At 36.5% G+C, this 55,071-nt stretch overlaps 1 protein-coding gene across 1 annotated transcript; it reads left to right on the top strand.

Annotated features, from left to right (window-relative positions):
• The first annotated feature begins 17,282 nt into the window (after positions 1-17,282).
• LOC123529456 (60S ribosomal protein L18a-like) lies at positions 17,283-51,081 on the top strand. Its single transcript, XM_045309785.2, has 5 exons — positions 17,283-17,439; positions 22,930-23,109; positions 24,013-24,142; positions 28,780-28,889; positions 50,933-51,081. The coding sequence occupies exons 1-5, from the start codon at positions 17,422-17,424 to the stop codon at positions 51,023-51,025; spliced, it is 531 nt and encodes a 176-aa protein (XP_045165720.1). The 5' UTR covers positions 17,283-17,421; the 3' UTR covers positions 51,026-51,081.
• Positions 51,082-55,071: the final 3,990 nt, after the last annotated feature.

Consider the following 55,071-nt stretch of genomic DNA (forward strand, 5'->3'; position numbering starts at 1 on the left):
TCTCTTATTATTGTAGATGTGTAGATGTTTCGCTTGCAACATAATCTATTACTATATCATTTTGGTGGAAATTATTTTGATTTGTTACATGGAGTTCTATGAGTACAGAACTGGTTATTTTGCTAGCTGAAAACTCTCTGGTCTTTGGTGAATACGTATACAGAGCAAATCTGAGCATGATTATGCAAGCTCGTTTTAAGGTTTCGATGGAGGCCTTGAGAAACAAAAATCAAACAACACCAAATCATAGAAAGAAAGAGTTGTTTGACATGAAAATTGAACAGCATGTAAAACATGTATATTACTTTACGAAACAAGTGTCAGTATACTGATATAAACATTGAATTCCGGAAAAGGGCTGCCTAAAGGGGCTCCACTTCCGGACAGTTAAACGCCTTTAAAAACTCACCATTTTCAAAGAACTGTTACACATGTTCGTTTTGATGCATTTGCAATAGCGTGCGAGTGGTGAAATTTCGCATAACAAGGTGGAACACAGTTTTCAGCAATTGTTTATCTTTATTTCTTTACAAATGGCATTCATTTTCAAAGGCAGACAACTGTTCCCAATTATTTTAAGTACAAATGGCATTCATTTTCAAAGGGAAACAACTTTTTCCGATTATTTTAAGTAATCTTTGAGAAAAAGTTGTCTCCCTTTGAAAATGAATGCCATTTGTAAAGAAAAAATATAAACAATTGCTGAAAACTATGTTCCACCTTGTTACGTGAAAATTCACCACTCGCACGCTATTGCAAATGCATCAAAACAAACATGTGTAACAGTTCTTTGAAAATGGTGAGTTTTTAAAGGCGTTTAACTGTCCGGAAGTGGATCCCCTTTAGGCAGCCCTTTTCCGGAATTCAATGTTTATATCAGTATACTGACACTTGTTTCGTAAAGTAATATACATGTTTTACATGCTGTTCAATTTTCATGTCAAACAACTCTTTCTTTCTATGATTTGGTGTTGTTTGATTTTTGTTTCTCAAGGCCTCCATCGAAACCTTAATCGCACTTTGCGCTACTTACTTTTGTTTCTCTGTATTGTTGTAGTAGCAAAATAAAATGAGGTGAGTTGGATACCATAATGAAAATATACTAAATATAATATTCATGCAATAAAATCTATAAGAAGATCCTTTAGAAACATACAATGCAACCAAGCGAAAGACTCTGTTTGACTGACTCTGTTCATGAGAGGTAATGGAAATGGTAAGTTTATTCACAGCGCTATATAGCATCGGCTTAAGTGGAACTCTATGACATAGATATTAATTGACTCCATGGTCCTGAAGGACCATGAAATAAAACAACACTGAATACAACTATGGGGAGACTTTTTACAGATGTCGCACTGCACTTAAAGTTTTCTGTTTTGGTAATGAATAATAAAATCTGTAAAAAGATCCTTTGGAAGCAAAGAATGCAATCAAAAAGAATAATAGCAGACTCGGTTTGACTGAGTCTTTTCATGAACCTGTAAAATTCCTTTGGGAGCATAAAATGCAACCAAGCAATTTACGAACAGACCTGGCTTGATAGAGCATGTTCATTTTACCACATAAAAACAAACTTTCTTGTACGCAATATTTACGAACATCTTTATTTAAATCTAGCTTTATAGCGAGTATTAAAACTGTATGCCTCGGAGGACTGGACTTCAGACAAAATGGTACAGTCATGAATGTAATGAAATAACATCAAATTTTGGCACTTTGACGTCATCATTTTTTCCTGAATGAACATTACAAAATATTGTTTTCATGGTAAAATCATGTTAAATGCTATAATTTGGGATTGTAATTCAAGGTCTACATTAAAATTGAATTAAGGTTTAAATTACATTTTGCCCAAACAAATATTTTTCTCTTAATTGTTTATTTCATTACTTTCCATATTTGGTTATGAACATATAAAGAAGCAACGATGATTTCACTATGCTAGAAATGACTGCGACTGCTTCAGGAGAAAGATTTTTAACATTAATTTTGATATTTTTTCACATATGTTTAGGGAATTCCTTCTATTTTGAACAGGACATATTCAATGTATACACGATAGCCTACTAGATTTCAAAGCTGTGTTTGATAAAGTACCTCACAAAAGACTTCTTTTAAAAGTTTGGAACTGTGGTATCAGAGGTAAAATATACAAATGGATTGAAAATTTCTGATGTGGTCGACAACAGAGAGTGATAGTGAATGGTAAAAGTTCGCCGTGGAAACCAGTAGAGAGTGGGGTACCACAAGGTAGTGTGTTTGGTCCTGTCCTTCTTCTAATCCACATCAATGATCTTCCTGAGGCAATAACTTGTACGGTGAAGCTGTTTGCTGACGATACAAAATATACCCAGTTAATGATGGTCTTGAAGATGAGAACGTGCTGCAAGATAACATTTTAATGCATGTGAATGGGCAAAGAAATGGCAGATGGTCTTCAATACCAAAAAATGCAAGGTCTTAACAACTGGAAACGAACAAAGAACAGAATTCTTCATGAAAGATAGTCAAAGCACAGTAACGAAAATTCAGCCGTTCTGTACAGAGAAAGATCTTGGTGTAACATTTGACAAAAATCTGAAATTTGATCATCACAACCGTAACAAAGTGAAAATAGCCAACAGAAATTTAGGTTTGATCATGAAATCCTTCACATACATGTCTAGAGATTGTTTATGAACTTGTATAAAGCACTCATACGGCCACATCTAGAGTATGCTTCCCCAGTCTGGTCCCATAGACTAAAAAAAGATATTATCAGCATGGAAAATGTACAACACAGGGCAACTAGAATGGTGAAATCATTAGTGGGACAAACTTACACCGAAAGATTACGTACCTTAGGTCTACCCACACTAGAGTACAGAAGGGTAAGAGCCGATATGATACAATTGTACAAAATCTAAAATAAAATAGATCATGTTGAAAATAATGAAATGTTTATTCAAGTCGTCTCCAGGAATACTAGAGGTCATAATAAGAAATTATACAAAAAGGGCTCGTACAGAAAGTCGGTTAAAATGTTTCAGTCTCAGGGTGGTTGATACATGGAACGATTTACAGTCAACTCGTCCCCTAGTCAACTCGTCCCCCAGTCAACTCGTCCTCGATTTGGTCATTTCGTCCCCCTCGGCGATTTCAAATTGGTCATTTCGTCCCCCCTTTTTCGGCCCCCTTTTTAAAACGTATTTTGAAAAAAAAATAATAATCAAAGTATGATAATAATCTGTTTTTTTTTCTTTCAAATAAGTATATCTATGCTTCAAGTTTGTTTTAAGAGCTTTTTGCTTTAAAAGTGATCGATTTAACAAGGAGGATTTTCAGGTTTTTTTTCTGTTTTGTTTTTGTAAGTCTGCTATGTTGGACAACATGATAGCTGTTTAAAAGTCCGTATTTGTTGCTGCTTATTTTCAAACTCTTGAATAATATTAAACTTTTTATGAAACGTTTTTTTTTTATCAGTTCAGTTTCAGTTTATTGGCAAATCGGCAAATACATTTGCCTTTGGCCATCTAACAAATATCAAAGTGAATATGGCCAAGACATATATAACATATATAACACAATCATAAATCATAAATGCGACAACTCAAAATATATACAAATACATATTAAGAAACAGTCAAATCTCTTAGGGTATCAGAACGCTTAACAAAAGCTTCTTTCAGATATTTAGAAACTCTCAACAAAAGACCTTTCTTATGTGTAGACATTAAATTTACAAATTTTTGCATATTTGGCCAGGACACTGGCCCAAGATACATACGGCGCAAGTCAGAATACAATGTACAGCACATGAGAAAATGATACTCTGATTCGATATTATTTTGATTGCAACATTTACATAATCGATTTTCTCTACTGATATTATTATATCTACCAGATTCAATTTCAAGTGTATGAGAAGTTAACCTAAAGCATGTAAATTGTTTACGTAATGTATCATGTTTTAAAACATCTAGATAAGTTTCGTAACAAAATTCAGTTTTGTATTTCACATAATAGTCCAGTTTTGGCTTACTACTTACAGATACATGCCAGTTGTGTATGTACTGATCTTGTAGACGTCTTTTTAGACTACTGAAGTAATTAATATTTCCATCAAAATCAGTTAAAAGGTATGAATATCCTAAATTTTCTAACAAAGAGTTCATACAATATCCCCAACTTTTTCTATCCGTGTTGTTACATTGTTCAATGTACATAGTGTTAATAGTTGTACCAGCATTCTTTTTTACTTTTAACCAGAATTTAATTGCTCTTTCCTTAGCTAAAACCGACAGTGGAAATCTACCAAGTTCACCGTAAATTGCTTCGTTTGGTGTTTGTTTTCGTACTCCTAATATTTGCTTACAGAATCTAATATGTAATTTATCTACTTCCTTATAATTGTATGCCCCCCAAACTTCTGCTCCGTATAATATAATTGGTACAACCATGCAGTCAAATAGGTACAATTTTGTTTTAATATCTAATGGAACTCTATCGAACAACGCCAAAAGATTATGATACGCTTTTAAAGCTTGGTCTGACAATGCTGTTACGGTACTAGCCATGTTACCAGTATATGTAAATTTTACTCTCAAATATGTAAAGCTATCAACTTGTTCAATTTTTTCACCGTTTATACATATATCAATATTGTTTACCTGCTTTCGTTTCTCGAATACACAAAGTTTAGTCTTACTGATATTTATTTTAAGTCCCCATTTAACAGAATATTGATACAAATTATCTAACTGTTCTTGTAAACTAGAAGGATCCGTAGTAAATAGAACAATATCATCCTCATAAAGGATTACATACATAGAAAGTAGCCGGAGGTCATTCTCATTTAATGTGTCAAAATTAATGTGTTTTACAATATCATTGATGAAAAGGATAAATAACAAGGGAGATAACGGTTCTCCCTGTTTTACACCAAGAGTTACGTCAAAAAATTGTGACATAGACATATCTGCACCTATTTTTACACAAGATTTAACATTTCTATAAATCGCTTTAATCATAGTTATCATTTTACAGCTAATTCCAGATCTTACTAATTTCACCCATAATGCGTCTCTAATCACAGTATCAAAAGCTTTTTCGTAGTCAATAAATATACACCATAATTTAGACTTATTAGCTAATACTTTTTGAATAGTAGAATGTAGTAAGAAGATGGCATCAGATGTAGAACAACCATCCCGGAAACCAAACTGAGCGTCGCTAAATACATTTTCTGATTCACACCATTTATTTATCCTATTTCTTAACATTAATGAAAATATTTTCGACATAACATTAACTAGAGTAATTCCTCTATAATTAGCAGGATTATGCGTATCTCCTTTTTTGTAAATGGGAACAATGGCACCTTTAGTCCATGCCTCCGGATATATACCTGTATCGTATATTTTATTAAAAATTGTACATAAGTAAGGACTTATAAATTGCTTTGCATCAATAAAAAAATCTGCCACATTGTTATCTAAATCACAGCTTTTGTGTTTCTTTAAAGAAAAAATAGTTTTACAAATTTCATCAACTGTAAAAGGCAGATCCAACTGGTCGATATATAATGTTTCATCCCGAGACTCAGTGAACGTATCTGCAACAAACTGATTATCTGCAGATGTAGACATGTTAGCAAAATGATTCTTAAAATCTTCAATGTCGACATCAGTATTTACATTCTTTCTTTTACTTTTGAATTTTTTGATATAACTCCAAAATTTTCTTGGCGAATGTCGACCCATATTAGATAATTTACATTTTTCTTTATCAAAATAAGCACTTCTAGCTTTACGCTTTGTTTTGGCAAAAACATTCCGGCTAGATAAAAAGGACAGTTTATTATTTTCAGATGGATTTAATTTGAAATTAGTCTTATTTCGTAGGAAGTTGTTTTTTGCAGTACGACAATCTTCATTAAACCATGCACATTTCCTTTGGGTAGATTTATCAGTTGCGGAGAAAGTTTTGCCAAAACAGCGAAAAGAAATACTATGTATAGCATTTATAATAAATGATTTCCTCACTCCAATCAACTACTAACACATTTAATTCTACTTGGGGAAATTTTCACACATTTCATCCGGTCAATCAACAACTTCTCATGCAATTAAATACTATTAACACCTTCCAATCAGCCCAATCAACGCCTTTTAATGTGATTAATAACCTTTAACACCTTTCGCATGCAGGTATATGCTCATTCTACTTTTTTAGAAACCACTGTTTCCCTACTTTTGAAGTTTTTCTTTTTACTTTAATGACAAAAAATTAATATAAGCATGTGACAGATATTTTATTTATTCTTTATTGTATTTCTAAATAAAACTTTCTTTTATTATGACCAGGGGTAACGATTTATTGCTCTCTCTTTTCTTACTATGATTTTTAAAAAGTTAATTAGATTTCCTATTATATTATATTTTTAATACTAAGAGCATTGTATTTATTTTTTATATTTTATTTCAGTTAATTGTCTTATATTTTCAGTATATTTCTTTTATCATTTTATCAAACCTAATTATTTAAAGTTAACTATTTCCAATATAACTCCTTCAAAACTCACAATGATTTTAAATACAAGTTTTCAAAGTCAAAAATATCATAAAAATGCAAAAATGCTTAAAATATTAAGGGGGACAAAATCACCAAACGGGGGACGAGCTGACCAAATTTTATAATGAGGGGGCGAAATGACCAATTTTGGGGGACGAAATGACCAAATCGGGGACGAGTTGACCAAATTTTATGATGAGGGGGACGAAATGACCAATTTACCAGACCAAGTGGTAAATGCACCCACTCTAAATTCTTTTAAGTCTAGACTTAACAAGTTTTGGGTTGTGGCAAATAAATTTTCGTCGTTTTTTTTTCAAATAAGTATATTTAATGCTAAAAATATACAAAAGTTTTCATTTGTTTTAAGAACGTTTTGCTTCAAAAATGATCGATTGTGTTTTTTTTTCTTTTCTTTTTTTTTTCTTTCCTTTTTTTGTAAGCCTGCTACAACATGATTGCTGTTTAAATGTTCGTATTTGATCCTGCTTAATTTCAAACTTTTGAATGAGATTAAACTTTTTATTAAACGTTTTTTTTTTTTTTTATAACAAATGATTTCCCCAATCCAATCAACTTTTAACACATTTCATTCTATTAGGGGGGAATTTGACACATTTCATTCGGTCAATCAACAACTTCTCATGCAATTAAATACCATTAACACCTTCCAATCAGCCCAATCAACGACCTTTAATGTGATTGATAACCTTTAACACATTTCGTATATATAGGTATAGGCTCATTCTACTTTTTCATCTTCATCTTCATCTTCAAAAAACCATATTGGCTACGTAGCGATAAGACGTTATTTTTATCGGTGCGTTGACCGTACGTATGGTATAGCAAAGTATCGACAAGTGTCATACTTAGCTTCGGTAGGTGCTCGAGTAGGGCAAATAGGCTCGTCCTGTGACTTATTCCTCACAACGGTATGCTCATAGAACCACTCGATTAATTGGCCGTCGTTGGAAATCTACGTTGGGACACCGACAACCGCCACTTTTAAGGTATTTAGGGTCTATTTATCTACGTGAAGGTATTTTGATCTTGATCAAAATACTTGATCGAAAGCACTTTAACTAACACTTAAATAGGTTAAATTCATAACTTTCACATAAAAATCGTGCGCGTCGCTTTACATTGTTAGGCCGCAGGCGTTATAAGATTAACTGATCGTATAGGTACAATAGGATTAACTAACACCACTGCACTTTACTGTTGTGTAGATAAATTACAAGGTTTATACTGACTTATAGAGAGTCAGTATCTAGGACATAGTGTACAATATAGAAAATTGACGGTTTGATATATATTGTACAATTACAAACAAGCTAATTAATAAGGCAATTAGTGCATATAGTAAATAACTGCATAGAGCGATAATATATATATATTATAGTTATTACGGATAGTTAAAACAGTCAATAAAAACAAATTAATTAAAGTAGACGATTTTGGCAGATAAAACTTAACGGATAAATTCATAAATTCTGTATAAGAATATATTCGTAAATCTAAAATTAGTTACTTAATAGGAATAAATTAAATTAATCAAGCAGACATAACAACAATGGGTAAATCATCAGGGAAAAAGTCCAAGTCACATGGGGATCACCCGGTACAACCCCATAGTAAAGGCCAAGGGACAGCTAGAAAGCTTCTGTGTGCCGACTTCGCCCCGGCGGGCGGCTCGACACCAGTTAGTAATATGCAATCCCTGGGAAGGTAAAGGGAAGAAAAGAATGAGAGAAACTCTCTCAACTCCTTCTTCAGGAAGTCCTGCAAACAAGGCCCAGGCAATATCGGACTCGGCTGACGGATCCCTGGATCTGTCTGCCACTAGGTTACACCCTTTGAGTAACGTGACATATCCTGTCCCTAGTCCGGTAGCCAACCCTAATGACACGGACTCAAGTTTAAGTCCTGGGAGGCTCACTATGATAGTGATCCGCCAACACCACCTAGTGAATGCCACACCGGTGTACCGTCACCCAAGTGTGATGGTAACATCGAAACACCCCCATCCCTAGCCTACCAAGGTTAAACCCAAGGCAGGACCAAGACCCTGTCTCTTTTAATGAGACAGAAGCACCACCCTGTACAACAGGCAAAGCCCACCCTGGTGCACCGGCACTAGATGATGTCAACTATCCAGAGCTTGGCATCCCAGTTACACCAGCCACCCCATCATTGCCACGGCTAATGAACAATGCCGATCAACACCAGGGAGAACAGGTACCACCATATACCGGTACCACCCTGTACCACCGGCGCCAATAGTGAGCAGTCGACAAACATGTCGGTGCAGGCTGACACTGAAGGCACATGGGAGACTAAGAGCTCTAAGAGATCAAAGGGGGCATCGCCAGCGGCCAACACAACCACTCTGTGCTTTTGTGGCAATGACACTGCGTACAGTGTCATGTGTGTTCCCGAAGCAGAGGATTCAAGAGATATCCTCGGCTTTCATAGCCTATGTAGGCGGATCATTTGTCAAGGACCCATCCACCGAGGGGGGATGTCCCACTTTCATGATTCGCAAAGACAAATTGGACCTGGCCAAGCAATTTACTTATCAAAAATATGACTTCGTTCTAGAGCCACTAAACACAGACAAACGCTCTAGTCCGAATAAGAAAATAGAGTCTAAAGGGTCATTTACATAAAGGACATCAACTATAATGATAACGTTAACACATTCGCACAAGAGAACAACATAAAAGTCTACCACCGGGGCTACGAAATAGTCAATGGAAGAAAGGTGCCTTCATCAACAATAAAACTCACGTTTAGTTCTGAAAAAGCACCATTGAAGGTGAAACAAATGATGGCACCCAAGTACCAGTATATCCATCCTTGTTATCTCCCCTAAGGTGTAACAAATGCCAAAAGCACGGACACTCAGCAAACAAGTGCACGGTAAAACAATTTGCCCACATTGTGCAGGGCCACACTCGCATTATGATGCCAATACCGAAACATCAAAAAATGCGCAAATTGCAACGGTTTACACAGTGCAGCATTCAAAGGGTGTTTGGCATACACAAACTATTTACAAAACATTCACAAGAAAAATGACGCAATCAAAACAGAATATGAGGCCAGAATGAGAAATGCTGGCCTTACATCTGGTCAAACAACACGTGCAAACACACCAACACAAACACTACACAACAATAAAGAATATATACATAAGACCAAGGTTATGGAAATAATCAAAAACATAGCACCTAAGATACAAGGTCAACAAATAAATGACCAGGCACTTGAACAAATGATAGATGAAGCCAAATCACAGGGCAATAGCGCACCAGAACAGCAAGAAGAAACACAAACCGCGGGCAAGGAAAACCCCCACCCCACCCACTTCATCACATACAGGCAATGCACCCAGATACCATAACAGAAGGTTATCTGGACCCCGCCAACACAATAGGTTCAATAGACAGCAAGGCCACATGGTACAATGGGCCACAGACGCCCTCGGTGGGTACCTCACCACCCCCCACCACCACCCCAGTGGTAATGCCGGATATGGTCCCTATTTAGGTGACATCGGATCTAACTCCCTGTAAATTAATTAACAATAACCCCATACAATTAATTAATTAATAATGTCCGGTGTAGATTCCAAGACGGCATGTAATCGTAACTTTAATATAATGTCTTGGAACGCCCGGGGTTTGCAGGGGACAAAAATACAAAGGTCAACCGAATTAAACAGCTTCCTTAAGTCATCCACAGATACAATACATGCCGTGTGTATTCAGGAAGCGTTTAGATATGGAAAAAAAATAACACCACCAAAGCTTTATGACTATGAAATTGCAACATATCAAAAACGCACAGATCAAGAAGGAGGCGGTACAATATATATGTCAAACGGGCATCAAATTCACAGTTGAAAGGTCAATAATTCACAATGAATATGAAATTAACGGCATAACTATATATGGTCACAGCAAAAACAAACAATTTATAATTGTTATGTAGCATATGAAAAACATAACACCGAAGAACACTATCAAAAAATGTTCTCTAACATACGAAACCACTCAGTAATTCTGGGAGATTTCAACATTAAAAACCCACTCTGGAATCCCCCGGGCGATCCAAGGTGTGACTCGGCCTCTGAGACTATGTTAAATCTATTATCACAGAAAAATCTAGTTGTATTAAATGATGGAAATATAACAAGGCTAAGTGATTTACCAAATCAAAAAGACTCAGCAATAGATTTGGCAATAGTTCCTCATACATTGGCACAATATGCATTCTTTTGAGTTATCAATAATACTTTTGGCAGTGACCATTTTCCAATATTGCTGGGATTAGAATTTTCAATAAAAACAGAGGCGATTCATACCACCCGCAAATATAAGATAGGTAAAGCAGACTGGGACCAATATCATGACTTCGCAATCAGGCATTTCCATTATAACACTGAGGCAAGACAGTGGATGAAAATCACACACAATTATAAATGATATCTATAGTATTAGTAAAAAGAGTATACCAATGGTCAAAGGCAAGAACAATAGGAAAAAGGTTATACCCTGGTGGACTGAGGATTGCGCAAATGCAGTTAAACAAAGGGAGAATGCTAGGAAAAATTATAGCAGAAATAAGAATGATGAAAATCTGCAAAAATACAGGTCACTCCGTAATAAGGCTGTAGAGATCATTAAAAAAGCAAAACGCACCAGCCTTGAAAAGTACATAACACAAATAAACCATAAAACAACATCAAAAGAAGTATGGACGTTGTCAATAAATTTAGAGGCAATCATCTAGCTCTATTGGTACACTTCTGAACGACAACGATCCGGTGGTTATGGAAAAAGATAAGGCAAATTTTCTGGTGCAACACTATAAGAAAATCAGCAGTAATGACAATTACAGTGCTGAATTTTTGGCAAATAAACAATATAAAGAGCAAGAATACATCTCTACAATGAAAATAACACAGCCCCACATGACGATATTGAGTATAATAAACCATTCTCCCTCCTGAATTAAACATGGCCCTTGATCAATGTAATAGTTCTCTGCCCAGGCGAAGATGCGATCCATTATGATATGATCAAAAATTTACCAATACATGCCAAAGAAAAAACTCTTAAAGCTATATAATCAGTCTTGGAAAGAAGGCTCTACCCCAGAAAGCTGGGGCGAGGCCATTATAGTACCAATACTAAGCCAATAAGAAAAAACAAACCCTGCTTCATACCGCCCCATCTCCCTAACGTCAACCCTCACCAAGGTCATGCAAAGAATGATAAAACCAAGACTTGAAACTTATATTGAAAATATAATCTGTTCTCCCATATCAGTCAGGATGTAGGAAAGCCCATTCGTGCGAAGATCACCTCCTTCGCTTCGAATCAGACTGTAAAGAGCCCATCGGAAAGGTTATTACCTACTAGGCATATTTTTAGATCTAAGTAAGCATTTGATAGGCATTGGAATAAAGGGTCTCTCTTGAATTTAATATCTCTAGGCATTAAGGGGAGAATGCTTACATGGATCGCTAATTTCCTGGAAGGCAGAAAAATTAAGGTAAAGGTCAATGCCATTTGTCAGATACAGTAGAACCTGACAATGGCACACCCCAGGAAGTGTGATAGTCCACTGATCTTTAATCTCATTATGAACACTCTAAACACGGCTATAGATGCACACAACAAACAGTCCCCTCCCGGTGACCGGACCGAACTTGCCCAATTTGTAGATGATGGAGCCACATGGGTAACATCACCAAACCCACATAGTGCATTACTAAAAGGCCAAAAGGTCCTTGAGGTAATAGAAAAATGGAGTAATGAATGGGGATTCACCATTAACCCTAATAAAACACAAGTGCTAATGGTGTGCCGGCAACCATATCTTAAAGTCCTAGCAAAATCGAATAAAGTAACGCCGGAACTTAAATTATGTGGTAAAGCCCTTGAAATAGCACCGACCGCCAAATTCTTAGGAATGTATTTTGATCAATATTTAACGTGGCACCATCATATAAATAATCTAGTTAATTAGGTGTGAAAAAGATATTAACCTCTTGAGACTAATATCTGGAACAAACTGGGGAGCTAATAAGAAAACTAAACTCATGTTATATAACTCCTTAATTATGAGCAAAATTAATTATGGTAGCACAGCATATGCGTCAGCCTGCAAATCACAGTTAAAAAGGCTAGATGTAATACAAAGTAAGGCCCTAAGAGTAGTCACTGGAGCATATAAAAACAACTAATAAAATGGCAGTATTAGTAGAAACGGCCCAGCTACCATTAGATATAACAAGAGAGGTCAATATGCTCAAATATTGGGCCAGATCCAGCCGCCTAGGTGAAAATCTGCCCATAAATAATACAATCAAGCACTGAAAGAATGCCCAGTACCATCGAAGGGTTTAGAAACGGTCACACTGGTAGGAAAGAGCTTAGAACCCAGCCGTACACTCGAGAGGTTAATAGGTTACTAGATAAATACCAATTAAGTGAAGTAAATATACAAGAGCCGGTGTTTCATATAATGCTGGGATCATGGTCACAACCCCCGACTTAAGCCTTAAATGCTTCATTAATAAAACAGAAGATACCACCCAGGCCAAACATATAACAGAAATGCATATAATAAAGCATTATAGGTCACATTACCATATATATACAGACGGTAGCAAAAATCCCAGCGAAAATAAAGCGGGCGCGGCCTTTGTTGTCTTTGATCCCTATAGCAAAGAAATTTGCTCGTCGGCTTTCAAATTAGACCCTAGGGTCTCCAGATTCACGTGTGAGGCAACAGCCATCCAACATGCACTGAAATGGATACCCGAAAACATGCCCAGAAACGTAGCTATATTTACAGATAGTTTGTCTGTATTACAATCAATAAATACAGGCAGGTCACAATCAAGATCTGATATAATAGTTGACATTATTCATAAAATCAGCCATCTCAGTAAAATAGGTATACATGTTTCCCTAATATGGGTCCCGAGTCATGTTGGCATTATGGGAAACGAAAGGGTCGATCAACTAGCAAAGCAAGGTCCGAAAATGGAGCCCCAAAACAGTCAAATTAAGCAGTATCTGAGGTTAATAGCATAATAAAGGCCAAATCAAAGGAGTTTTTTAGACAGAGATGGCTACAACAAGACACAATGCGCTGCGCCCTCTCAGAACATATCCCCAGTAAAATGCAAATTTATAGCACAAACACCGCCATGATAAGATCATTACCAGATTAAGGCTGGGGCGGAACGGTCTGGGCTGGGAAAACTCTCAGATAAACATCTATGCCCACACTGTACAGAATACGAAACATTCAACACGTATCTTTGACATACACACAAGAGTGTACACGAAATGCAGAACACAGATTGGAACTTGAATGTGGACTCCTGAAACTCGGGTTGGTCTGTATAAGACAGAAAGACACTCCTCTTCCCTCCGAAGGAAGTCGAGCAGCAGGTCTACAGCCTCCTAATACATTTCATCACCAAAATAGGCTACTTGAACAGAATATAAAACAAAACATAAACATTACATAGGAGGGGCCCGACCTAACAATGAATTTTATAACTTTGGCCTTAATTTAATATCACAAAGTACCAGGGGGTTTGAATCTCTATATGCACCCCGTCTGGGGTACCATGTAAGGCTTAACGGCACTGGTGCGGTCAATAGAGATAATATAATCTCAGGGAAACGTGTATAAACATGTTAAAATCCTAACTTCGTTCAAAAAAGATGGCGTCAATAACCAGGGGGCTGAGCTTGTATATGCACCCCGTCTGGGTACCATGTAAGGCTTAACGGCACTGGTGCGGTCAATACAGGCGATATGTCCTCAGGGTGAAAGGCGCTATCTATAAGTTGCTAGGGTCGGGCTCAACTATGAACAGCTAGAAATAAATCCAAGAATAACATAGTAACAGGAGCCGACTGTATATGAAGCATACCAAAATAAGCCCGAAAGAGGTTTTAATATTATAATTTATATTATAGTATTTTACTTTTAGTTGTTAAAATGTATATATACATATGTTATTTTTATTGTTTATATAATAATCAAAAGGCCAAATACTCTTTTAGCAACCAGTATCTTTTAAATTGTTATAAATTTTAAACATATACGTAATTTTAAGCCATGACTAGGCTAATTTTAGACAATGATTTTAAAACTAGGAGACACATCCTTGCAAACACTTTACATTTCGGCAAGGATGGTCACCTGTTTTTACTAAATTAGTTTTAAATAATTTTTTATAACTTAATTTATTAAAAACTTAGGCAAAATAAAAATCAGAAATAAGAGTCTTTGTGTTTTCGTTTTCGGCAAAGGTCGACTCTGATTTTATCAAATTTTATCAAATTTTAGCTAGCTTTTTAACCAACTTTTATTCAATTTTAACTTTTTATACAAATTCTATAATAACAGTAATAAAATCATAAAACCATAAGCAACCAATATCAAATAAAGCTATAAAATAATATAAAGTATTGGTCAGCACTGTATATATGTGATAGGGACCTATGGTGGCATGCATAAGCATGACCCAGTCCGAGAAAGACGCCACCATAGAAAAATCCAGTAGTAATGATGATCCGGAAACATACAGACGTCGACACACAACGGTAAACAAACAACAGGTAAACAGGTAAATTTTAAGTAAAATTCTTACGCGTAATTTAGGCGACGGTACACAGGATTCGCGTGTAAAACATTTATAAATATATATTATCTTTAAATTTGCAGAATCGCTAAAGAACACATATAGCTATATTGCTAGACCATTTTTAGGAAGATAAGTTCATTAAATGACCAAAATCACGTAGAAACGTCGAATTTTGATAAAAACAACCGCAAAATTTCATACAGCGCGATCGTAAATATCTTTTACATATAATATGTAAAGTAACTAATACCGATATAATCATTAAATTTAGACTTTGGACTATAAAGTGCAAAAAACAGAACTGAAAAACATTAAAAAATGACAAAATGACAGCATTTTAAAAATATAGTAAAACGGTAATCGGTGAAGCACATTGAAATGTTTATGAGAATATAAAATAAGCATATTTATCGATATGACACATTTATGCAGTAGGCGTGGCGTGTAATCTATAAATAACCTGTGTACTGTCAACAATCGGACGTATATAGAGGCTATGTTTTAAACGTATTTTTAAAGTTTTAATGTTTTTAAAGTTTTGATATTAATAAAATAAAGCTTAAGAGTATAGATGTAGTTCATGGTCAGTGCAGTTTTTCTCAGGCGCTTCAGGAGTGTTAGTAAGGTAGTCGCGGCTCTTACCCTGGATGACAAAATTTAATAAATTTAAATACTTTTATAACCATTTATTATTTCGGAAATTATGACACAGTTTAGGGGGGTATAACATTTAAAAACAATATAATAACAATAAATACTCCAGCCAAGACCCAGACATGTTCAAAAATAACACCCGGGCCTTGAATTAAGGTCCCTTTTTAACTATATCATATGAATCTAATTCTTTGGAATCGATCCAGGCGCCGACCTGTATCTGGCAACGGGTCTCAAAATTCAAATCTCGCTGGGCCTACGATTGATTAGTTAGACTGGAAACAGTCATAACTACGCAGCGCAGCGTAAACAAATAAGAATGAATAAAACAAAACAAAACAAAACTACTTTTTTTTAGAAACTTTGTCTCTCGACTTTTGAAGTATTATTTTTTATTTTAATGAATATAAAGCATGTTGGTTATCTTTAGTAATACATATGTGAAAGATATCAGTTGTTTATTTATAAATTTTTATTGTATTTCCTAATTAAAACTTTCTTTTATCATGACCTGGCATAAGGATTTATTGCTCTCTCTTTTCTTACCATGATTTTTAAAAAGTTAATTAGATTTCTATTATATTTGTATTACTAAAAGCATTGTATTTATTTATTTTATTTTACAATATGTCTGTAAATCTTCCGAAGGGAAGTATAGTACAAATCTGTGTTGGTATTTTACTCTTTATTTCGAATTTTCGGACACTTGTCCTTTTTCAAGAATATGGAAATATACACTTGTCCTTTTTCAAGTCTTGAAAAAGGACAAGTGTCCGAAAATTCGAAATATTTTATTTTATTTTAGTAAATTGTCTTATATTTTCAGTATATTACTTTTATTATTTTATCCAACCTAATTATTTAAAGTTAACCATTTCAAATATAACTCCTTCGAAACTCACGATGATTTTAAATACCAGTTTTCAAAGTCAAAGATATCATAAAAAGCAAAAATGCCTTAAATATTTAGGGGAACAAAATTACCAAAGGGAGGACGAATTGACCAAAATGGGGACGAGTTGACCAAATTTTATCATGAGGGGGACGAAATTACCAATTTTGGGGGACGAAATAACCAAATCGAGGACGAGTTGACGAGTTGACTCATACCACATGAACTACTACACGTGAAAAGAATCAAACGAAAGGTGAGATGGTAGAGCGTATGTTCTAATTTCACGCGGCAAACTATTTATTTATCATTCATAGCGATATGAATTTAACGATTCTCTATAATTTTCTCGGAAATGCCTTGAAAGTAATTTCTATTTAACAGAAATGGAGAAATCGTTGTATGTTTCACGTCTTGTCAGTATATTGCAATCTTTGGAGCATTTTGAGATGCAAAGAAATACCAGTCTTCATATTTTTTCACTTTTTTAATTAAAATTCTTTTAAGAACTTATATTTATCATTTTATTAAAATGTCGTTCACTTTTAATCGTCCCAGAAATTGTATTTATTAATTTTCATTCTCTTGTTAAAAATTCAGACATCACGTGACTTTCTTTTTTCCTCGTGTGGCAATCATGAAGGCTCTTGGAAATGTATGTTATTGTTTTTTGTTAAAGTAGCAGCCTTTTCCATATGAATCCTAATATAATCGATTCAGTACTTAGGAAGAAGTCATATCTTTCAATAAATTTGTTTTTTGCCGGGTTGTCTTCTAGTTATATTAAATAGTCATACGATTTCGCGACATTTGGCAAGAATGTTGACTTCAGTGAAGCACAGGAGTCTGAAATTTTATCAATAAGACCATAGAAGTCTATCTTTACAAAAAATACCCCCTATATGTAATATGAAATAAGGCAAAGCCTCAAAGCGAGCTCAAAGAAATCGGATTTAGCTAAAAATTGTATGCATCATTTATTTGTCACAAAGAAACTATTCACTACTCACAAGAATTCAGGAGAACCTATTCACTTGAAAAAGTCTACATTTAGTGTCACCATACCAGTAACAGTGAATATCATACGTTGCAAAATTTATGGGAAGCCGGTGTCACGGTGACGTCGTTACCGCGTTCCCGTTTCTTTCTGCTTATTAATGACACTTTTTTCCATTTTCTGACCAATGCTTGATCTTTTAAATGAAAACAATATTTTTTTTTCAAACAACAGGAAATCATTCTTTCATTATTGTTGAGTGATGAATAATTTTTAGCAATTGAATGAAGTTCTGTATTCACTCCGGAAAGAACTACTTCCTGTGAGCACCTGTCCGCTAGGGTGCGCTTTTTAAAAACTTCCGACGAAACTTTTCAAATCCATCACCAAGTGTGAAAGTATACTTGCGTTACCGTAAAGCTCGATTCTCGAGCAGGCCCTTAGGGCCTGCTCTTCGAGCTCGCTATTCATAATTTTATCATGACATCACAGTACATTAGGGGTTCTAACTGACCAATCAGAGAGCTGCATTTTCGAGTACCTGCCAGTTTCCACTTGGGTATAACGAAGTATATTTACAATGAACATATAGTGACTTTAGAAATAAATATCACACTATTTTAGAAATCAAATTAAAATTTTTCACTGCACATGCCGCGGATGATGCTACAAACAACAAAACTTTGAAGTTTCATTGAAATATTATATCGATTTAATACCTTCATTTTAGTTAAAAGTTTGAGATTTTACACAGGGAGCCTATGATAAAGTCCGAGTAAAATGTTGTCAATACCCAAGTGAAATAAGTATCATTCCCCAATGTTTTGGACATGTTAAAATTATGAATAAAATAAACACCAGAAATGAAACGTCAAAAACCCAGGGTCCCCTGAAAATACGCACGGAACACAGGGTGATCGCAATTTAGCGAGCGTAGTTAAGAAATAACACTAAAATACACCTACCACACTCGACAGCATTCAAATCTGATACACTTTACAAGAGTAATCAGACATTTTCTGAGGTTTTCTGAGATTTTCAGCTGTTGCCGAAGCCATTCGCTGACGTCACAACAATAACAACAATTACAGCGCCGGGATAAAATTAGAAAGTAGCAATGCCCGTACTGCCTTACCTTCAAATTACGAAACAGACATTTTCATATTGCTCTATTCATAAAAAAGTCATTGTACACCAAGTATCAGATTTTACTACTTAAATTTAGATATTCCGCTGCATCGTAAAATTGATTATCCAAAGAGTAACCTCCCTTTACGGGTTTTCCCAATCAAATTTTGTAAATTATCTTTTTATTGCAAAAGGAATCTAGGGGATATTATAGACTGATGTAAACATATAAATATTCTAATACTTATTTACACTATGTACAAATTTTAAAGAATAAAATAAGTATTTTATCTTTATCTCGGCGCTGTAATTGTTGTTATTGTTGTGACGTCAGCGAATGGCTTCGGCGACAGCTGAAAATCTCAGAAAACCTCAGAAAATGTCTGATTACTCTTGTAAAGTGTATCAGATTTGAATGCTGTCGAGTGTGGTAGGTGTATTTTAGTGTTATTTCTTAACTACGCTCGCTAAATTGCGATTACCCTGTGTTCCGTGCGTATTTTCAGGGGACCCTGGGTTTTTGACGTTTCTTTCCTGGTGTTAATTTTATATATATAGGGGGTACTTTTTGTAAAGATAGACTTCTATGGTCTTATTGATAGAATTTCAGACTCCTGTGAGTGAAGTGTCTTGCGCAAAACTCAGCAGGCTGGTAACATTGCCCGATCGGGCTTTCGACATAAAAACTAATATTTCTTGAAAAATAACGAAGATATTTCTTTCAAACTTTGTCCATTTATTAAGCATAACTTATGATGCATATGAAGATAGAAATCACTTTGTTGCCTTCAGTTTTGTTACAATTACTTCCCTTTTTCAGATTTTTATGATGCATAATTTTTTAAGTCCAAAAAAGTTATGTTTCAATGCAATGTTCAAAACAGAAAAGGGTTCAATGGCTTTCTGTTGCTCCAAACTTGTGCGCCAGTACCTTTATTCTATATATTTAGGGTTAATATCGTCAAGAGTCCTTGATTCAACACTGTCCTTGAGTCAACACCCATGCTGTTTTATTGTTTTCTTTCTTCTTTTCTTATCAAACTTTTGGAGAAAGATGTATAGAGGAAACAAATAATATTTGTGGTGAAAATTCTGGAATATGTGTCTTGGCTGTTGATTTTGAACTCATTTCTAAGAATTTCTTCATTTTTTTAAGAAATTGCTAATTTATTTCAACCAGTCTTGATTACAAGCCAGCATTTTTAAAAACACTTGTGAAAATTACATAAATGTTTTGTGGTTTTAAAGACAATGTATTTAGTTTTGATTTTATGATATTGAAACATCAGTGCATTACCCTATGTACACAGAGTGAATGGACATATTGAGGGGTGTTGACTCAAGGACACCTTTTTATTGTGTACAAAAAATCACCCCTATCTAGTAGCTGTCATTTTACTCGACTATCACTGCACAGAATTTAATAAAAATTTGCATGGAGGATGACTACATGTTCCAGTTTATGAAAGTATCAAAACATAAAATATTTCATGAGCTTGTGTTGGAAAAACAAACATTTATCCTTAGGGTGTTGACTCATGGGCACTGGTGGATACTTTGTATATAGTGCAGATTTTTGAACATTTTTTTTACAACTAACATTTTTCTATAATGTTGTAAGTCAAAGGAAAGCAAAATGTATATATGCATGTACTGGCGCAATAATTTAGAGCATTAGAAAGCCATTGAACCCTTTTTTGTTTTAAACTTAACATTAGAACATATTTTTTTGGACTTCAAAAATTATGCGCCATAAAAATCTGAAAAGGGGAAATAATTCTAACAAAACTGAAGGCAACCAAGTTATTTTTATTGTAATTTGTATCATATGTAATGCTTAATAAATGGACCAAGTCTGAAAGAAATATCTTCTTTATTTTTCAAGAAATATCAGTTTTTATGTCAAAAGCCTGATCGGGCAATGTTACCAGCCTGCTCAGGTTCCTATCTCAAAGCTCAAGGTCACAGTTCGAGGTCAAAAGTCATTTCAGATCTTGTCCAGCCTATAACTTTGACATGCATTGAGGAATCTTGTTTTTATTTGGCATGAACAGGTCTAGGAAAGTGGAATATTTACAGATTATCTGTAAATTTACAGATAATCTATAAATTTACAGATTTTTCAATCTGTAAATTTACAGATTGTGTGTATGAAAACTGATGAAATTACATTTATCCTCAAAACCGCAGCTTGGAATTAATTGGTTTATTTACAGCATGCATAAATTAAGGTCATTTGTGGGTTTCAGCCATTTTTGTTGACTTTGAGTTTTTGGCATTTTAAGAAAAATCAAAGTCAACAGAAATGACTGAAAGTTACAACTGACCTTTATTTACACATACCATAAGTAAATCAATTAATTTCAAGCTGCGATTTTGTGTCTAAATATAATTTTAGCAGTTTTCAAACACTTGATCTGTAAATTTACAGATTGAAAAATCTGTAAATTTATAGATTATCTGTAAATTTGCAGATAATCTGTAAATACTCCACTTTCCTAGACCTGATGAATGTTTAACTCAATGAGACAGACTCTCTCAAAGGTCAAGGTCACAGTTACGGGTCAAAGGGGGGCTTACATGTTGCCCTTGGGCATCTAGTGACCTTTGACATTTCGTTGAATGAAGCGAAGAGTGGAAGTTGCTTTGGAAGTATTATTGTCAGTGTGTTTAGACCAGTTTAAATCTTCGGAGATGGTTATGCCTAAGTATTTAGCTGCCTCACATATTTTTAGCTCTATGTTATGAAGTTTGTATGGATAAACCATAGGACTTTTAGCTCGACTATTCAAAGAATAGTAGAGCTATTGGACTCACCCATGCGTCGGCGTCCCGATTTGGTTAAGGTTTTGTATGTAAGCTGGTATCTCAGTAACCACTTGTGGGAATGGATTGAAACTTCACACACTTATTCACTGTGATAAACTGACCTACATTGCACAGGTTCCATAACTCTGTTTTGATATTTTACAAAATTATGCCCCCTTTTTTGACCTAGAAATTGTTGGTTAAGGTTTTGTATGTAAGCTGGTATCTCAGTAACCACTGGTGGGAATGGATTGAAACTTCACACACTTATTCACTGTGATAAACTGACCTACATTGCACAGGTCCCATAATTCTGTTTTGCTTTTTTACAAAATTATGCCCCTTTTTCAACTTAGAAATTCTCGGTTTAGGTTTTGTATGTACATGTAAGCTGGTAGCTCAGTACCTACTAATGAAAATGGATTGAAACTTCACACACTTGTTCACTGTCATGATCTGACATGCACTGTGTAGGTCCCTTAACTCTACTTTGCATTTTTTTCAAAATTATGCCCCTTTTTCGACTTTGGTTAAGTTTTTGTATTTCAGTATCCACCTACGGGAAAGGATTGAAATTTTATGCACTTGTTCACTTTATGAGCTGATAAGCACTGTGAAGGTTCCATAACCCTTTTTCCCATTTTTACAAAATTATGCCCCTTTTTCGACTTTTGTAATAATTCGATTGACAAGGCTGTTGAATAGTCGAGCGTTGCTGTCCTCCGACAGCTCTTGTTCTTTCTAAAGATTCTAAGGATTTCACATTTGTCAGGATTGAACTCCATGGACTATGTTGGAGATGTATACTATCTGAAATAGAGTTGATGGTAAGGTATATTAATTTACGGTATCATCTGCAAACATTCTTGCATTACATTTGACTGAGTCTGGTTAGTCATTGATATATACCAAAAAAAGCATAATCCAAGAACAAACCCCTGGGGAACTCCAGACAGTACAGGAAGTTCACTGGAAAAATGACCATCAACAGCGACTTTCTGGAATCGGTTAAAACCGTTTAACAGGAAGGATTTGACCCATTCGGTGATTTTGTGGGTTGACTCCAAGGCATTGTAGCTTATAAATTAACCTAATGTGATCGACCTTACCAAACGCCTTGGAAATGTCCATGACAACAACATCTGTTTTTGACCCTGTTCAGTGTTATTGTAAAGTTGATATAGATAATTGTTTTGTTGAATGATTTTTCAGTTGAAGGAGTACAAAGTGATTGGGCGCTCCATGCCCACAGACAAGAATAGAACACCTCCTCTGTATCAGATGAAAATCTTTGCACCAGACAAATGCACAGCAAAGTCAAGATTTTGGTACTTTGTGTGTCAGTTGAAGAAAATGAAAAGAACACAGGGAGAAATTGTTGCTTGTCAGCAGGTAAATTTTGGATCTAAAAATTTGATCTTTTAAGTTTTAGTTAGAATGTGAAATTTATGATACGACAGTAAATATTGTGCAGCTTAGGGTCAGGCCTTGACAGTAACAGTATCCTGGGATCCCTTGGACCCTAATGCTAGTGAGGGACACTGATAATTAAAAGTTGTTTGTTTAAATGTGATGCATATTTTTGATATAAATGAAGATATAATAGTCTGCAAGCCAGTTACATTCAACAATTACATTTAATGTTTTCTTAAAGTTTTATTAAACAGAAGCTGTTGAAAGTAAAATTACTTTACTGGTTTTCTAGGTGATGCAGCCCTAAATTAATAAAATATGGCCTCTTCCCCCACCCACCCCCCCAAAAAAAAAAAAAAAAAAAAGATTTTAAAGTTTTCTGACAAGCTATCAGGAAAATAGTCACAAAAAATGTATAATTATATCAATGGAATTAGGAAATCTGTGAAAATTTCCAAGACACAAAAAAACAAAATTTCTTCTGATACATGACACCTAAGAAAAAGAAATAAGATTAAGGATAAGATGGTTCCAGAATGACTGGGAAAAAGAATCGACTGGCTGGTATAAAATTTAGAAAACAAAATCATATTGTGTAAGATCTGAGTTAAAAATGAAACTGATGGTTGTTCTGGCAGTGATATATTTTGGTTGACTGTAGAACACTGTTCTTAATGGGGGGAATCCCAGTTGTTGTTAAGAACACCAGATAAATTCTACAGGAGACACCAGTGAAAAAAGTTGTGTTGAAGCGTGGGATAGTTGGTGATTTCTAATCTTACTCTAGCTCGCCTAAGTTAACTGGTGAATGGTCATACTATATCAAGTCTTAACAGATTTAGAAATTTGTTAATGCTGAAACTCTAAAATTTATTGTTATAGGTGTATGAAAAGAAACCATTGAAGATCAAGAACATTGGTATATGGTTGCGGTATGTGTCAAGAAGTGGCACACACAATATGTACAGAGAATACAGAGATCTGACAGCTGCTGGCGCTGTCACACAGTGTTGTAAGTATTCATTGTATGTGTGTATTCTATAAAAGGAGAGTTTTAACAATATTTGCACTATCGTGAAGTGTTGTGTAATGTGTACCTATGTAATAATATTAGACCAGTTCTAACAAGAGGCCTCCGTGATTGAATGGTTAAGGTTGTTGACTTTTAATCATTTGTTACTACAATGTAACTGATGTGCCTACTGCCGAGGGTTCACAGCCATGCTTGGAATGTAGAACTCTGTGAGAAAGTCATGCAGCTAGCTTACAAAAGGTTGGTGGTTCTACACAGATGGCCCCCAAAGTCTGAAACAGTGCTCCATCAAAGCTTGAAAAGTTGCAGTAGGGCCTAAATTGTTTTGGTGTGACTAACTCGACATAAACAAAACAAGTTCTGTTAACATTAACATGATTTTAAAGGTATGATTTTCACTGATGTCAAGAGTTCAAATTTAAACAAGCATACAAGCTAAATGCTAGTGGAATTTTAGAAAAGCTAGGAGTCATGAAATATATAAGTCGGGGTTTCAGAAACCTACAAATCTATTGGTAGCCCATTTGGCTGCCAATATTTTTGTCAGTGCTTGTATACTACAGTTGGGTGGAATGTGTAAATTAATGCAGGGTTTTTTTTTTGCCCGATTTTATAGCCGTTATTCGGTCATGTTCCCAATTGAAAATAGTATCTTTTCTCAATTGAAGCAAAAAAATTCCCAATTCAAAGCCAAAAAAAATCCAAGAAAAATCGATCCGTTTTACCGAGAAAAACAGCAAATATGTCTTTACTCCTGCATCTTGATTTGTAAATTCCTGATGAAAAGTCGCCCGCCATCTTGAAATTTGAAAAAATACATCGGTATGAAAATAACCAATAATTTAGCGATAAAGTTATAAAAATGTATCGAGTTTACAATGAATCAATTACAAATGCAATGCCCTAGTTATGTTTTCATAACTAATTTGTCAAAATGTTTTTAAAAGGCCGAAATTTGAGTTCAAAGTGCCTGGCCGCAAGCGTCACTATAATATACTCCGAAATTTCGAGTTGAAATTTACACAAAATACGTTCGTTCATCTTACATGATATTATTTATTTTGCATTTAGGGGTTATATTTGTCTAGCATTGGATTAAGATAATAAAAAGGAAGAGAATTAAGTTTAAATTACCAAATTTTTCGAGTTATATTGGAAAAACAACGGACATCGACGCTCGCGGGCACCTGTTATAACTCGGAATTCGGATAACATCTTTTCGGATACCAACGTTCAAGCATACTTTATCCTGTTACGTGTGACGGCTTTCTAGCGTTTAATTTTCATTTTGAAGTTTAATGGTGAAATGTTATGCAATCATCGCCTTCTGTAGCACAGTGAAATATCCTGGTGACTTCTGTCAGCAGATAAAAATTGCTGGGAAAAAATGTTGAAAAAATGATTGACTCAACTTCTTCCAGACTTACAGTCATTAAAACATTCAGCTTTATATATTAGTGTAAGATGACTTTCACTTCGAATTATTGTAGTTGTGCTTAATTCTGTGATTGTTTTTTAAAAATCTGTCGTAAGACAATCTGATCCTGCATTTATTTTTTATTTAATTCTAAAAGCCTTAATTATTAATCATTATCAAAAGCTTGTTCGTGTTAGTTTGATGAAGAACCTATGTGCGGCTGCACGAAGTCGACTTAGCCAAGAGTCACTGGTCAGTCTGATGAGGATATGTATCCACAAAGTCATCAGTCGCTTTCACCAGCACAACTTACCAGGGTTGACTTGTTGACTGTTTCAAGAATATGAAAGTCTGTGAAATTGATCTGTAAATCTTATCACACTGAGTTACAGTTAATTAAACATAAAAATCAGTAATTGTGTTCATTTTGGCTTTAACAAAAATGGATGTTGAAATTTGTACTTTTTCCGAATTTGGCAAAAATGCTGCGAAAATTCCCAATCCCAGGGGTATGGGTCATGTTCCCAAAATGGTGAGAAAAAACCCTGTAATGTAGGGTTTCATAATTATAGCCATACACATATCTTGTTATAAATTTTTTTTGTGAAATAGCAATGGGTATTACTCGTTTTTGTCCTGGTTTTTAGCTCACCTGAGCACGAAGTGCTCAAGGTGAGCTTTCGTGATCGCCCTGTGTCCGTCGTCCGTCCATCGTCAACAATTTGACTGTTAACACTCTAGAGGTTACAATTTTGACCTAATCTTAATGAAACTTGGTCAGAATGTTACCCTCAATAAAATCTTGAACGGGTTCGATATTGGGTCATCTGGGGTCAAAAACTAGGTCACCAGGTCAAATCAAAGGAAAAGCTTGTTAACACTCTAGAGGTCAAAATTTTGGCCCAATCTTAATGAAACTTGGTCAGAATGTTACCCTCAGTAAAATCTGATGAGTTCGATATTGGGTTATCTGGGGTCAAAAACTAGGTCACCAGGTCAAATCAAAGGAAATGGTTGTTAACACTGTAGTGGCCACATTTATGACCATATGTTAATGAAACTTGGTCAGAATGTTAATCTTGATGCTCTAAAGGTCAAGTTTAAATCTAGCTCAGGTGGGGTCAAAAACTAGGTCACTAGGTCAGATCAAAGGAAAAGTTTGTTAACACTCTAGAGGCCACATTTATGACTGTATCTTCATGAAAATCAGAATGTTAATCTTGATTATCTTTAGGTCAAGTTTGAATCTGGGTCATTTGGGGTCAAAAACTAGGACACCGGGTCAAATCAAAGGAAAAGCTAGTAAACACTTTAGAGGCTACATTTATGACGATATCTTAATGAAACTTACAATGTTGATCTTGATGATCTTTAGGTCAATAGGTCAGGTGAGCGATACAGGGCCTTCATGGCCCTCTTGTTTTTTTTCGTCTGAGTTAAGAAGATTAAACTAGTTAAACTGGGAATTTTTCTATCTTTAATGGCAATATCATAAAAAGAATTGTCTGTACATTACAATTGCAGTTTTATGTTATAAAAATGTTTAATAATTCTGTATGTATTAACCCTTAGCCCATTAAATTTCTAAAATGGACTGGTCCATCTTCCAATTTGGGCAGTACCATTAACTGTTCAAAGGGGTGCATGCCAAAAAGAAACTGAATGGAGAACAGTGCAGATCATAAGCAGACTGCAAGGATGTTTAGGTTGATCATGATCTACACTGGTTGCAAAGACTGAACCAGTTGTGTCCAGTGTGATAAGGGTTAAACAGTAATTTCATAAAAGTACTAAAACCTAGTAAATAACGTTTCTCATTTCTTGGCACTGTGTATTCACGGATCGGCATTTATGTTTGTCTGAACTACTGTATAGTTTCTGATATGAATTTGCTGAATTTTGCTTAATGTTCGATTTTTGCATGATGTGCAAGCATTTAAATATAATATCACTTAACTGCCTCATAATCAAATGCCTCTGATCTAATGTATTTCCTCTTAAAAATTTGGTAAACACTGACATCAGTCAAAACGAAAAGTACACTTTACTAAAGTTTAGCAGTGTAATATTAAGACTGGTTTGCATGGTGTTTTAAATATAGTTCAGAAATATTGATACCTTTGGATCAGTCTTCAATTTTGAGAATAACATGTTTTTGTAAACATTGTCTCCAGGTATGATTAAAAGCTTAGTTGTTTGCTGATTGTGTCAGTAGGTGGTAAGTTGATTATTGCCTCCAGCGTGTATCTCTCGATAAACAAGAGAGTTGTTGGCAAAGTTCGGTCAACATGATGCTTTATGTTGCAACTAGAGTGAAGCCTAGAGTATTGCTTTCCAGGCTACTCAGTATAGAGTTTCAAGGTAGCTCGGTGGGCATGCTCTGAAAAAAATTTAGTAGCCCGACAGAATTTTCTGGTAGCTTCCAGGCTCCGGACATGGGATTTCTGAAACCCTGTACTAGCTAGTTTTATATGTCAATAATTTACCAAGCAAATGTCTAAAAAACTGAAATAAAACTTGTTCTTTAAGTACAGATTTTCCTACCTTATTTTAACTAGTAGAACATATTGCTAAATTTGACCCCTAGGTGTTATTGAAAGAGAAATTCAGGAGTTGAAAACATGTCCAGCTTTACAGGGACAAACTTAAAGTAATTCTTTTCTGTGACATGGTGTGTCCAACCAGTACAGTGATCTGACAATAAATATTGGGTCCACTTGTTGGTATCTCAATTTATTTATCCTGGGTGTACTCAGTTCTTCCTGTTTGTGCTCAAGTAGGTCTAGGCAAATGTGCTTGTGTAGATTATGTGCCATAACACAAACAAAACAGGGAAGTGGTGATTGAGAAAAGTAACTTTTAAGTTAAAAGTTTGTTTAAACTTCTGTTTTCATAGTAGTAAATGTAATTTGATATTGTGCAATTATCTTTTAAGCCCTTTGAGTTTGACATACTTTGTAACTAGTTAAAACATTGGTTAATTCCTGGAACAAGACCTCCTGACCTGCAAGTTGGAGATATACCTGTCTGTAGATACTTACAAGTGGTACAGTTGTTATTAAATTTTAAATTCCATGATTCTTATACCCAGTTTTCATTACAAAATTGAAAGTAAAAATTGAACATTAGCATCCAGCTACTGAATTTGTCCCAGGCTAATGTTAGCTATATGTCTTACGGTTATATCTTTTTGGAACAGATCGTGATATGGGTGCACGTCACAGGGCACAAGCTTCAACCATTCACATCATGAGAGTGGAAGAGGTTGAAGCCAGCAAGACGAGACGTCCAAACGTCAAACAGTTCCACGTAAGTGAAATACTATAGTTTTATCTTTCATTAGTAGAGACTGCTCACAGGAGGTAAAATTGTTGGAATTGGGGTGAAGGGTTAAAATTAAACTGGATCTCTTCATAAAGTAATGCAGTGAGAAGCTTAGAAATAAAACAGAGAGAAATGTATGGGACAGAAAGAGGATTTCTTTTTCAGTTGGCACACTAAGTAGTTTGCCTCAGGTGTGAGGGGGCCAGGGTTTGAGTCTCAGTCGATGCTTAAATATTTTCAGTCTGTTACATTCCACAAATAGATCTGAATGGAAAGACTTTAACTTCTGAAATCAAAGACAGAATCTAAAATGGGAACAGTATAAGTAGCTGTGTGAAGTATAACAATGCACTTATACTACCTTGTTAAAGAGCTATCTTTTGTAACTTTGTAATGTGGCCGCCTTACTTGTGAGGGGTCTCTATTCCTTGATAATAGAGATATCTTTTGTAACAGTGTGGTAGTGTGCCTGCCTAAGGTGTCAGGCATCTGTGGTCTGAGTCCCAGTCATAAATACTTTCAGTCTGTTACATGTCCAAAAATGTATGTACTTGGTAGTATTCAGACATACCTCTATAGGTGCACAATCTTGCTGTGTTGTCAAAACTGTTTTTGATAAACATTTATATTGGTGCAGAATTAAAAAGCAGCCTGTCGCCTTTCTTGTCATATGAACATTGACTTGAAAGTGAATCTGGGCAGCAATACAAATGATTGTAATACAGAATACTGTAATGCTAACTTAATGCTGCATAAAAATGTTTTGTGTAATTATTCATTTGATTTCACCTTAAGATTATTTTTGTAACAGAGAGATGCAGTGCATTGTTTTATTTGTTTTTTAGCTCACCTGAGCAAGGTGAGCTTTTGGGATCGCCCTTTGTCTGTTGTCGTCCGTCCGTCGTCGTTTTGACTGTTACCACTCTAGAGGTCACAATTTTGGCCCAATCTTAATAAAACTTGGTCAGAAAGTTACTCTCAATAAAATCTTGGACGAGTTCGATATTGGGTTATCTGGGATCAAAAACTAGGTCACCAGGTCAAATCAAAGGAAAAGCTTGTTAACACTCTAGAGGTCACAATTTTGGCCCAATCCTAATGAAACTTGGTCAGGATGTTACCCTCAGTAAAATCTTGGATGAGTTCGATATTGGGTCATCTGGGGTCAAAATCTAGGTCACCAGGTCAAATCAAAGGAAAAGCTTGTTAACACTCTAGAGGTCACAATTTTGGCCCGATCTTAATGAAAATTAGCCAGGATGTTACCTTCAATAAAATCTTGGATGAGTTCAAATTGGGTCATCTGGGGTCAAAAACCGGGTCACCAGGTCAAATCAAAGGAAAAGCTTGTTAACACTCTAGAGGTCACAATTTGGGCCCTGTCTTCACGAAACTTGGTCAGAATGTTACCCTCAATAAAATCTTGGACGAGTTTGATATTGGGTCATCCGGGATCAAAAACTAGGTCACCAGGTCAAATCGATGGAAAAGCTTGTTAACACTGTAGAGGCCACATTTATGCCTGTGTCTTCATGAATGTTGGTCAGAATGTTAATCTTGATGATCTTAAGGTTCAGTTTGAATCTGGGTCATGTAGGGTCAAAAACTAGGTCACCAGGTCAAATCAAAGGAAAGCTAGTTAACACTCCAGAGGTCACATTTATGACCTTATCTTAATGAAATTTGGTCAGAATGTTAATCTTGATGATCTATAGGTCAAATTTAAATCTGGGTCTGGGGGGGGGGGGGGTGAAAAACTAGGTCACTAGGTCAGATCAAAGGGAAAGCTTGTTATCACTCGAGAGGCCGCATTTAAGACTGTATCTTTATGAAACTTAGTTAGAATGTTAATCCTGATGATCTTTAGGTCAGATCCAAGTCTGGGTCATGTGGGGTCAAAAACTAGGTCACCATGTCAAATCAAAAGGAAAAGCTAGTTAACACTCCAGAGGCCACATATATGACCATATCTTAATGAAACTTGGTCAGAATGTTAATTTTGTTGATTTTTAGGTCAGATTAAAATCTGGGTCAGGTGGGTTGAAAAACTAGGTAACTAGGTCAAATCAAAGGAAATGCTTGTTAACACTCTAGATGCTGCATTTATAATATATCTTCATGAAACTTAGTCAGAACGTTAATCTTGATGATCTTATGGTCAAGTTCGAATCTGGGTCATGTGGGGTCAAAAACTAGGTCACCGGGGCAAAACAAAGGAAAAGCTAGTTAACACTTTAGAGGCCACATTTATGACCATATCTTAATGAAACTTGGTCAGAATGTTAATCTTTTTGATCTTTAGGTCAGTAGGTCAGGTGAGCGATACAGGGCCTTCATGGCCCTCTTGTTTAAATAACTTGGCATAAATGTTCACCATAATGAGACGACCTGTCTTGCACAAGACCCTGACCCCTAGCTCCAAGGTAAAGGTCATGCTTGGAAGTCAAAGGTGTTTCTTGTCTAGTCCATAACTCAGTCTGACTAAAGTACATCTCCAGTTAATGCTACGCACATTGGATCTGAAGATGTGCTATTGATAGCCTCGTTATAATGACCCTTCTGCTAGCCAATCAGAGCCTTACTTACAACATTTTGTATGTGGAAGTAGAAGTTCAAAAAATCTATATTTAGCATGGGTTTCTCATGGTTTTTATGACAGCCACATCATGACTGCGCCGTTGTGTTTTGAGAAGTATCATATGTCACGGTACAAACTTGGTCACATAAGGGGAGAATATGTGCCAGGCAGCCAGTTAGCTCAGTTGGTAGAGCACTCGCCCTATAAGCTAGGGTCCCGGGTTCGAGACTAAATGCACATTTTTCTCACCCTGTGACAGTCTACACTATTTTGATGTTTCAGCCAAATGCTTGTTGAAACGAGTTGTCTGATTGGTTCAAATAAAAATAGATTTGCGAAAATAAAAATAGCACTGTCGGAAATCCAAAATTTACAGAAGACGAATGTCAATGGGTCATTCTCAGATCTTCTTTTAGATCAAGTACTTTAGTCAGATTGGTCCATAACTCTGCCATTTATCAAGGGATTTGAAAATAATTTGGCACAAATGTTAACCATATTGAGGTGTGTCACGCTTATGACCTGGGTCTTTCGAGTCAAGGTCAAGGTAAGAAAAGGATGTGTGATTTTTTTTGCGCAGACAACTGTAGCATTCTTGGGCACACTTCGGGGGCAAGTACCAGTAGTGACAGTTCTTGTTATGCACTAAAGTAGAGGCATTATAGTAATGTCACTGTCCATTAATTTTTAGCTAGACTTTTCGAAGAAAAAGTAGTGCTATTGCACTCGTCCCAGCGTGGACGTCGCCATTGGTTAAAGTTTCTGATAAAGTCAGATATCTGTTACTATCAAAGCTATTGACTTGAGACTTGTAATAGTTAAATTTACTATCAGTCTACACCAGGAGAAACAATCCCCATAACTCTGATTTGAAAATTAACAGAGTTATGCCCCTTTTTAACTTGGATTTTTTTTTAGCTCACCTGTCACAAAGTGACAAGGTGAGCTTTTGTGATCGCGCAGCGTCCGTCGTCCGTCCGTGCGTCCGTCCGTCCGTGCGTAAACTTTTGCTTGTGACCACTCTAGAGGTCACATTTTTCATGGGATCTTTATGAAAATTGGTCAGAATGTTCAGCTTGATGATATCTAGGTCAAGTTCGAAACTGGGTCACGTGCAGTCAAAAACTAGGTCAGTAGGTCTAAAAATAGAAAAACCTTGTGACCTCTCTAGAGGCCATATATTTCACAAGATCTTCATGAAAATTGGTCAGAATGTTCACCTTGATGATATCTAGGTCAAGTTCGAAACTGGGTCACGTGCCTTTAAAAACTAGGTCAGTAGGTCAAATAATAGAAAAACCTTGTGACCTCTCTAAAGGCCATATTTTTCATGGGATCTGTATGAAAGTTGGTCTGAATGTTCATCTTGATGATATCTAGGTCAAGTTCGAAACTGGGTCACGTGCGGTCAAAAACTAGGTCAGTAGGTCTAAAAGTAGAAAAACCTTGTGACCTCTCTAGAGGCCATACTTATGAATAGATCTTCATGAAAATTGGTCAGAATGTTCACCTTGATTATATCTAAGTCAAGTTTGAAAGTGGGTCACGTGTTTTCAAAAAGTAGGTCAGTAGGTCAAATAATGAAAAAACCTTGTGACCTCTCTAGAGGCCATATTTTTCATGGGATCTGTATGAAAGTTGGTCTGAATGTTCATCTTGATGATATCTAGGTCAGGTTTGAAACTGGGTCAACTGCGGTCAAAAACTAGGTCAGTAGGTCTAAAAATAGAAAAATCTTGTGACCTCTCTAGAGACCATACTTTTCAAAGGATCTTCATGAAAATTGGTCAGAATGTTCACCTTGATGACATCTAGGTCAAGTTCAAAACTGGTTCACATGCCATCAAAAACTAGGTCAGTAGGTCAAATAATAAAAAAACCTTGTGACCTCTCTAGAGGCCATATTTTTCATGGGATCTGTATAAAAATTGGTCTGAATATTCATCTTGATGATATCTAGGTCAAGTTCGAAACTGGGTCAACTGTGGTCAAAAACTAGGTCAGTAGGTCTAAATATAGAAAACCTTTTGACCACTCTAGAGGCCATATTTTTCAATGGATCTTCACGAAAATTTGTCTGAATGTTCACCTTGATGATATCTAGATAAAATTTGAAACTGGGTCACATGTTGCCAAAATTAGGTCAGTAGGTATAAAAATAGAAAAACCTTGTGACCTCTCTAGAGGCCATACTCTTCATGAGATCTTCATGAAAATTGGTGAGAATGTTCACCTTGATAATATCTAGGTCAAGATCAGAACTGGGTCATGTGCCTTCAAAAACTAGGTCATTAGGTCAGATAATAGAAAAAACTTGTGACTTCTCTAGAAGCCATATTTTTCAATGGATCTTCATGAAAATTGGGTCATGTGGAGACAGGTGAGCGATTCAGGACCATCATGGTCCTCTTGTTGTTTAAAGTTTTTGATAAAGTCAAATATCCCTGTTATTATATAGCTTTAGACTTGAAACTTAAAATAATTATTTCCTATCAAAGTCTACACCAGAAGAAACAATCCCCATAATTCTGATTTGAATTTTGACCCCTTTTTATGCCCCCGAAGGGAGGCGTATTAGTTTTCAACTGTCCTTTCGTTAGTTCGTCCGTTCCTCACAACATTAACTTTTTGCATGAAGGCACTTTACTCACGAACCACTGCACCCAGGACTTTCAAACTTCACATGCTGATAGTACTCATTGAGTACACCACCCCTACTTACTTTGGGGTCACCAAGGCAAAGGTCACAGTCACAGGGGCCAATGTTAACTTTTTGCATGAAGGCACTTTACTCGCGAACCACTGCACCCAGGACCTTCAGACTTCACATGCTGATAGTACTTATTGAGTACACCACCCCTTTTGACTTTGGGGTCACCAGGTCAAAGGTCAAGGTCACAGGGGCCATTGTTAACTTTTTGCATGAAGGCTTTTTACTCGCGAACCACTTCACCCAGGACCTTCAAACTTCACATGCTGATAGTACTTAATGAGTACACCACCCCTACTGACTTTGGGATCACCAGGTCAAAGGTCATCACCAGGTCAAGGTCACCAGGTCAAAGGTCAAGGTGATGCGGGGGGGGGGGGGGGGTTTGGGCATTTGTCAACATTAGTGACAGCTCTTGTTAACTTAGATTTTTGTACCCCCCGACAACAAAGTTGTAAGGGGGGGTATACTGGTTTCAGGTTGTCTGTCTGTCCGTCTGTCCGTAGACGCAATCTTATGCGCACCATCTCTCCTTATCCCCTTGACACAATTTAATGAAACTTCACACAAGTGATCAGTACCAACAGTAGTTGTGCATGGGGCATGTTAGGTTCTTTTAGAAAAAAAATTTGCAGAGTTATGGGACTTTGTTTTTTTGTTACTATACTATATACATAGACACAATCTTGTGCGCACCATCTCTCCTCATCCCCTTGACACAATTTAATGAAACTTCACACAAGTGATCAGTAACAACAGTATTTGTGCATGGGGCATGTTAGGTTCTTTCAGAAAAAAAATTTGCAGAGTTATGGGACTTTGTTTTTTTGTTACTATACTATATACATAGACACAATCTTGTGCGCACCATCTCTCCTCATCCCCTTGACACAATTTAATGAAACTTCACACAAGTGATCAGTACCAACAGTAGTTGTGCATGGGGCATGTTAGGTTCTTTTAGAAAAAAAATTTGCAGAGTTATGGGACTTTGTTTTTTTGTTACTATACTATATACATAGACACAATCTTGTGCGCACCATCTCTCCTCATCCCCTTGACACAATTTAATGAAACTTCACACAAGTGATCAGTAACAACAGTAGTTGTGCATGGGGCATGTTAGGTTCTTTCAGCGACAAAAATTGCAGAGTTATGGGACTTTGTTTCTTGTTAACATACTATGTACATACAGTCTGCATATGCAATCTTGTGCATGCCTAATCTACCAAACCCTTACACACAATTTAATGAAACTTCACACAAGTGATCAGTACCAACCCTAGTTGTGCATGGTACATGTTACATTCTTTTAGATAAATATTCTGCATAGTTATGGGACTTTGTTTTTTGTTACTATACTGTAGTATACATACAGTCTATATACATACAGTCCACATAATTATGCAATCTTGTGTGCGTCAGATTGAAATGTACTTTGTCAGTGCATGCGGGGGGTACATTCATCACCTTTAGTGATAGCTCTAGTTTTTGTTAGTTTTATAAAGTTTTTACTGGCAAAGCTCTAATTTAGGGTCAAGCACTGAGAAAAGTCGAGTATGCTGTCATCAGACAGCTCTTGTTAGACTGTCTGTTCATCCAAGACACTGTTTCTCAGTTATTACTTTTAAAAGATTAAGAGATTTCACTGAAACGCATCAATATATAAATGTATCAATATTAAGATTATGATATTCTTGTTGAAAAGGCAGTTCCATACATGTGGGGTCAAAAGCAGTATTGGTTTGGCTTTAAAGTCTTGCCATAAAGCATGCACAGTGAGAAGTGTTTTGCAAGGAAGAAAACTGAATTATGCTTTTTATAAGTTTTCACTTACACTTGTTTTATGCTATATCATAATATGTCAGAAGAGTCATTTTCTATGTGGAATTTTCAAGTTTGGTAAATACCAGTGGGTATGCTTTGATTAAGAACATGTTTGCCCTTTTGTTCATAAAACTAGCGATGACGACACAGTAAGAGCAATTACCTCTCTTGGTTATACTCTGTCTCCTTAAATGACATTTCATGACCCCAATTATCACATCTATGCAAAAAGGTGGTAGACTTCTGACTTTTAAGAATTTCTTGTTTTTGCTGTATGAAAGGCAGTGCTCCAGCTAACTATTTACAGCAGGGCGCATCGCCCGTTCCGAAATTCGTTCCGCCCTGTTGCCCCGCCAGGCACCCTGCCCGTTTTACAACCGTTCATTTCTTTTTTTAAGCCAAACTTCCCTTTTTTGCCTCAGTGATTATAATACACTGCTTTATTGCCCCCTTTTTATCGAGTGATACACGCCTGGGGGGGGGGGGGGGGCATTGACATAATTAGCAAACAATTAAACAATTACCTGCTGTAATTGTGCCCGAGGCAGACCATGATATTTTAGACTGCTCCACTAGCATTAAAATCATTGAACCTTAGTGTTAAAACAGTTTGCAAACCAGTCTGAAATCATTATCATTTCACGCCACCTGTCAAAGTGTACTTTCGTTTTCGGTAATATAGTCTTAAATACCCCGTTATACACAACTGAAACTAAACTCCAGACAACAGACATTTATATGTAATTAATAAAAATCGATCACAATCAAATTTAAATAGGAAAATATTTTGATTTTATCGTTTTACAAGTTTTTGAAATCGAAAGTAAGTTGTCGTCTGCTTTGTGAAATTGCCGATTTTTCATGAAGATTTCTTTGAAATTAGTTTTCTAAGATGTAATGACAGGGTACACTTTAATGTCAGATACTGTGAAATGCTGTTAAACTGTCTTTGCATCATAATATTTTTTCAAAAATATTGTTTAAACTGGACATTCCACGACTTTTAGAAAAAAAGTGTTACCATATCTGGATATAAAATTTTGGATACCCGGAATATGTCTATTACAAGTGCTTAACTTGCTTTTAGACTGTTGTAAGTTAAAAACTTTGCCTGATTTCATTTATTTAAGTGGAAGTTTAAACTTTATTTTCTGTATATAATATGTTGCAGGTATAAATTTATAAATATCAAGTAGCCTACATGGAGAAGATGTGTACTGAAATTGTAACAAGTAAAATAGGCCTAAACACATAGATATTGTTATTCAGTATGTAATTACAAAGAAATGTTACAAGTTGAAAATCAATGCCAAGTAAAATACAAACAGCAGAATTTTTAGTTAATAAATAGGTGCATTAGAGATGACAGACATAGCCTATTAAATGACAATACCTAAAGTGTGCCAAAAAACATGCCTAAATTATGCCAAATTCCATGCCTAAAGTATGTTAAAATGCACTGTATGCATGGATCAGTTATATTTTTTTCCCGGGGGAGAACGGTCCCGGACCGACCACCACCCCATATGTGCCCTTTTCAGTGCCAGCACCCTGCCCTTTTTTAATCCTAGCTGGAGCACTGAAAGGTCAAAAGTAAATACCAATGTGTACGCTTTGATTAAGAACACGTTTGCCCTTTTGTTCATAAAACTTGCGATGCCTCGCTGTGAGGACAATGACCACACTTGGTCACACTCATGTCTCCTTAAATGACATTTCATGAGCCCCGTATTATCACCTCAGTGCGAAGAAGTGGCTGACTTCTTACTTCTTATAAGTATAGATTTCTTGTTTCTGCTGTATGAAAGGTCAAAAGTCTTTAAGTGTCATTGCTGCTCATGGCTTTTTCATCCTTATTTGACAGAAGCCAATATTCAGCCACTTCTCAATCAAGAAAATATATTATTTCCCAGTTGTGGCAGAGAACTTCCCAGTTATAAAAGATAAATTAAAAAAAAATGTACTTTGATACTCGTGTTGCAGGAAATAATGTATTTCAAATTTGGAAGCCACAAGATTTTATGCCTTTTAGACCTTTGTTACAGAAGGAAAAATGGCCTTTTTTCAATATAACTTTAAACAACATTATTCTCCCAAAATGGACAGTTATTACATATGAATTTCCTAATTTGAAAGGCAAAAGCCTTTTCCCAAATGCAGGATGAAAAGCCCCAAACATTGGTAAACCTTAAATCTTCTCTTTTGAGTAGTTAGGCAGACACTAAAGACAACGTATTTGCTGGACTGAAATGTGTGGAAATTTTCAAATAAACAATAGACATTTAAAGAAAAGAGAGTTGTATTATGCAGATTGCCCAAGGTTGAAAGGGGATGAGAACAATACTGAGTTATCCAAGGTTTCAAGTAGTAGGCAACAACCTTAAGTTGGTTTGGTGGCTAGTCTTGACAAGTAGAAGGCAGCCAGTTTAAGTTGGTTTGGTGGCTGGTCATGGCAAGTAGAAGGCAGCCAGTTTAAGTTGGTTTGGTGGCTAGTCTTGGCAAGTAGTAGGCAGCCAGTTTAAGTTGGTTTGGTGGCTAGTCTTGGCAAGTAGTAGGCAACAACCTTAAGTTGGTTTGGTGGCTAGTCATGGCAAGTAGAAGGCAGCCAGTTTAAGTTGGTTTGGTGGCTAGTCATGGCAAGTTGAAGGCAGCCAGTTTAAGTTGGTTTGGTGGCTAGTCATGGCAAGTAGTAGGCAGCCAGTTTAAGTTGGTTTGGTGGCTAGTCACGGCAAGTAGTAGGCAAAAACCTTAAGTTGGTTTGGTGGTTAGTCTTGGCAAATAGAAGGCAGCAAGTTTGAGTTGGTTTGGTGGCTAGTCATGGCAACTAGTAGGCAACCAGTTTAAGTTGGTTTGGTGGCTAGTCATGGCAAGTAGTAGGCAGCCAGTTTAAGTTGGTTTGGTGGCTAGTCTTGGCAAGTAGTAGGCAACCAGTTTAAGTTGCTTTGGTGGCTAGTCATGGCAAGTGGTAGGCAACCAGTTTAAGTTGGTTTGGTGGCTAGTCTTGGCAAGTAGAAGGCATTCAGTTTAACTTGCTTTGGTGGCTAGTCATGGCAAGTAGTAGGCAACCAGTTTAAGTTGGTTTGGTGGCTAGTCATGACAAGTAGTAGACAGCCAGTTTAAGTTGGTTTGGTGGCTAGTCTTGGCAAGTAGTAGGCAGCCAGTTTAAGTTAGTTTGGTGGCTAGTCATGGCAAGTAGTAGGCAGCCAGTTTAAGTTGGTTTGGTGGCTAGTCTTGGCAAGTAGTAGGCAACCAGTTAAGTTGGTTTGGTGGCTAGTCATGGCAGGTAGTAGGCAACCATCTGAAGTTGGTCTAGAGTCTAATTATAGCAAGTACTGTGAAATCATTTAAATTTGCTGGCATGAAATTTCGCGCAAATGTGAAAAAGGACTGTTTCGCACGGGATTTAATTCGCGCATTTTCCATTTTAGAAATGAAAAATAAAGTTAAAAATAATAATAGCACGGTCTTTAATTCACGCTTCAGTCCTAGCGCGAAATACACGAACATTCGAATAGAAACGATTTCACAGTATTTGGCAATCACCTTAAGTTGGCAAGTAGTAAGCAATCACCTTAAGTTGGATTGGAGGCTAATCATGACATTGAAGTAGTTGAAAACTTGGGCATTTTTGAAAGATATAGTTGATATATCACAAAATATTCCTGTTGCGTTCCTTCTTGCATTAAATCCTACTTTAGGAAAATGCTTAAACTTGCTGCTACAACTCCTACTACCCAATTGACTATAGCACAGTCTTGCTGTGTTAACTGCGAATTGCTGTTGAACGCTTTCATATTGGTGCAAGATCAACTTGCAACCCGTCGCCTTTCTTATTTCAGTATGGATGTGAAAGTGAATCAGGGTAGCAACAATGTTACATGCATGTGTACTTCTAGAAAGTAACGTTATCAATTTATGTTGACTTTTATTGATTTTTTATTATGTCTCCCACCATACAGTGGTGTGGGAGACATTGATTTACTCTTCTCTGTGTCTGTCACAAATCTTGTCTGCACTCTGAGTCAAATATTTCTCTTCCAATCTTCACCAAACTTGGAACAAAATGTGTTTGACCATAAGTCCTCAGCCAAATTTGATAACTAGCCAAATTGGCCTAGGCACTTAGGAATTATGGCCCTTGAATTACAGAAAATTGGCCTTTTTACTCTTGTCCGTGCTCTAAGTCAAACATTTCTCATCCGATCTTCACCAAACTTGAACAAAATGTGTTTGACCATAAGTCCTTGGCCAAGTTTGATAACTAGCCAAATCGGCCCAGGCACTTCGGAAATAGGGCCCTTGAATTACCGAAAATCGGCTTTTTTACTCTTGTCCGCGCTCTAAGTCGTACAGTTCTCTTCCAATCTTTACCAAACTTGAACCAAATATGTTTGACCATAACTCCTCAGCTAAGTTTATTTACTAGCCAAATCACCACAGGCACTTTGGAATTATGGCCCTTGAATTACCCAAAATCAGCCTTTTTACTCTTCAAAGGTATTCTTATGAGTAAACAGTATGTAAAGACTGACTTACTATTTAGATAATTAGGCAGTTGTGGGAGATGCGCTTTTCTCAAAAGCAGCTCTAGTTGTCAGTTGATGTTATGATATCTTTCAAAGTAAAGTCTGAAATGCTGACTTTTGCACAATCTTGCAGTGTTAACAGCTGACTGTTGTTGAACACTTAAATATTTGGTGCTAGAATAATTCGCTGCCAGTCGCCTTTCTCGTCATTTGTATTTTGATTTGAAAGTGAATCTGGCCAGCAATAATTAGCTTAATGATAACTAGAAAAGATCAACAGGTAATCATCTACAAAAAGATCAATAGATTATCATCAACTAATAAATCAACTGGTAAACATCAACTTAAATGAAGGCAATAAAGCACCAAATACCTTGTATTGATAACAAAATTGAATTATGTACTGTAAAACAAGGTATTTTTGTGGATGGATTTACTTTCACTGTATTTGTTAACTGTCCAGAAAAAATTAATTCTGGTGTTAGTGCTACTGTTCTTTTAAATTGTCCTTTATGTTTCGCCAGTGTTGGTAGTATTTTTAGCCCACCATCATCAGATGGTGGGCTATTCAAATCACTCTGCGTCCGTGGTCCGTCGTCCTTCCGTCCGTCCGTCCGTCTGTCTGTCTGTCCGTCCTTCCGTCCGTTAACAATTTCTTGTTATCGCATCTCCTCAGAAACTACCAGGGGGATTTTGACCAAACTTTGTCAGAATGATGTATTGGTACCCTAGTTGTGTCCCTCTGAAAATCAGACTGGTTCAACAATTTTTTAGTAAGTTATGGCCCTTTGTTTATTTCTATAATTTACATAGATTTATATAGGGAAAAATTTTGAAAATCTTCTTGTCCAAAACCACAGAGCCTAGGGCTTTGATATTTGGTATGAAGCATCATCTAGTGGTCCTCTACCAAGATGATTCAAAATATTTCCTTGGGGTCTAATATGGCCCGCCCCGGGGGTCACATGGTTTATATAGACTTCTATAGGGAAAAACTTTGAAAAACCTCTTGTTCAAAACCACAGGGCCTAGGGCTTTGATATTTTGTATATGACATCATCTAGTGGTCTTCTACTAAGATTGTTCAAATTATCCCCCTAGGGTCAAATATGGCTCCGCCCCAGGGGTCACATGGTTTACATAGACTTACATAGGGAAAAACGTTGAAAATCTTCTTGTCCAAACCACAAAGCCTAGGGCTTTGGCATTTGTAATGTAGCATCATCTCTACCAAGTTTGTTCAAATTATCCCCCTAGGGTCAAATATGGCCCCGCCCTGGGGGGTCACATGGTTCATATAGACTTATATAGGGAAAAGATTTTAAAATCTTCTTGTCAATAACCTACAACATTCAAATTTGGACCACATGTATGGTTTCGAGTGGCAAGATGAACCTTGACATGAGTTGACCTTGATTTTGACCTAGTGACCTACTTTCACATTTCTGTAGCTACAGCCTTCAAATTTGGACCACTTGCATAGTTTTGTGCACTGAAAAAAACTTTGACCTTGACTTTGACCTAGTGACCTACTTTCACATTTTTGAAGGTACAGGCTTCAAATTTGGACCACATGCATAGTTTTGTGTTCCGAATTGGAATTTGACCTTGATTTTGACCTACTGACCTACTTTCACATTTCTCAAGCTACAGCCTTCAAATTTGGACCACATGCATAGTTTTGTGTACCGAAACAAACATTGACCTTTACATAGACCTAGTGACCTACTTTCACATTTTTGAAGGTACAGGCTTCAAATTTGGAACACATGCATAGTTCTGTGTTCCGAAATAAAATTTGACCTTGATTTTGACCTAGTGACCTACTTTCACATTTCTCGAGCTACAGCCTTCAAATTTGGACTACGTGCATAGTTTTGTGTACCAAAATGAACTTTGACCTTAAGATTGACCTAGTGACCTACTTTCACATTTATGTAGCTACAGGCTTCAAATTTAGACCACATGCATAGGATTGTGTACCGAAACAAACTTTGACCTTGACATTGACCTAGTGACCTACTTCCACATTTTTGAAGGTACAGGCTTTAAATTTTGACCACATGCATAAATTTGTGTTCTGAAGTGTAATTTGACCTAGATTTTGACCTAGTGACCTACTTTCACATTTTTTCCTTGAAATTGATCTAGTGACCTACTTTCACATTTCTCAAGCTACAGCTTTCGAATTTGGACCACATGCAAAGTGTTGTGTACGGAAATGAAATTTGACCTTGAGCTAGTCAGTAAGTCTTGAAATTTGGAACACTCTAAAAAGGCACATTGGTGGGCGCCAAGATCACTCTGTGATCTCTTGTTGGACATGCACCAGTTTCGATTTTAAAAATTGTAAACTTAACCTTTCAAAAATGGCTGATTTTACAGCATACATGTATGTACATGCTGTAACTTGTCCTTAATGTGCATGTCATGTAGTAGGCAGCCAGTTTAAGTTGGTTTGGTGGCTAGTCATGGCAAGTAGAAGGCAGCCAGTTTAAATTGGTTTGGTGGCTAGTCTTGGCAAGTAGTAGGCAACCAGTTTTAAGTTGGTTTGGTGGCTAGTCATGGCAAGTAGTAGGCAACCATCTGAAGTTGGTCTAGTGTCTAATTATAGCAAGTACTGTGAAATCATTTAAATTTGCTGGCATGAAATTTCACGCAAATGTGAAAAAGGACTGTTTCGCGCAGGATTTAATCCGGCATTTTCCATTTTAGAAATGAAAAATAAACTTTAAAATAATAATAGCGCGGTCTTTAATTCGCGCTTCGGTCCTAGCGCGAAATACATGAAAATCCGTCCTTCGCGAATAAAAATGATTTCACAGTATTTGGCAATCACCTTAAGTTGGCAAGTAGTAAGCAATCACCTTAAGTTGGATTGGAGGCTAATCATGGCATTGAAGTAGTTGAAAACTTGGGCATTTTTGAAAGATATAGTTGATATATCACAAAATATACCTGTTGCGTTCCTTCTTGCATTAAACCCTACTTTAGGAAAATGCTTAAACTTGCTGCTACAACTCCTACTACCCAATTGACTATAGCACAATCTTGCTGTGTTAACTGCGAATTGCTGTTGAACACTTTCATATTGGTGCAAGATCAACTTGCAACCCGTCACCTTTCTTATTTCAATATGGATGTGAAAGTGAATCAGTGTAGCAACAATGTTACCTGCATGTGTACTTCTAGAAAGTACCGTTATCAATTTATGTTGACTTTTATTGATTTTTTATTATGTCTCCCACCATACAGTGGTGTGGGAGACATTGATTTACTCTTCTCTGTGTCTGTCACAAATCTTGTCTGCGCTCTAAGTCAAATATTTCTCATCCGATCTTCACATAACTTGGAACAAAATGTGTTTGACCATAAGTCCTCAGCCAAATTTGATAACTAGCCAAATTGGCCTAGGCACTTCGGAATTATGGCCCTTGAATTACCGAAAAATGGCTTTTTTACTCTTGTCCGCGCGCTCTAAGTCAAACATTTCTCATCCGATCTTCACCAAACTTAAACAAGATGTGTTTGATAATAAGTCCTTGGCCAAGTTCGATAACTAGCCAAATCGGCCCAGGCACTTTGGAAATAGGGCCCTTGAATTATCGAAAATCGGCTTTTTTTTTCTTGTCCGCGCTCTAAGTCATACAGTTCTCTTCCGATCTTTACCAAACTTGAACCAAATGTGTTTGACCTTAACTCCTCAGCTAAGTTTATTTACTAGCCAAATCGCCACAGGGACTTTAGAATTATGGCCCTTGAATTACCCAAAATTAGCTTTTTTACTCTTCAAAGGTATTCTTATGAGTAAACAGTATGTAAAGACTTACTTACTATTTAGATGATTAGGCAGTTATGGGAGATGCGCTTTTCTCAAAAGCAGCTCTAGTTGTCAGTTGATGTTATGATATCTTTCAAAGTAAAGTCTGAAATGCTGACTTTTGCACAATCTTGCAGTGTTAACAGCTGACTGTTGTTGAACACTTAAATATTTGGTGCTAGAATAATCCGCCAGTCGCCTTTCTCATCATTTGTATTTTGATTTGAAAGTGAATCTGGCCAGCAATAATTAGCTTAATGATAACTAGAAAAGATCAACAGGTAATCATCTACAAAAAGATCAATAGATTATCATCAACTAATAAATCAACTGGTAAACATCAACTTAAATGAAGGCAATAAAGCACTAAATACCCAGTATTGATAACAAAATTGAATTATGTACTGTAAAACCAGGTATTTTTGTGGATGGATTTACTTTCACTGTATTTGTTAACTGTCCAGAAAAAATTAATTCTGGTGTTAGTGCTACTGTTCTTTTAAATTGTCCTTTATGTTTCGCCAGTGTTGGTAGTATTTTTGGACATGCACCAGTTTCGATTTTAAAAATGGTAAACTTTACCTTTCAAAAATGCCTGATTTTACAGCATACATGTATGTACATGTTGTAACTTGTCCTTAATGTGCATGTCATGTAGTAGGCAGCCAGTTTAAGTTGGTTTGGTGGCTAGTCATGGCAAGTAGAAGGCAGCCAGTTTAAATTGGTTTGGTGGCTAGTCTTGGCAAGTAGTAGGCAACCAGTTTTAAGTTGGTTTGGTGGCTAGTCATGGCAAGAAGTAGGCAACCATCTGAAGTTGGTCTTAGTGGGCTATTATAGCAAGTACTGTGAAATCATTTAAATTTGGGTGGCATGAATTTCACGCAAATGTGGAAAAAGGACTGTTTCGCGCAGGATTTAATCCGGCATTTTTCATTTAGAAATGAAAATATAAATTTAAAAATAAAATAGCGCGGTCTTTAATTCGCGCTTCGGTCCTAGTGCGAAATACACGAAAATTCGTCCTACGCGAATAAAAATGATTTCACAGTATTTGGCAATCACCTTAAGTTGGCAAGTAGTAAGCAATCACCTTAAGTTGGATTGGAGGCTAATCATGGCATTGAAGTAGTTGAAAACTTGGGCATTTTTGAAAGATATAGTTGATATATCACAAAATATTCCTGTTGCGTTCCTTCTTGCATTAAACCCTACTTTAGGAAAATGCTTAAACTTGCTGCTACAACTCCTACTACCCAATTGACTATAGCACAATCTTGCTGTGTTAACTGCGAATTGCTGTTGAACACTTTCATATTGGTGCAAGATCAACTTGCAACCCGTCGCCTTTCTTATTTCAATATGGATGTGAAAGTGAATCAGGGTAGCAACAATGTTACATGCATGTGTACTTCTAGAAAGTAATGTTATCAATTTATGTTGACTTTTATTGATTTTTTATTATGTCTCCCACCATACAGTGGTGTGGGAGACGTTGATTTACTCTTCTCTGTGTGTCTGTCACAAATCTTGTCTGCGATTTAAGTCAAATATTTCTCATCCGATCTTCACCAAACTTGAACAAAATGTGTTTGACCATAAGTCCTCAGCCAAATTTGATAACTAGCCAAAGTGGCCTAGGCACTTAGGAATTATGGCCCTTGAATGACATTAAATCGGCCTTTTTACTCTTGTCCGCGCGCTCTAAGTCAAACATTTCTCATCCGATCTTCACCAAACTTGAACAAAATGTGTTTGACCATAAGTCCTTAGCCAACTAGCCAGATCGGCCCAGGCACTTCGGAATTAGGGCCCTTGAATTACCGAAAATCGGCTTTTTTTTACTCTTGTCCGCACTATAAGTCATACAGTTCTCATCCAATCTTTACCAAACTTGAACCAAATGTTTTGACCATAACTCCTCAACTAAGTTTTTTACTAGCCAAATCACCACAGCACTTTGGAATTATGGCCCTTGAATTACCCAAAATCAGCCTTTTTACTCTTCAAAGGTATATTTCTTATGAGTAAACAGTATGTAAAGACTGACTTACTATTTAGATGATTAGGCAGTTATGGGAGACGCGCTTTTCTCAAAAGCAGCTCTAGTTGTCAGTTGATGTTATGATATCTTTCAAAGTAAAGTCTGAAATGCTGACTTTTGCACAATCTTGCAGTGTTAACAGCTGACTGTTGTTGAACACTTAAATATTTGGTGCTAGAATAATTCGCTGCCAGTCGCCTTTCTCATCATTTGTATTTTGATTTGAAAGTGAATCTGGCCAGCAATAATTAGCGTAATGATAACTAGAAAAGATCAACAGGTAATCATCTACAAAAAGATCAATAGATTATCATCAACTAATAAATCAACTGGTAAACATCAACTTAAATGAAGGCAATAAAGCACCAAATACCCAGTATTGATAACAAAATTGAATTATGTACTGTAAAACCAGGTATTTTTGTGGATGGATTTACTTTCACTGTATTTGTTAACTGTCCAGAAAAAATTAATTCTGGTGTTAGTGCTACTGTTCTTTTAGATTGTCCTTTATGTTTCGCCAGTGTTGGTAGTATTTTTGGACATGCACCAGTTTTGATTTTAAAAATAGTAAACTTAACCTTTCAAAAATGGCTGATTTTACAGCATACATGTATGTACATGTTGTAACTTGTCCTTAATGTGCATGTCATGTAGTAGGCAGCCAGTTTAAGTTGGTTTGGTGGCTAGTCATGGCAAGTAGAAGGCAGCCAGTTTAAATTGGTTTGGTGGCTAGTCTTGGCAAGTAGTAGGCAACCAGTTTTAAGTTGGTTTGGTGGCTAGTCATGGCAAGAAGTAGGCAACCATCTGAAGTTGGTCTAGTGTCTAATTATAGCAAGTACTGTGAAATCATTTAAATTTGCTGGCATGAAATTTCACGCAAATGTGAAAAAGGACTGTTTCGCGCAGGATTTAATCCGGCATTTTCCATTTTAGAAATGAAAAATAAACTTAAAAATAATAATAGCGCGGTCTTTAATTCGCGCTTCGGTCCTAGCGCGAAATACACGAAAATTCGTCCTACGCGAATAAAAATGATTTCACAGTATTTGGCAATCACCTTAAGTTGGCAAGTAGTAAGCAATCACCTTAAGTTGGATTGGAGGCTAATCATGGCATTGAAGTAGTTGAAAACTTGGGCATTTTTGAAAGATATAGTTGATATATCACAAAATATTCCTGTTGCGTTCCTTCTTGCATTAAACCCTACTTTAGGAAAATGCTTAAACTTGCTGCTACAACTCCTACTACCCAATTGACTATAGCACAATCTTGCTGTGTTAACTGCGAATTGCTGTTGAACACTTTCATATTGGTGCAAGATCAACTTGCAACCCGTCGCCTTTCTTATTTCAATATGGATGTGAAAGTGAATCAGGGTAGCAACAATGTTACATGCATGTGTACTTCTAGAAAGTAATGTTATCAATTTATGTTGACTTTTATTGATTTTTAGCTCACCTGAGCACAAAGTGCTCAAAGGTGAGCTTTAGTGATCACCCTGTGTCCGGCGTCCGTCGTCGTCCGTCGTCCGTCCGTCGTCCGTCGTCAACAATTTGACTGTTAACACTCTAGAGGTCACATTTTTGACCCAATCTTAATGAAACTTGGTCAAAATGTTACCCTCAATAAAATCTTGGACGAGTTCGATATTGGGTCATCTGGGGTTAAAAACTAGGTCATCAGGTCAAATCAAAGGAAAAGCTTGTTAACACTCTAGAGGTCACATTTTTGGCCCAATCTTAATGAAACTTGGTCAGAATGTTACCCTCAATAAAATCTTGGACGAGTTCGATATTAAGTCATCTGGGGTCAAAAACTAGGTCATCAGGTCAAATCAAAGGAAAAGCTTGTTAACACTCTAGAGGTCACAATTTTGGCCCAATCTTAATGAAACTTGGTCAGGATGTTACCCTCAATAAAATCTTGGACGAGTTCGATATTGGGTCATCTGGGTCAAAAACTAGGTCACCAGGTCAAATCAAAGAAAAAGCTTGTTAACACTCTAGAGGTCACATTTTTGGCCCAATCTTAATGAAACTTGGTCAGAATGTTACCCTTAATAAAAATCTGGACGAGTTCGATATTTGGTTATCTGGGATCATAAACTAGGTCACCAGGTCAAATCAAAGGAAAAGCTTGTTAACACTGTTGAAGCCGCATTTATGACTGTATCTTCATGAAACTTGGTCAGATTGTTAATATTGATGATCTTAAGGTCCAGTTTGAATCTGGGTCATGTAGGATAAAAAACTAGGTCACCAAGCCAAATCAAATGAAAAGCTAGTTTACACTAGAGGCCACATTTATGACCATACCTTAATGAAACTTGGTCAAATCTTGATGATCTATAGCTCAAGTTCAAATCTGGGTTAGGTGGGGTCAAAAACTAGGTCACTAGGTCATATCAAAGGAAAAGCTTGTTAACACTCTAGAGGCCACATTTATGACTATATCTTCATGAAACTTAGTCAGAATGTTAAACTTGATGATCTTTAGGGCAATTTTGAATCTGGGGCATGTCGGGTCAAAAACTAGGTCACAGGGTCAAATCAAAGGAAAAGCTAATTAACACTGTAGAGGCCACGTTTATGACCATATCTTAATGAAACTTGGTCAGAATGTTAATCTTGATAATCTTTAGGTCAAGTTTAAATCTGGGTCAGATGGAGTCAAAAAACTAGGTCACTAGGTCATATCGAAGGAAAAGCTTGTTAACACTCTAGAGGCCACATTTTTGACTATATCTTCATGAAACTTAGTCAGAATGTTTAAACTTGATGGTCTTTAGGTCAAGTTCGAATCTGGGTCATGTCGGGTCAAAAACTAGGTCACGGGGGTCAAATAAAAGGAATAGTTAGTTAACACTTTAGAGGCCACATTTATGACCATATCTTAATGAAACTTGGTCAGAATGTTAATCTTGATGATCTATAGGTCAAGTTTAAATCTGGGTCAGGTGTGTTAAAAAAACTAGGTCACTAGGTCAAATCAAAGGAAAAGCTTGTTAAGACTCTAGAGGCCAGATTTATGACAGTATCTTCATGAAACTTAATCAGAATGTTAATCTTGATGATCTTTAGGTCAAGTTCGAATCTGGGTCATGTGGGGGCAAAAACTAGGTCACCGGGTCAAATCAAAGGAAAAGCTAGTTAACACTTTAGAGGCTACATTTATGACCATATCTTAATGAAACTTGGTCAGAATGTTGATCTTGATGATCTTTAGGTCAATAGGTCAGGTGAGCGATACAGGGCCTTCATGGCCCTCTTGTTTATTATGTCTCCCACCATACAGTGGTGTGGGAGACGTTGATTTACTCTTCTCTGTGTGTCTGTCACAAATCTTGTCTGCGATTTAAGTCAAATATTTCTCATCCGATCTTCACCAAACTTGAACAAAATGTGTTTGACCATAAGTCCTCAGCCAGATTTGATAACTAGCCAAATTGGCCTAGGCACTTAGGAATTATGGCCCTTGAATTACAGAAAATCGGCCTTTTTACTCTTGTCCGCGCGCTCTAAGTCAAACATTTCTCATCCGATCTTCACCAAACTTGAACAAAATGTGTTTGACCATAAGTCCTTAGCCAACTAGCCAAATCGGCCCAGGCTCTTCGGAATTAGGGCCCTTGAATTACCGAAAATCGGCTTTTTTTTTTACTCGTCCGCACTATAAGTCATACAGTACTCATCCAATCATTACCAAACTTGAACCAAATGTGTTTGACCATAACTCCTCAACTAAGTTTATTTACTAGCCAAATCACCACAGGCACTTTGGAATTATGGCCCTTGAATTACCCAAAATCAGCCTTTTTACTCTTCAAAGGTATATTTCTTATGAGTAAACAGTATGTAAAGACTGACTTACTATTTAGATGATTAGGCAGTTGTGGGAGACGCGCTTTTCTCAAAAGCAGCTCTAGTTGTCAGTTGATGTTATGATATCTTTCAAAGTAAAGTCTGAAATGCTGACTTTTGCACAATCTTGCAGTGTTAACAGCTGACTGTTGTTGAACACTTAAATATTTGGTGCTAGAATAATTCGCTGCCAGTCGCCTTTCTCATCATTTGTATTTTGATTTGAAAGTGAATCTGGCCAGCAATAATTAGCTTAATGATAACTAGAAAAGATCAACAGGTAATCATCTACAAAAAGATCAATAGATTATCGTCAACTTATAAAATAACTGGTAAACATCAACTTAAATGAAGGCAATAAAGCACTAAATACCCAGTATTGATAACAAAAATGAATTATGTACTGTAAAACCAGGTATTTTTGTGGATGGATTTACTTTCACTGTATTTGTTAACTGTCCAGAAAAAATTAATTCTGGTGTTAGTGCTACTGTTCTTTTAAATTGTCCTTTATGTTTCGCCAGTGTTGGTAGTATTTTTGGACATGCACCAGTTTCGATTTTAAAAATAGTAAACTTTACCTTTCAAAAATGCCTGATTTTACAGCATACATGTATGTACATGTTGTAACTTGGCCTTAATGTGCATGTCATTCTATTTCAGGACTCGAAGATCAGGTTCCCACTTCAGCACAGGATTGAAAAGAAACAGCACACACCACGGTTCACCACAAACCGACCACACACAACCTTCTAAAATATGCTGTAATAACTTACATGTCAGTCTCGGCAAATAAAAGCCTTCTGTGGAAACAGCTTGTTATTTTTATCACACATGTAATTAGTGATTTCCATGTAAATTAAGTCTGTTGTACCAGTTTTATCTTGTGAGATACTAACTGTTAACCATCTACAAACAACTGCATTCAAACTGATCATGAGGGTTTTCCGTATGAGGTATGATAGACGCTTTTCACATAGCTCATTTTCTTGGCATCTATTTTGAGGTTCATGCTTGACATAATTTAAATGTGCTACAGATAAAACTGAAACTGATTAATTTGATTCAATGCCTATTTCTGTACGACATATTCAATGGCATACATTTAATTTAACAAACCTTAAAAATATGTGATGAAATATAAAAACTCACAAAAAATTAAAAACTTAACACCTGCTGTTATTGCATATAAAACAAATATCAAAAAATTTAAAATAATGCCATGAAGTCTCTAAAATACAGTTCAGATTTTTTTTGGAATGTATCAAGTGATTTGCTTTTGCGTAATGATAACGGCAGCTCATTCCACAGTTTTTGACCAGTAATACAGAAACTTCCATTAAATGTTTTGCACTTGTTGTATGGAACAACATAATGACATTCAGAAGTTTCTGACGATCTCAAACCTTGTCTACTTGGAACATACTCTGTAAGCAGTTCTGTTAAATACAAAGGTGCTCTGCCATTGTGGCACTTATAAATGAAAGAAAGTGTCTTAAACTCAGTCCTTGCTTTCATGGTAACCAATGTAAGTCATACAATGCTTGTTTGGAACTGTCAAATTTCCTCCTGTTAAGGACAAGTTTTGCACGTCATGTTTTGAATATGTTGCATCTTGCGCACCTCACTGTTAGCTATACCATACAAATGAAAGAAGCTCATAATTGCTGTGAAATTCTGTTGACTGAATACTGATAAAACGTTTTTCTACATGTATGTATGTTATCTTTATATACGAGAAGAATTTGGGCAAGTTTCCTTAGACCTTTACTATTTTTAGCTGATTTTGTATACTATGTACTCGGGTACATGTATTGAAAAATTTGACCTCTTAAAATTGCTGTCAGGTTTGTCATTGGAGATAAAATATTACAGAAATTGGGGAACTAGAATGCTGACTGGCAGGGAAGTATAAGATTTGATAACCACAGACTTAATGTGTTTCATATAGTGTAAAATCATTTAATTCACCTGGGCATTAAATTTTGTGGGGTTTTTCAACTTTTGAACATAAAATGAATGGTAATTTTACTTGTTCATTGGGATTAAATTTCGTGGATTGTCTCAACCTCGAAAATTAGTGCCCCACGAATATTAATGATTTCACAGTATAACATTAAGTAAAATCCTAAAAGATTGATACCAGGGTGAATGGGCCTGATAAAGTTGATGAGACACAAATCGTTGAATAATAGTGAAAAAAATCCTTTTAGTAATGATACAGTAAAAGTGCATCAATCTCTTAAAAATGGAAGATTTTGTTCCGCTTAAGCAGCTGCATGTACATTGTGTCACTTGACTGGCTGCTTGGGACATGTTTGACTGTATATGGTGTGGGTGGTGATGATGAGACAATCATTTGAAGTTTGAAGCAGGTCTGTTGAGTAGTAACTGGTGAATTGAATATGCATCAAAACTTAACCGAGAATCCAGACACATTGGGGCCAGTTGGATAGCTGTCACTTGTATAGTCGACCTAGTATTTATAATAAAGAAATAATATTTCCTAAAAAGTGATTGTATCATGAGATGCAGCCCAAGTGACATAATAACCTGCATCTTACTGATAGTATAATTATGTCTCACCCAGGAGACATATTGTTTTTGCCCTGTCCGTCCGTCCGTCCGTACGTCACACTTCATTTCCGAGCAATAACTGGAGAACCATTTGACCTAGAACCTTCAAACTTTATAGGGTTGTAGGGCTGCTGGAGTAGACGACCCCTATTGTTTTTGGGGTCACTCTGTCAAAGGTCAAGGTCACGGGCCTGAACATTGAAAACCATTTCCGATCAATAACTAGAGAACCACTTGACCCAGAATGTTGAAACTTCATAGGATGATTGGTCATGAAGAGTAGATGATCCCTATTGATTTTGGGGTCACTCCGTCAAAGGTCAAGGTCACAAGGGCCTGAACATTGAAAACCATTTCCGATCAATAACTAGAGAACCACTTGACCCAGAATGTTGAAACTTCATAGGATGATTGGTCATGAAGAGTAGATGACCCCTAATGATTTTGGGGTCACTCCGTCAAAGGTCAAGGTCTCAGGGGCCTGAACATTGAAAACCATTTCCGATCAATAACTGGAGAACCACTTGATCCAGAATGTTGAAACTTCATAGGATGATTGATCATGAAGAGTAGATGACCCCTATTGATTTTGGGGTCACTCCATCAAAGGTCAAGGTCACAGGGGCCTGAACATGGAAAACCATTTCCGACCAATAACTGGAGAACCACTTCACCCAGAATGTTGAAACTTCATAGGATGATTGTACATGCGAAGTAGATGACCCCTATCGATTTTGGGGTCACTCCATTAAAGGTCAAGGTCACAGGGTCCTGAACATTGAAAACCATTTCCGGTCAGTAACTTGAGAACCACTTGACCCAGAATGATGAAACTTCATAGGATGATTGGTCATGCAGAGTAGATGACCCCTAACAATTTTGGGGTCACTCTATTAAAGGTCAAGGCCACAGGGGCCTGAACATGGAAAACCATTTCCAATCAATAACTTGAGAACCTCTCGACCCAGAATGTTGAAACTTCATAGGATGATTGTTCATACAGAGTAAATGACCCCTATTGTTTTTGGGGTCACTCCGTTAAAGGTCAAGGTCACAGGGACCTGAACATTGATAACCAGTTCCGATCAATAACTTGAGAACCACTTGACCCAGAATGTTGAAACTTCATAGGATGATTGAACATGCAGATGACCCCTATTGATTTTGGAGTCAGTCAATTAAAGGTCAAGGTCACAGTGGCCTGTTCATGTAAAATCATTTTTTGGAAATAACTTGAGAACCACTTGACCTACAATGTTGAAACTTAATAGGATGATTGGACATTCAGAGTAGATGACCCCTTTTTATTTTGAGGTCACTTGATCAAAGGTCAAGGTCACAGGAGCCTGAACAGTGACTTGAGAACCACTAGGCCCAGAGTGTTGAAATTTAGCGGGATGACTGGACATGCCAAGTAGATGATCCCTATTGCAGCCAACCATCAGTGTCTCTTTGACTTTTGCTCCTGACCCCTATATACTTCTTGCCTATAGCACTTTGCATTTGGGGAGACATGCGCTTTTTTACAAAAGCATTTTCTAGTTCTCTTTAACTTCAGTCAGAAATGAACTGTTTTTAGCTCTTGTGATCGCCCTTTGTCCGTTCACAATTTCCTTGTGAACACGATAGAGACCACATTTTGTATTTTATTTTAATCAAACTTGCACACAACTTGTATGGGCATAATATCTCGGTTCCTTTCGAAAACAGGCCAGATCTCATCATAGGTTCCAGAGTTCTGGCACCTTAAAGGGCCAAAATTTGCCATTTATGGCTTTTGCAGCCATATGGAGACTTCATTTATGGTTTGATTTGATACAAACTTGCAAAATATCTTCAACAACAATAAATCTTGGATTCCATGATGTATCTGTCAGAACCAATCGTAGGTTCTGGAGTTATTTTAAATCTGATTGTGAACATGAGAGAGACCGCATTTTGCAATCAACTTTAATAAAACTTGCACACAACTTGTATTTGTATAATATCTTGGTTGCTTTCGAAAACTGGCCAGATCCCATCATTGGTTTCAGAGTTATGGCCCCTTAAAGGGCCAAAATTTGCTATTTTTGGCTTGTGAATAGGATAGACAAACAGTTTGCAATCAACTTTAATAAAACTTGCACACAACTTGTATTGGCATAATATCTCGGTTCCTTTCGAAAACTGGCCAGATCCCATTATGGGTTCCAGAGTTATGGCCCCTTAAAGGTCCAAAATTTGCT

Source organism: Mercenaria mercenaria, chromosome 13, assembly GCF_021730395.1.
Source record: "Mercenaria mercenaria strain notata chromosome 13, MADL_Memer_1, whole genome shotgun sequence".
Lineage (NCBI taxonomy): Eukaryota > Metazoa > Mollusca > Bivalvia > Venerida > Veneridae > Mercenaria > Mercenaria mercenaria.

What these genes read in the sequence shown, in the direction of transcription:
- LOC123529456 (XM_045309785.2), top strand. An exon ending in TGGCGCTGTCACACAGTGTT is followed by an intron (nt 24,143 to 28,779) that starts GTAAGTATTCAT and finishes TTTTTGGAACAG; the next exon opens with ATCGTGATATGGGTGCACGT. An exon ending in CAAACGTCAAACAGTTCCAC is followed by an intron (nt 28,890 to 50,932) that starts GTAAGTGAAATA and finishes ATTCTATTTCAG; the next exon opens with GACTCGAAGATCAGGTTCCC.